Below are 72,089 nucleotides of genomic sequence, written 5' to 3' on the forward strand. Positions count from 1 at the left end.
TGCATCCAGTCATCCCTGGCCCTCCCTTGTCGGTGCCTCGGCAGGAGTTCGGCCTCCTTCGGCTATCTTGGGATTCTCTGAGGGCTCCTCCAGGGGGCCGTCCAATGCTGGTTGGCCCAGTAATCCACGCCTCTCGGCCCGCACCCGTCTTTTCCTCGCAGGCCGGGTACCCCACTCCTGCAGGAGCTCAGCGAAGCCCAGCCAATCGCATCCCAGAATCACTGGGTATGCTAACTTTGGGGCCACCCCTACTAGGCACTGCCCGCCTTGCTGAGTAGTCTTAAGCTGCAGCCAGACAGTGCGGTAGGGTTTCATGTCCCCATTAATACACTGCAGGCCTATGGGGGCCATGGTGAGGCTGGTGGGTTCTACCAGCCCAGCCCGGATGACAGTCTGGCTACATCCTGAGTCCACCAAGACCACGGTAGACGTCCCATTCACTTTCACTGGTACAACAATCTTATCCAGCTCCCACTTCTGGTCACATTGATCGGCGGCCCAAATCTGTTCATAATTACAAACCAGGTACGGGCAGTCCCTCCGGATATGCCTTATCTGTTTGCACTTGTAACACCGGTCTTGCTTTGCTTCTCCGAGTGAGGTGTTTTGGAAGGTAATCTGCCTTCTGCCTTCCCGATGAGTCATCTTGGCCCAAAATGAGGTTCACCCTGTTGGGTCCCTTGCACTGAGAGCTGGTAGGGTCCCCGATGACAGGGTATACAAACGGGGGCTCCCCCCTTCTACTACTTTGCACGCCCCCCATGCCGGGGTTGGGTTCCGTTCACCCGAGTTCCCCAATTTGGAGCTGATCTTCTCCCCTCCCTCCACTGCCATGTAATCCTCCATTAGGGAGGTCATGTCGGTGAGGGTCCTCGGTGGTACCACTGCACCCACTCCTTCCCCCTGGTAGGTAGGGTCTGGAGGAACTGCTCTAGGGCCGCGGTCTCGACTACTTGAATGCTCATCCGGCATTCTGGTTCTAGCCATCTTCAAGAGAGGTCACGGATTTGCTGAGCCATGGCTTGTGGCCCGGCCCCCAGCGGGTACTGCTCTCGATGGAATCGCTGGCGGTAAGTCTCAGAATTGACGCCCGTTTGGTCCAATACGGTTGCCTTGACCTGAGAGAACTCCAGTGCCTCCTGCGGATTGAGGTTGCGATATGAGGATTGAGCGGGGCCAGTTAAGTAAGGGGCTAAGATAGTGGCCCAATATGTGGCGGGCCATTGGACTGTGGTTGCAACCTGCTCGAAAGTCACGAGAAAGGCCTCGGGGTCGTCCCCAGACTCCATCATTGTTAGGCACACTGGTAGTCCTCCGAGGTCGTCCCTGGCCCTGGCCCCGCCCCCGGCCGAGCCTGAGGGAGGACTTGGTGCGTGTATTAGCAAAGTTGCCATCTGTTGAAAGAGTCGCTCCTGGTTTGCTGTTGTTGGGCAGTCAGCTCCCGAATCAGCAGCTGCTGCTGTTCTTGCTGCTGTGCCACCTGCAGTTGCTGTTGTGCTGTGAGCTGTTGGAGCAACTGTGCTTGCTGCTGCTGCTGCTCTTGCGCTGCCTGCTGCTCTCGGTTGTCCAGCAGCCATTTCAGCAGCGTCTCTGGCTCCATCTTGGGTGTCTGGGTCCTTCCTTCAGGCCCTGATCGTTGCCCACATTCTCCACCAGTTGTGGCAGGCCTGGCACCTTACCGCTCCTTTGGGGCAGGGAGCGGGGGAATGGGGTGTCGGGACCTCGCCACTCCCAAGTTCGCGGGCTCGCCTCTCTGTGGGTGGCTCGATGGCCTCCCTCCCTGCAATCACACCTTGGTCAGGGTAGTGGGCCCTAGCAGCCGGAGTCCATATAACTTGCTCCCAGCATCGGAGGGGTGCGGCCCCATGGCCAGAGTCCATAGAATCATAGAATATCAGGGTTGGAAGGGACCTCAGGAGGTCATCTAGTCCAACCCCCTGCTCAAAGCAGCACTGATCCCCAATTAAATCCCCAATTTAATCATCCCTTGCAGGCGGGGTAGTGCGGCATAGCAGCCGGAGTCCATGTAACTCGCCCCAAACATCAGGGCAGTGTGGCCCACTGGTCAGGGTCCATGTAAATCACTCCCAGCGTTGCAGCAGTGCGTCTCAATGGCCAGAGTCCATATAATCCCCCTTGCAAGCCAGGTTGTGTGGCCTGGCAGCTGGAGTCCATGTGGCTCATCTCAAGTGTCAGGGCAGTGTGGTCCAATGGTCAAAGTCCATATAATCCCCCTCACAAGCAAGGTACTGTGGCCTAGCAGCCGGAGTTCATATAATCACCCCTCACTGGTGGGGTAGTGTGGCCTAGCGGCCAGAGTCTGTATGATTCCCGTGCTAAGCCACCCCCATGACCCGGTGTTGGCTGGAGCCACCAGGGTCCCTTTTCTACTGGGAGTTCCAGTCAAAAACCGGACACCTGGTCACCCTACCAGAGTGCCCTCCTGCTCCCTGAACCCCTCATCCCTGGCCCCAGCCCAGAGCCGGCACTCCCAGCAGGAGCCCTCCCCCTTCCTGCACCCAAACTCCCTCCCAGAGCCCGCACCCCCTCCTGCACCTCAACCCCCTCCCCCATCCTGGACCCCCCTTCCACACCCTGAACCCCTAATTTCTGGCCCCACCTTGAAGCCCACACCCCCTGCCAGAGACTGCAGCTCCTCCTGTACCCCAACCCCCTATCCCATCCCGGAGTTCCCTCCCACACTCCCACCCAGCCGGAGCCCCCATCCCCTCCCGCACCTCAACCCGCTGCCCCAGCCCGGAGCCCCTTCCCACACTTTGAACCCCTTGCCCCATCCCCCTCCTGCAGTCAAATCCCTCATCCCCAGCCACACTCCAGAGCCTGCATCCCCTCCCGTACCCCAGCCGCCTGTCCCAGCCCCGTGAAAATGAGCAAGTGAGTGAGGGTGGGGGAGAGTGAGCAAAGGAAGGGGGGATGGAAGGAGTGGGAGGAGCAGCTCAGAGAAGAGGCGGAGCCCCAGGACAGGGGGTGGCGCAAGGGTGTTCAGTTTTCTGCCATCAGAAAGTTGGCAACCCGATCAGGGCACCTGTACCAGATGCAATGGTTATTTTAGTCTCCAGGCTGTGCTGGGCACTGCCGGCGGTTTCCCAAGGCATAAGGTTGGCCAGGCCTCTCCTGTCAGCTGGAGGCCAGGGAAGGCCCTTGATGCCCTTTACTAAAGATTACTTCCTACCAGACCCAGAACCAGGCCATAGAACATTCCAGCTAACGGTTTCCTCATTTAATTTTACTCCCACGTGATCAATCCCTTTGGCTGGGTTTATTGCCCGAATCCAAAATGGCCGCTGACAAGACCACTCCAGGACTGGGCAATCTGCCTGAATCCAAGATGGCAGTCAACGGAGGGTCGCTAGAGCGGTTCTAGCGGGGCCAGTACGAAAGCAGAGCTCCTATAGGCTGGATGTGGCCCCACCTCGATGCCTGTACTGTTCCTATTGGTCCTATGAAGGTACAGGTCCCCTGTGATTGGTTGTGTCCTTGTCACTCCCCCATCCTTCTCCGCCCCTGGGCCCGGGGAGCTATTTTCCATTCGGTGGGGGTTCTGGCTGGGGTGCGCCGTCCTTGCGAGGCAGCGGGAGCCGGCTGGGCCCGGGAGCAGATGATGCTGGGGCCCCGGGAGGAGCCGGGACGGGGCTGAGATGCGCCGGCCCCGCCGCAGCTGAACGGTAGGAGTCTCCCGGCTGGGGCTCGGGCTCCCCCGCCTGAGGAGCGGGGCACTGGGGGGGGGCTGCTCCGCTCCCGGCCGCCGAGAGGCGACCCGCCCCCCGCGGGCTCGCTCGCTTCGGCCTGTCGGAGGCCCGCTCCCCCAAGGGGAGGCGGGGAGCAACCGCGGCTGCCGTCTCCCTTCCGCCCGCGATCAGCGAAAGCCGAGGGGAGCGGGGTGGGGGAAGGATGGGGGCAAAGGGGCTGGAGGGGAGCGTGGGGTCAAGCTCCACTGCCAGGTACAGTGCCCAGCCCCGTCCGTGCGCGGAGGGGTTGCTGCAGGGCGAGCAGATCTGGGGGTGCCCTTAGAGCCCGGCGCTGATGGGAAGGGTACCTGGCTTGCGGCGTCTGCTGGAGGAAGAGGGGCCTGCTGGAAAATTTTATAGTTTAGAGAGTGGCCACTTTTGCGGAGGTGGGCAAACTCGGAATTGACACTTCCACCAAAAAGTCAGAGCAGATCTTCTCCTGTCTTTAACTTTCAAATTAACCCACAAACTAAGTCAGACAAGAATCATATACAGTATGTCAAATTTTAAATGTCTAGGTAGAAAGGGAAAATTGACTTGCTAATACCATATAGTTAGATTTAGCATAATTCAGAAGCTAATACAGGTTATTGATGGTATTTTAGAAATTTTATATACATGTCTGTATGTAATATATACACATATATTAGCTTTGCAAAATTGTGTCTCAGATGTTTACTATCTACTTGCGCGAATGGTTATAGTGGGGAAAAAAGATGGTTTACTTGCCCCAGGCATGTGGATGAGAGAAATTTTGAAAAGCTGATTTATGTGTGCATTATTATGAATACTTCCTTGGAATTAAAGAGGTAATGCATAGCTCTGTTTCTGCTGTCACAAGCTTTTGTAATTTAATACTTGCACTGACCCACAATAGCTTGCTCCTATGGTGTACATTTGTATCTGCGATGTCCATATTTATTTCAGGGTTTTGTGTTTCATCTGATCATTTATATATATTCATACCATATAACAGTCAAGGTGTGGGCAGTTTCATCCCATCATTCACTTAACTGCAGAAGGCTGCTCTTTTCATCTGCTCATTGCATTTTTTAATATGATATGTAGCCTTTGAAGGAAATTGTAAACCTATAGATTAAATAACTGTTTTAATGGTAGATGATTTGAATAGAAAGTAACTTATTTAATAGTAATCTTGTATTTATGTAACTTCATTTTAAATATTAATAAATAAGACCCTGAAAAATTGCACAGATGGCTTGGTCTTGTTTTAAGTTGATCCATGGAAGCCAGAAGAATGGTGAGCTAGGGATGTGCTCTGAATAGTGAAAAGAGAAGTGAAAATCCTGTGAGCTTTTTCATGACTTTTGAATGTAATACATAAGGCTAAGAACAAAGTGCCATTTTCTACTTTTAAGGTTTATCACAGTACTGCAAAGCCCATAAAATTTATGTTAATATTCTCTACTGTTCTTGAATTGATATTTAATCATAGTTAAAGACAGCCTTTGTTAATTTCTTCTTTAAAGTTGGCATTTTTCATTTAAACTCTACAAGACAAGTTAACTACATTTCAAGGCACTTCTGTGTATTTCTGACATTCTTCCTATAAAACCCACAGTTACATATAATACAGTATTTCACTAGATTATTGTAAATCGTACATTTCAAATGCTAACAGTTTGTGTGGGGTGTTGTTTTTGTTTTTTTAACTTCACTAATCAGATACATCTTAAGGTTGGAATTCTCTTCTTTTTATGTATTGAGAAACATTTTTCCAATTTGTCTTCAGCCTTTAGGAAAGGAGTGATTCAGATGTCACTATTTCATTGTTTATTTAAATGCTCAAAAATATACTTGGGACCCGAACCTGGAATGAAATCTGCCTGGGCACAGGAATATACTAGCATGAAACTCCTTGCAGGATGAGGTTTTTAAACCATCTCTTAAAATAACCTCAGAACTTGTGTGTGTAGTGTGGGTTTGTTTTTTTTTTTTAAATATATCAAGAGGTTTCATAATCAGTACTATGGTTAACACTTTCCTTTCGTATAAAATTAGTTACAGTGAAGTATAAGGACCTTGCATCAAGATATAGTACTTGATCAAGCAAAAAGAGCCTTCTGGCCTTTTTTTATTTTTTTTTTCTGTCCCTACAATATGTTTTCACACAACCTTGCTCTAGTAACTTACAGCCATCAAAATTTCTGAGTTGAACAACTTCTTGTTAGAAGGATACTCCTGGGGGCATTCTGCGCCTAAAAATTCTGCAAAATTCTGCAAATTTTATTGTCAAAATAACACTATATAATAATACTAGTTTCAATTCTTTTGCAAAAAGGAAAGGATGCATCCGATGAAGTGAGCTGTAGCTCACGAAAGCTTAAGCTCAAATAAATTTGTTAGTCTCGAAGGTGCCACAAGTACTCCTTTTCTTTTTGCAAATACAGACTAACACGGCTACTACTCTGAAATCTGTCAATTATCTTAGTAATTTATTTCAAAATACCAATCGGCAAGTATGTTTGTAACACCCCCCCCCCCCACACACACACATACACACCGGAGTAGAGAGTTAAAGAAACCCCTACGACAACCCAGTTCCTGTTTCTCTGCCTCCTCTCACACTGAGCCCAGCGGGGGTAGGGGGACAGACAAAGACACACCTCTCCCCTCCCCCCCAGAGCCCGTCTGTGGGGTCTTCCCAGGCCAGACTCTCACTCCCTATAGGCCAGCTGTGGGCCCCTCTCCCCAGCCCAGACACTCACATTCTCTACCCCCCAGAGCCCAGGGATCTAGAGGGAGAAACAGCCTCATGATGAGTCCCAAGCTTGCATGGAGTTTCCTTTGCACAGCTGCCTCCTTCCTTCCTTCAGGGCATGCTGGGATATGCAGCTGCTGGGAACCCTCCAGTTTCCTCCACCTCCCCTGACCCTAGTCTGCTATTTGTGCGCTGGCCTCTGCCTGGTCCAGTGGCCCCTAGTGGTGGCCAGCAGCACTGTAGCCCATTTTGGGGTGGGGGGAGGAGGGGCGGAAATTCTGCCTTGCGCAGTGCTGCAGAAATCCCCCAGGAGTGGAAAGAGAAGGGAATGTCCTTTCATAAGTCAGCAGTGGGGAGGGATGTTGGGGATGTGTTGCCATACAATAGCCATATAGTAGATCATATCTACAAAATGCAATCGGACTCCCAAGTTCTCTCCTGAATTTGACTTCTGGCATATTCTACAGTCCACCAAGATAACTGTCTTAAAGTTTCCCTGATTAAAATTGTTTAAAGGCCCCATAGAAAGAGTGAGTTCTTAAAGTGTGGCTCATCTGATCTCCTGTGACAGTGAATTGTGCAGATGAGGACTTTCCACTGAGAAATGTCCTATTCCTCTCATTTTGAGCCTGAGCTCTTCCAGCTGTAGCATCCATGTTCAAGCCAGGTTTACACTAAAAAGTTAAGTTGATCCAGTTACATTACTTAGCTGTGTGAAAAATGCACACTGCTGAGTGACATACTTAAGCAGACCTAACCCCTGGTGTAGACTGTGCTAATGTCAGTGGAAGAATTCTTCTGTCAACCTAATTAATGCTTCTTGGGGAGGTGGCTTTGGCTGCAGAGAGCTGTTACACTGTGGTGCTGCAGCTGTACCGCTGTAGTGTTTTAAGGGTAGATGTTACTCCTAGTGGAATTCTGCCCCTCAAAATTAAAAATTCTGCAAAATTCTGCATATTTTTAATGTGAAAATAATGCAGTATAATCAAGCTGATTTCAATTATTTTGGTAATTTACTTAAACTACAATACAATGGATGGTGAATTGGAGTGGGGAGCATTGGGGGAAATCACCAAACCCCTTCTGCCTAATAGTGAATGGGAGCTAGGTTTGACCCTTTATTTCTAGTTATTAGTCAACAAATATATGCAGCCATATGCTCAGTGTTACATCATAGGAAAGTGAGGAGCAACTGAGGGCTGGGGACTCAAACTCTCAAATTTATACTGGCTACTGACCGTCTCCAGAAAGGTCAATAGCAAATAGTTCACGGAGCACATTTTGATAGGAAATTTTTTCAATCCAAAAATTTAGACCTGTTCTAATCACTAAAGCACCATAAACATTACTAAGACCATACTGTCCTTTACGCCGCTCTGGCAATGTAAAGGAGCCTTAACATTTTTACACCTCTTTTATACTCCTGGGGGAATTCACTAAGAACAATGGGAACAATTCACTGAGCAGGCAGGTGGCTACAGTCTCCTCCACCTGAGGGAACAGAGCCTGCCCTGTGTCTACCTCTTCAGAAACACCCCAGAGCCCTGCCTCCTCCATGCCAAGCATGCTGCAATAGTGAGCAAGAGGGACAGAGTGTCTCTCTCTTCTCATCCCCCATGGTGATTTACATTTCTACCAGCTGCTCTGGGTGCCCAAACTGACCTGCTGCACTGCCAGGAAGGGGGTACGTGACCGCTCTTGCGACTTCACTTTGCTTTCCCTTTAGAAGTCATTTTTTCTGCGGGGAAGCACAGAAATCTGCATGGGCCATGAATTCTGTGTACATGCAATGACGCAGAATTCCCACAGAAGTAAGATATAGCCTGAGTAAAGAGTAACAGCCTCCAGGTTAACCAGGCCCTAAGGCCCATTCAGGAGTTTATAGATAAACATCAGGACATTGAAATGAACCCAAAATTTCAGTGGTAACCTAGGTGGGTCTTGATGCAATGGTGTTATGTGCTTTCTGATATCATCAAAGGCTGGAAGGTAGAGTGTTGCATGTCAATCTCTCTGTAGTTTCTGGATGCCTTCTGTGTCAGTCCAAAGCAGAGTGCAAAGAACAGATTCTGGGGTCTAACAGACTGAGCTGCTGAAATTCTGTGACTTTTGGAAAATTATACCCACAATGTTCTATTCCAGCTGAAAAACTGAATTTAAAAAAAGAGGATTTCCCTGAAAACTACCCAGTACCTCTGAGTTTCATTGGACAAATATATTGAAAACATGAGATATGACATCTGTGATCACAAAACCTTTGGAGGCTTTAGTTACTAGGTATTCTAAATTCTTGCTCATCGTAGGTGCCAAAGAAATGTTGATTTGGGGACGGAAACTTAATGGATGCAATGTTACCATGAATAGAAGTATTTATATCACTAAATGTTACAGTAATGCCCAGAGGCCCCACTCATACTAGGCACTGTTCAGACACCTAGAAGGCCTGGCTCCTGCCCCACAGAGCTTACAGTTTAGGAAACAAAGTGACATGAGCAACAACATTTAGGTTCTTTGAAATGAAGGGTAATGGGAGTTGCATACCATTGTTCATTTATCAGAATGTGGCTCAAAGTTTCAGCCATATATCTTTGGCCAAAGTTTCTAAACAAATCTATAAAATTATCCTCAGCTTGCTCCATTATGCTTTGGTATTGCAACACATATACAGTAACAATAGCCTCTCTGGATGAAATGACTTAACTTTCTAGAAGTTGCTGTAATATCACTTCATATAGTCAGTAATGCTGAGTAGAAGTTACTCCTGGGGGAATTCTGCACCACTGTGCAATGCAGAATTTTGCAGAAATTAATGTGCATGTAGAATTTCCACACACCCCCAATTGGCTGCTGGCTGCCACTAGGGGCCTCTGGACCCTGCAGAGCCCAGCTCACACATAGAAGACACTGCCCTGGGAATGGGATAGAACTAGAGGATTCCTGGCAGCTGCAGTTCCCCGCATGCCCTAAGGGAAGGAGACAGCAACGCGCAGGAAACTATACAAGCCTGAGATCCAGCATCAGACTGTTTCTCCCTCAGGATCCCTGGGCTCTGAGGGGTAGTGGAGTGGGTATCTGGGCAAGGGGGAGCCTGTGGCTGGGCTCTGGGGGGGAGGGGCAGGTGTCTGAGCTGGGGGGGGCAAAGCTGGGCTCTGTCGGGGAGGGATGGGTGTCTGGGCTGGGCTCACCCCACAGTTGGGCTCTGGGGGCAGGGGTACAGGTGTCTGGGCTAAGGGGGAGTGGGTGCTGTTATCTGGGAAAGTAAGGGGGTCTGGGGGGGTGAAGAGGTGTGGTCATCTGGGCTTGGGGGGACCCTGCAGCTGGGCTCTGGGCGGGAGGGGATTTGGGTGTGTTAGCTGGGGGCGGTGGCATGGCTAGGTTCTGGGTGTCTAGCCCCCAGGTTGGGCTCTGCGGGGGGCATGGAGGCAGAGGAACAGGAACTGGGTTGTCATAGGGGTTTCTTTAACTCTCTACTTCTGGGGGAATTCTTGTTCATCTGTATTGTTACAGACATACTTGCCGACAGGTATTTTGAAATAAGTTACCAAAGTAATTGAAACTGGTGTGATTATGTAGTGGTGTTTTGACAAATACAATTTGCAGACTTTTTAAAATATTGTGTGCTGAATTTTTAATTTTTTGGTGCAGAATGCCCCCCAGGAGTAAGAAGTACAGTTTGCAAAAATTACCAGAAATAAGCTTAGTTCTGTGAAGAACTTACTTTTAATAGCCTCTGGCTGATGAAGCTTTGATAATCAAAATTCCATATTTCAGTTAAACTAACACTTTAAGGGTCAGATTTTGCCACTCTTACACTGAGGAAGATTTTAACACCACAAATAGTACCATTGAAATGCAGTGTATTGAAATCAGTGAGACTTCTTGTGGTGGCAAGGCACTACTCAACATAAGGCTGGCACAAACAGGCCCTAATCAAGCATGTTTAAACATAAATACTAGGCATTTGTTTTTGTTTTTCCTTAAATGTAGGAACTAGGTTTGAGTTCTCCCGCCTCTCTTCTTAGTAGAGGGTGTGTCTATCTCTGTCTGAGACAGACAAACACTATTAACCTGCCTTGAAAACAAAATGAATTTAAAATTGGGGAAAAAACTTTGTGGATTCTGAAATCATAAACTTGGATGGATAGTTGATGCTTCATTTGCATAGCCCCCAACTTAAGTATTGCCAACACTAATGACAGTAGGGCTAAGAGATGTATATAAATATACACGCACACACTATTTTGGAATTCTTTCGTGAGCACTGTTGTATAAAATATTGATGTAAACAGGTTAGAAATGATCTTTTGCTTGTTTACACTTAAAATTGTGTGCTAGAATATTCATTAAGTGTACATAAACAAGTTCTCAGTATTTTCTAACTGGTCTAAATGTCTTAAATCTGTTTTTGTATTTGTTTGTTTTTCAGAATTGCAGTAGTAGTTTAGCCTCTTGGCATATCTTGTAGTGTACAACTGCTTGCCATAGCTTCGTACACCTGATGACATTGGATACGTGACTGTTCCAGTCCCTGGAGGGTTACCTAGGGTTTCACTGTTACAGCCATCAAATGGCTACAAGCACAGCTAAGAAGAGCTGATTGGGATGGGGGACGGGATTAGGAAGAAACCATTCCCTATTTACAAGTTCCTGCATAACTATTCATTATGGGTATTTTCACCTTCCTCTGAAACGCTGCTGCGTCTCACTTTTGGAAACAGGATGTAGATGACCATTAATCTGGCGAGGTATAGTTGTTGCTATGTTCCTTTAACTCAGGAGTAGTCAATAGGTGGACTGTGGGCCAAATCCAGACTGCCAGATGCTTTTGAACAGACTGCAAAGTCTTTTATTTACTTATCATTATTGCGGTGTGAAAAATGCTTCTCCAGAGTCTGGACCTTGACTGTATCTTGACCAAGAAATTTGGACCTTGACAAAAAATGACTACCCCTGCTTTAACCTGTGAATAGTCCACAGTGTTATAGTTCATTTTTCTGAACTCATACATTCTATTTAGATTTTATGTAAGATTCATATTTTATATATCCCTAGTCAAAAGACTAGGAAAATGAGTATGAGGGTAGTTTACTGTGAATGATGCAATCCTATTAAAAGAAAGCCATAAATCTTGCTACCTCTGTCCATCATGCCCTGGTACTTAGCTACTTAACTAGTTGAAGTCTCTGAAGCTTTTGTCTGTGTCTTAGGGTATGTCTACACTACGAAATTAGGTCGAATTTATAGAAGTTGGTTTTTTAGAAATCGGTTTTATATATTCGAGTGTGTGTGTCCCCACAGAAAATGCTCTAAGTGCATTAACTCGGCGGAGTGCTTCCACAGTACCGAGGCTAGAGTCGACTTCCGGAGTGTTGCACCGTGGGTAGCTATCCCACAGTTCCCGCAGTCTCCGCTGCCCATTGGAATTCTGGGTTGAGATCCCAATGCCTGATGGGGCTAAAACATTGTTGCGGGTGGTTCTGGGTGCATATGATCAGGCCCCCGTTCCCTCCCTCCATGAAAGCAAGGGCAGACAATCGTTTCGCGCCTTTTTTCCTGAGTTACCTGTGTAGACACCATACCACGGCAAGCATGGAGCCCGCTCAGGTAACCGTCACCGTATGTCTCCTGGGTGCTGGCAGACGCGGTACTGCATTGCTACACAGCAGCATCAACCCATTGCCTTGTGGCAGCAGACAGTACAGTACGACTGGTAGCCGTCATCGTCATGTCCGAGGTGCTCCTGGCTACATCGGTCAGGAGCGCCTGGGCAGACGTGCACAGGAACTAAATTTGGAGTGACTGGACCAGGTCATTCTCTTTAGTCCTGCAGTCAGTCCTATTGAACCATCTTATGGTGAGCGGGCAGGCGATACGGATTGCTAGCAGTCCTACTGTATCATCTTCTGCCAGGCAGGCAAGAGATGAGGATGGCTAGCAGTCCTACTGCACCGTCTTCTGCCGAGCAGCCATGAGATGTGGATGGCTTGCAGTCCTTCTGCACCGTCTGCTGCCAGCCAAAGATGTAAAGGATAGATGGAGTGGATCAAAACAAGAAATAGACCAGATTTGTTTTGTACTCATTTGCTTCCCCCTCTCCCCCATCTAGGGAACTCATTCCTCTAGGTCACTCTGTAGTCACTCACAGAGAAGGTGCAGCGAGGTAAATCTAGCCATGTATCAATCAGAGGCCAGACCAACCTGCTTGTTCCAATAAGAACAATTACTTAGGTGCACCATTTCTTATTGGAACCCTCCGTGAAGTCCTGCCTGAAATACTCCTTGATGTAAAGCCACCCCCTTTGTTGATTTTAATTTCCTGTAAGCCAACCCTGTAAGCCATGTCATCAGTCGCCCCTCCCTCCGTCAGAGCAACGGCAGACAATCGTTCCGCACCTTTTTTCTGTGCGGACGCCATACCAAGGCAAGCATGGAGGCTGCTCAGCTCACTTTGGCAATTAAACATTACACGCATTATCCAGCAGTATATGCAGCACCAGAACCTGGCAGAGCGATACCGGGCGAGGAGACGACGTCAGCGTGGTCACGTGAGTGATCAGGACATGGACACAGATTTCTCTGAAAGCATGGGCCCTGCCAATGCATGCATCATGGTGCTAATGGGGCAGGTTCATGCTGTGGAACGCCGATTCTGGGCTCGGGAAACAAGCACAGACTGGTGGGACCGCATAGTGTTGGAGGTCTGGGACAATTCCCAGTGGCTGCAAAACTTTCGCATGCATAAGGGCACTTTCATGGAACTGTGACTTGCTTTCCCCTGTCCTGAAGCGCATGAATTCCAAGATGAGAGCAGCCCTCACAGTTGAGAAGCGAGTGGCGATAGCCCTGTGGAAGCTTGCAACGCCAGACAGTTACCGGTCAGTTGGGAATCAATTTGGAGTGGGCAAATCTACTGTGGGGGCTGCTGTGATGCAAGTAGCCCACGCAATCAAAGATCTGCTGATATCAAGGGTAGTGACCCTGGGAAATGTGCAGGTCATAGTGGATGGCTTTGCTGCAATGGGATTCCCTAACTGTGGTGGGGCCATAGATGGAACCCATATCTCTATCTTGGCACCGGAGCACCAAGCCGGCGAGTACATAAACCGCAAGGGGTACTTTTCAATAGTGCTGCAAGCTCTGGTGGATCACAAGGATGAACCAACGTGGGATGGCCGGGAAAGGTACATGACGCTCGCATCTTCAGGAACTCTGGTCTGTTTCAAAAGCTGCAGGAAGGGACTTTATTCCCAGACCAGAAAATAACTGTTGGGGATGTTGAAATGCCTACAGTTATCCTTGGGGACCCAGCCTACCCCTTAATGCCATGGCTCATGAAGCCGTACACAGGCAGCCTGGACAGTAGTCAGGAGCTGTTCAACTACAGGCTGAGCAAGTGCAGAATGGTGGTAGAATGTGCATTTGGATGTTTAAAGGCGCGCTGGTGCAGTTTACTGACTCGCTTAGACCTCAGCGAAACCAATATTCCCACTGTTATTACTCTCACAGATATTGTGGAGCACACAGCAAGCAGTAAGGTGGAGACGTTTATGGCGGGGTGGGAGGTTGAGGCAAATCGCCTGGCTGCTGGTTACGCACAGCCAGACACCAGGGCGGTTAGAATAGCTCAGGAGGGCGCGGTACGCATCAGAGAAGCTTTGAAAACCAGTTTCATGACTGGCCAGGCTACGGTATAAAAGTTCTCTTTGTTTCTCCTTGATGAAACCCCCCGCCCCTTGATTCACTCTACTTTCCTGTAAGCTAACCACCCTCCCCTTCTCCCTTCGATCACCGCTTGCAGAGGCAATAAAGTCATTGTTGCTTCACATTCATGCATTCTTTATTCGTTCATCACACAAATAGGGGGATGACTACCAAGGTAGCCCAGGAGGGGTGGTGGAAGAGGGAAGGAAAATGCCACACAGCACTTTAAAAGTTTACAACTTTAAAATTTATTGAATGCCAGCCTTCTGGGTTTTTTGGGCAATCCTCTGTGGTGGAGTGGCTGGTTGGCCGGAGGCCCCCCCACTGCGTTCTTGGGCGTCTGGGTGTGGAGGCTAAGGAACTTTGGGAGGAGGGCAGTTGGTTACACAGGGGCTGTAGTGGCAGTCTGTGCTCCAGCTGCCTTTCCTGCAGCTCAACCATACACTGGAGCATACTGGTTTGATCCTCCAGCAGCCTCAGCATTGAATCCTGCCTCCTCTCATCATGCTGCTGCCACATTTGAGCTTCAGCCCTCTCTTCAGCCCACCATCTCTCCTCCTGGTCATTTTGTGTTTTCCTGCACTCTGATATTATTTGCCTCCACGCATTCGTCTGTGCTCTGTCAGTGTGGGAGGACAGCATGAGCTCAGAGAACATTTCATCGCGAGTGCGTTTTTTTTGTTTTTTTTTCCTAATCTTCACTAGCCTCTGGGAAGGAGAAGATCCTGTGATCATTGAAACACATGCAGCTGGTGGAGGAAAAAAAAAGGGACAGCGGTATTTAAAAAGACACATTTTGCTGTTAACATTACGTACATAGCACATGTGCTTTCATTACAAGGTCACATTTTGCCTCCCCCGTCCCTGTGGCTAACAGCGGGGAACATTTCTGTTCAGCCACAGGCAAACAGCCCTGCAGGAACGGGCTCCTCTGAGTGTCCCCTGAAGAAAAGCACCCTATTTCAACTCCAGGTGACCCTGAATGATATCCCTCTCTCCTGAGGATAACACAGAGAGATGAAGAAGGGATGTTGTTTGAACGCCAGCAAACATACACTGCAATGCTTTGTTGTACAATGATTCCTGAGTACGTGTTACTGGCCTGGAGTGGTAAAGTGTCCTACCATGGAGGACGCAATAAGGCTGCCCTCCCTAGAAACCTTTTGCAAAGGCTTTGGGAGTACATCCAGGAGAGCCGCGAATGCCAGGGCAAATTAATCCTTTCACATGCTTGCTTTTAAACCATGTATAGTATTTTAAAAGGTACACTCACTGGAGGTCCCTTCTCTGCCTACCGGGTCCAGGAGGCAGCCTTGGGTGGGTTTGGGGGGTACTGGCTCCAGGTCCAGGGTGAGAAACAGTTCCTGGCTGTCGGGAAAACCAGTTTCTCCATTTGCTTGCTGTGAGCTATCTACAACCTCATCATCATCATCCTCTTCTTCATCCCCAAAACCTGCTTCCGTGTTGCCTCCATCTCCATTGCAGGAGTCAAACAACATGGCTGGGGTAGTGGTGGCTGAACCCCCTAAAATGGCATGCAGCTCATCATAGAAGTGGCATGTTTGGGGCTCTGACCTGGAGCGGCCGTTCGCCTCTCTGGTTTTCTGGTAGGCTTGCCTCAGCTCCTTCAGTTTCACGCGGCACTGCTTCGGGTCCCTGTTCTGGCCTCTGTCCTTCATGCCCTGGGAGATTTTGACAAAGGTTTTGGCATTTCGAAAACTAGAACGGAGTTCTGATAGCACGGATTCCTCTCCCCAAACAGCGATCAGATCCTGTATCTCCTGTTCAGTCCATGCTGGAGCTCTTTTGCGATTCTGGGACTCCATCATGGTCACCTCTGCTGATGAGCTCTGCATGGTCACCTGCAGCTTGTCATGCTGGCCAAACAGGAAATGAGATTCAAAAGTTTGCGGTTCTCTTCCTGTCTACCTGGCCAGTGCATCTGAGTTGAGAGTGCTGTCCAGAGCAGTCACAATGGAGCACTCTGGGATAGCTTCCGGAGGCCAATACCGTTGAATTGTGTCCACAGTACCCCAAATTCGACCCGGCAAGGCCGATTTAAGCGCTAATCCACTTGTCAGGGGTGGAGTAAGGAAATCGATTTTAAGAGCCCTTTAAGTCGAAATAAAGGGCTTCATCGTGTGGACGGGTGCAGGTTTACATCAATTTAACGCTGCTAAATTCGACCTAACGTCCTAATGTAGACCAGGGCTTAGTTGATGTCATGTAGCTTTCACATAAAACAGAGGGCTTTTCTGCCCTTAAAATGCTACAGTGGTGCTGCTGCACCACTATAGCGCTTCAGAGTAGATGCTGTCTTTGCCATTGGTAATTTACCTCCCTGAAAGGCAGTAGCTAGTTGACTGAAGAATTCTTCTGTCAACCTTGTGCTGCCTACACGAGGATTTAGGTCAGCTTAACTATGTCACTTGGGTGTAGATTGTTTTACTCCCCTGAGCAATGTAACTGGCTCAACCTAATCTTCTAGTGTAGACCAGGCTATACGCAAATGTATTTAAGTTTTGGTCTTCCATTTAATTATTAAACTGGTGATGTTTACTGTTTGTTTTTGTTTGTTATATATATAAAATATGATTTTCCAGGTAGCAGAGAGAAGTATCAAATCTAGAAGTTCTATTTTTTTCCACTGGAAAGCTTGGAATCATTTAAGTTCGTATGTCTGATAAGTAATTTTGGAGAATGATCAAAACAATTCTTGACACACAGCTTGGTCATAAACTCATAAAAACCTTCATTAATTGTACTAGGATTAACGACTTCATATCCAAATTGTCATAGTGTTATGAATAATACATGCTTCTGCTTCACCCTCCCTCCTCCCCAGTGCTATGCTTGGTGTCTCTCTCCACAAAGGTCAGTCTCTAAAGGAAAGATGACTTTTTCTTATTTTTTTTATTACTTAGAATTACTATTGCCTAGAGGCCTCAACTAGGCCATGTGTCCTGTTTGTTGTATAGTGTGAAGTACATCCTTTCTAAATATTTTAAGTGATATTGGCATGCACTGATTGTTCTCAAAGACTAATCATCAGTGGTTCACTGTCAAAGTGAGTCTGTATCAAGTAAGATCCTGCACAGGTCTGTCCTATGTCTGGTACTATTCCATGTTTTCATTAATGATTAGGATGGTGGAGTGGACTGCATACTTAAAACAAAACAATCAAATAAACAAAAACAACGTGCAGGTGACACCAAGCTGGGAGGGGTTGCAAGCATTCTGGGGGACAGGATTAGAATTCCAGGTGCTCTGGATAAATTGGAGAATTTGTCTGAAATCAATAAAATGAAATTTAATAAAAATGTGTGCAAAGCTCTTTACTTAGGAGGGAAAAATCAAATCCACAAATACAAAAGAGGGAAATAACTGGCTAGGCAGAAAAGGCTGGAGGTTGTAGTGGCTCACAAATTGAAGGGGTCAACAGTTTGATACTGTTACACACAAAAGAGTCCATCTGCGATTGTATGCACATTTTATGTAAGACATGGGAGGTAATTATCCCTCTCTATTTGGCACTGAGGAGGCCTCAATTGGAGTACTTTATCCAGATTTGGGCACCACACTTTGAGAAGGATGTGAAGAATTGGAAAACTCCATAGAAGAGCAGCAAGAGGTTTGGAAAACATGGCCTTTGAGGAGAGGCTGAAAGAATTTGGCTTATTTAATCAAGAGAGGGCTCAGGTTGGACATATTTCTTCAAATATGTGAAAATTGTTATAAAGAGGACAGTGATCAATTGTTCTTCATGTCCATTGAAGGTAAGATAAGAGTTAATCGTCTCAGTTTGCAGCAAGGGAGATCTCGGTTGTATATTTTAAAAAAAGTTTTCTAACTATAGTAATAGTTAAGCACTAGAACAGATTACTTAGGGAGGCTGTGGAAGCCTCCTCCTGGGAGGCTTTTAAGAACAGGTTATATAAATATCTATCAGAAATGGTGCTGATATACTTAATCCTATCTTAGCATATAGACTAGAAGATGACCTCCTGAGGTTCCTCCCTGCCCTACATTTTTCTAGGATTCTATTAACTGGGATGCATAACTCCCATTCGGTTTGGAGGTATGTTCCTGTGGTGGTGGTAGATGTGAGGGGAAAAAGCTTGCTTAGTACAGGAAACTGAAGTGTGACACAGTGGGTGAACGTGTGTGTAATTTGGGTGGGGTTAAGTTATGGTGTTAGACGTTGATGGGAGTTTTTATAACTTTCTGCTGGCAGATCACTGTAGTATATTGACTATAAGCTTTTCAAATAAAAACAAATGGATAAATTTTTAAGGATATCTATTTTAATAGAAGCAGCATTTTGACTTGTATACCTTATCTGAAAAGGCATAATGGTAACTTCTCTAACAGTACCATGCTGCAGTATTAACTTTCAGACTAACATGTCATTCTCCTGTTAATCTGAAAAATTAAAAATATGACTAGTTAAAATGGCTACTTTATGTAGAACTGCATTTTAAAGCATCCAACCTTCTGGTGAGATTTAAAGTATAAATAATTGAATACTGTCCTAAAGCTATCTAATTCTGTGGCTTGGGTTATTGGGCAGGTCGCTTTAGGTTTTGAGATATATCTTGTTAAAATGTTACCTTTTTGAAGTTTGGTAAATGTACACTGTCCCTTCTGGAATTTACTCTTAATACTTGACAGCTGTATAAATTAATAGCGACAACTGCACATATCTTCCACCTACACTAGTTGATGATACCTGAGTGAAATGGAGAAAAATTATGTACACTGGTGTATAAAGCTGGACACTAGTAAATTTTTTACAATACTGAAATTTTAACATTTGGGTTTTAAAGCTTAGTGACTATGCTAACGGGTAACTAATTTAACATGCAGTTTAGTTTCAGGAAATGTGAAATGGCACACTAACTTCATGGTTATAAGATGATGTAGACTTTTGAAAACCTCGGTGAGAAAATGTATGTAGTGTCTTTAATAGCTGTCTAAAACTCTGTGTAGCTTTACATATTCCTGTTAGTTTCAGGGTGGATAAAAATGGATAACATTTTAAAAATCAGATTTTGTTGTTTTAAATCATAACTTCTTTTAAAAAAATAAACCTTTATAAAATCTGAATTTAATATAAAATACATTAAGGCCTAAACTTATTGTAATCTCTTAAAACCTTTAAATAAACAATATGCTAAATCCATAAGCCTCTAGCAAACTCTTTAAGTTAACATTAAACGTTGCTTTTCTGAATAAAGAAAGATTTCCCCCCCCCCGCCCACTCCAAGTCTAATTTTTGAGATCAAGTTTTATAAATGTGGCACAATAGTTCAGCCTAAGTATCTTTTGGGTATGTATAATCTAGAAATGCTGCAGCTTTCTTCCACTGCTGTAATAAATCCACCTCTCCTCGAGGTAGTGGTTAGATTGATGGACAAATTCTTCCATTGACCTAGTAGTGTCTACACCTGGGCTTAGGTTGGCTTAATTTACGTCTGGGGGAATTGTGCCACAGCAAATGCGGATTTCTTTGCTTCCCTGCAGAAGAATGACTTTCTGAGGGGGAAGTAAAGGGAAGCCACAAGAGCAGTCGTGTGACCCTCCCCAGCAGTATGTTTCGGGTGCACAGGGCAGCCGGCAGAGAGGTAAATCACTGTGGGGCAGGGGACTGGGGAAGACCCGCTTGGTGGCTCCTACCCTGGGCTGGGCTCGGGAAGATAGGATGACTTCTTCCTCTGCATGGCATCCGGGGCCGGGTCAGACCCACCCCCAGATTTCTCCCCCAGCTGTAGGAAGCTCTGCAAACTCCTCCCCCCCCCCCCGCCCCATGCTTCCTGCACCCATCGTTCTCAGGTGCAGGTGGAGGGATCACTGTAAAGGCAGCTGTTCCCCCATCTGCCCAACCCCCTTGCATCCAGACCCTCTCATACCCAGACCCTCCTGCTGAGCCTCACCACCCCTGCACCCATACCCCACCCCGAGTCCCACTTTCCCTGCACCACCCCAATGAGCCAGCTGCACCCAGATCCTCACCCCACTGAGCCCCAGCCAGCTGCACCTGGATCCTCACCCCACTGAGCCCCATGCTTCTAGCATCTGGACCCCCCACTGAGCTCCCGACACCCAGACCCCCCCCCCCGCTGAGCCCAGCCACCTTCACCTGGACCCTCCCGCAGAGTCCCATTACTGTTGCACCCAAAAAAACCCAACAAGTCCCTGTGCGTCCAGATTTCCCCTCCTCCTCCCCCCCCCGCACCCAGATCCCCCACTGAGCTGCCTGCACCCAGATTGCCCCACCTGGAACCCTCTCACACCACACCTGGATCCCCCCCACACACACTAAGCCCCTCCACACTTGGATCCTGCCTTGCTGGTGTACCTGGCATGGAGGGGAAGGGCCCTGGGGTGTTTTCTGGGGCAGGCCTGGTCCTTGCACTGTATCAGGGTTGGGTGCAGCCTTGTAGCTGAGTCTGTGTCGTGGGTGGGAGCTGCACAGTGATCTCCCACCGCTGTGCAGCCAATAGCCTGTGCTCCCCAATGCCATGCTGGAGCCTCCACGTTTATTTGACAAATAAAATTTGCAGAATTTTAAAATGTGTGCAGAATTTTTATTTTTTGGTGCAGAATGCCCTCGGGAGCACTTCATTAGGTTGCACGAAGTGTAAAATTTTTCAGTCCTGGGCTGGGTAGTTCAGCCAACCTAACTTTGTATAGTGTAGATCAGCCCTTAAAAGACGGTCTCATTTTCAAGAGACTTAGGCCAGGTCTTCACTACAAAGTCAGGTTCATATAAGCTGCCTGGCGTTGAGCTAGTTGTGCATGTGTCTAGGCTTAAAATTTGTCCCCCACCAATGTAAGTGCCCTGTTACGGTGATGCAGTAACACCGTCTTCCCGAATGGCATTGGACCATGCTTGATGTAGTGCAAGGGTAGACACTGTTTCCTATAAAAGCGGCAGAGAGTCCTGTGGCACCTTGTAGACTAACAGACGTATTGGAGCATAAGCTTTCGTGGGTGAATACCCACTTCATCGGATGCGTGAGACGTTACCTATGTTGACCCTAACAGTACTTCAGCAGATGTCCCACAATGCCTGACCCTGACTGCTCTGGTCATTAAATTGTGAACTTGGCTGCCCAGGGGTCACGAAGACCAGAAGTGTGCCTTTTAGAGCCCTGCAAATTTTTGAAATGCCATTTCCCGATTGTTCAGCTTGACAAGCACACCTAGCAGCTTTCCATTGTTATGTGCAACTAGCCGGCATGGTCAGCTGGGCATATGGTCCAGATGTGCTCTGGCTCAGAGTAAAGACAAGATGTTGGATCTCCTGGGCCTGAGGGTAGAAGAGGCTGTGCAAACACAGCTATGGACCAGCTGTAGAAGTACAGACATCTGTGAGCAGATTGCATGGGGGCTGCCGGAGAAGAGGTATGACAGTGATGAGCAGCAGCGTCACATGAAAGCGAAGGAACTGTGGCAGGCATAGTAGCAGACTAGGGAGGCCGACAGTCAATCCTGTGTCAAGCCACAGACCTGCTGCTTTTATGAATAGCAGCATGCCATACTTAGGGACTGCACCACCACCCTCAGACCACTAAGAATACCTCTGAGGAGCCCAAGAGACAGACCACTAGTGTGAACAGTAAGGTCGAGGAGGATGGGGGACATGTGCCCATGGGTTCAGCTATGCTGCGAGCCAGAATCTGTTTGAGACTCCACTGCAGTCCAGTCAGTCAAGCACAAGCAAGCCCAGTGCAGGGGAAGGAACCCTGGGTAAGTGTAAATATATTTCCCATTACAATGATGTACTGATTTTACCCCCAACATAGCAGGATGCAGTTATTGTCTTTTCATTTAATTTACTCTCTAGATTAGAAGAGGTAGAGAAACTACCTCTTTGTGTATATCTGCTTTTCATTCACCTGTAGAGTTAGGCAGGGATGGACATGTGGAGCAGTTTATGTACCTAGGGATGTCCCTTGAATCCCCTTCTGAGAGCTTGATGAAACATTCATGGAGGTACTCTGCAATTCTTTCTTAAAGGACATTGGGGCTGGCAGCCTTATTTTTTTTTCCTTCACAGTAGGACAATTTCCCATGTCCGTCTGTGATAACTTTGGCAGGCACCATTGCAGAAAACAGGCGAGTGGCATATGGACCCAGGCAGATTCAGAACACCAGCAGCAGCTATGCTCTCTGGGCCTTTTTTACCGTCAGAAGTGAGATATTGGCTCTAATCATCACTACCTGTGGAAAATGGTGCCAGTATTCAGTGCCATTGCCCTACATAGCTTTACAACAACCAAGCAATTCCCTTCTCATTTCCCTTGCCTCTGGTGGGCCATACTCTTCTGCAGGCATCTTTCATTCTGGTGTGCCTGTACAGGAGGTCTGGGGTGAACTCGGCACATAGGAATGTGACCGTACACATCTGAAAGTTCTATAGCCACTTCTCATCCCAAACTTGCTTTACAATGTGATCCCACCAGTCAGTGCTCGTATCTCAGGCCCAGACATGGTGCTCCACCAACTACCTTGAATTGGCTTGTGCTATGTCCCACAGCAATAGGTCCTACACAAAATCATTGTGTTCTCTGCTAATGCAGTTCTGCAGATACCAGAGGCTTGAATGCCGCGTGCTTGCAATGCTTATGACAGTAGTGCAGAAATGTGCTGGTTCCACGCTTCTGCTAGAGATAATGGACAGTGGGGTGGAGGGGCTGCATGGGTTTGTGGGATTTTTTTAAAAAGATGCCGAAATTATCGGATACAGATGACACGGGATGGAGAAAGTTGCATACTGAGAATTTGACACCTTGATCTGTCACTCCTGCATGATTTGTTTCTGCCCCACCATGTATTGCCACAAGTTCCCAAAAGACAGTGCACTGGACAGTGGTGAGTTGCTTGCAGGGATAACCCTAGCTGCACGGATAATTCTATCACACTGTGCGTCAATACAAGCACTCCTGGTGAGTGTGCACCCTGCCAATGCAAGGAGCAAAGTGTGCACGAGCAATATTCTAAATGTGCCTGCCAAAGTTTGTAGTTTACACATGGCCTTAGGCAAATAGGAACTCAAGTTCCAGCTTTTGCTTAGGCATATTTGAAAACTTTCCCTCGCTGATCATAAATAATCAGTTTAATTCACTGACTACTGTTAATCCCTCTGTTTAATAAGTCTTTTAATTTTAAATGTGAAACATGTTTTGATAAGTGTCCAAAACGTTTGTTTGTTTTTAATAAAAATATATTTTATATGCTGTTTTGTTTTGTTTAAATTCCAGTTATCATAATGCAGCTTGACACAAGTCATGGCTAAAAAGTTAATTATTTAGTAAATAAGCAATATATTCTTGACCATTTTCTAACATACTGAAAATGTACAACTAAGAATCTGAAAATATTAACCTGTATAATTGCTTCAATAAATGTATATAGTTATAGCATACCCCCTTAAGTAGCAAAAAGATGTACCAATCTAGTGGAAGGGCTCTGTTTAGTTGTAACTCAACCTGTTTTATGCTTTATATTAGCCATTGAGAATGCAGCTTTCTTTAGAAAATAACTAAAATGCAAATGGACAAGTGGATTAAAATGGATTTAGATCTAGGCTGTTCACTGATTTAAATCATCTTGACTTTTAAAACAATCCACCCTGTTTAGTGTATACAGTTGAAACTCTACTAAAGAGTTCTCAAAATATTATCTTTTTTTCAAAAAGACTGAATCATTTGGTTTATATGCAGTCAAGGGACTCCTCTGGATCCCCAGCTGCTCCAGAATTCCTAAGTAATGGTAGTCTCTGCTTTCCTGCCAGTACTTTTACCTAGCTGTTGTCAATAAACTGGTCCAGCCCATAGCTTAAATAACTGCAAAGTATTTTATTTTTGGGTCGACTTTTAAAAGTCCACTCTGAGGCTTCTGCTAGCTAAGAATAGGGGAGCTGTAAACTTAGCTTTAGAGGCCACATGAAACATCTATATATATAAACACACACACAATATGTATGATACTCTAGCTAGAGATGGTGTCGGAAGCTGAGAATGAGTGACAGGGAATGGATCATTTGATGATTACCTGTTCATTCCCTCTGGGACACCTGGCATTGACGACTGTCAGAAGACAGGATACTGGGCTAAATGGAGCTTTAGTCTGACCCAGTATGGTCGTTCTTATGTATGTTGTTCAAGTTATTCTTAATCAATACAGCCATGTATGGTCTGGTCCTGGCTTTTCTTCAGTCTGTTACCTCAGTCTGTACTACTTTGCCAGTTGATATTCCCTTGATTTGAATTTTTGGGATTGCATGATAGCTGGTGAAGGATCACCAATTCTGGAATTTGCTTTTCTTGTTGGGCTGCTAGAGTAAGAACTTCGATCTTTCACCATGCCTTGAAGCTCATCACTGTTTTTGTTTGTTTGTTTGTTTTTTAAGAGAGCTGCTTACCCTTTTTGAAGTTGAATGGAGAAGAGCGGTCAGATAGAACAGCAATACTACCTACTATTGCAGGCATGTCGTCTTATAACTGATAGTTTTAATTATTTGTTTTATCTTTGGAAATGCACCCAGAGACTGCAATATGTGCATATTTATAAATTCTCAAATACTTTGAGGTTAAGTACACAGGGCAGATTATATTTAAAAAAAAATTGTATGTATTTTTCAGTTCACAGCTGAGCAAGTGAAGACGCGAATGGCAAGCATGAGACTGTGTGGCCTTAATGGGTGGACAAGTATGGACAGACCCCCAGTAGGGATCTATTTTCAGTGAAACTGAGTCTGAGGGGGTTCTGTCCCTGGTAGACAGGGACTTGTATTCAGCAAGATTGACAGAGATAGTGGTTAATCAGTGTCAAGCCAAAAGATCTGACCAGGCAGCCCCCTTGGATATTCCTCAGGAGTCAGGTGCATGTTATTCTGTTGCTGGCCAGACTAAGACTACAGGTTTCATAATCTCTCATAAAATTGGTGAGGGGGTCCTGTAGAGGTACAGACAGTATCTCCTATGGAATAATTTATAGGACCTTGTACACCAGTTTCTACTCCTTCACTTTTGGGAGAGGGGCTTATGGAGGATGACTTATCTGATGGACTTTGAGTCATGAGGACTACTGTAAGGCACTTGCCCTCCCCCCATTTGGGCTCCTTGGATGAATGTGTGGCTCCAGTAACAAACAACAATAGGTACAGTCTCTTCATGATGATGTGACTAATAGGTAGCCTGACCTCACATTTGTATGTGCGCCTAGAATGTATTCTGTATTGTCCCTTGTGATGGAGTGCACCCCTGAATTCACACCCTGTACACTATTGTAATAAATTTTGTACAAAGCAAACCTTGTGTGGTATAATTTGAAAACTCATAACTTGCTGATCGGTACTATCATGGTAAAATGCATGTAGCAACATTGTGTAAAGTTATTAACAGAAGCTGAAATCATGACTGAAGTGTGTTTCCCAATAAACCTGGGGAGTGGCTTAAACCAATTTCTCAAAGACAAAGGACAAGTTGATGCCCCAGCCAGGTGTCAACAAAGCTGATGGGCCATTGCCTCTCAAGTAGCCGTTCTTTAGCAATAAAGGGAGCAAGGACAAAAATCTGCATCTTAGCAAATAAACAGCATGAGGTCTCCTTCCTCCACCATACCCTGTATCTCTTGGTTTTCGGTTGGAAATGTTTTTCAAAGAGGAACTGCAACTATAAACCAGGGGGACAAACACCCCAAGAGACCCCCTATCTCCCTGCCCATCTCATTCTCCACACCTGAGAAGACAAAGGAAACAGCCATTGGACTCTAGTGGGTGGGTCCTGACTGAAAGTTTAGTTAGTAATGCTGTTGGAAGCATGTGGTGAGAAACTTAGCTTTGAATCCAATATAGTTTGTTAAGACAGGCACCAGAAAGCATTTTTATCTGTATTTTCTTGTAACCATTTCTGACTTTTATGCCGAATTGCTTATAGTCACTTGAAATCTCAATCTTTGTAGTTAATAAACTTGTTTGATCTAATCCAGTGTGTTTAAGTTAATGTCTGGTTAACTCTATTTGGGGTAACAAGCTGGAGCAGGGGTGTCCAAACCGTGGCTCGTGAGTCACATGCAGCTCTTTTACAGTTAAAGTGCGGCTCCAAAAGCCCCCCCCCCGACAGTCTGGTAGGCTAAAAATTGGGGAGCTCCTGCCCTGCAGCGGGGTGGTGGGGCTAGGGGCTTCAGTCGTCTTTGGCAGGTGCCTGCTGAGAGTGGGGGGTGCACAATTTAATGGTCCACCTCCCCCGCCCCCCCCCCCCAACAGTTTGAGTCACACACATCCAGACACACTCCCCCCGCCTTTCCCTCAACGACCCCTCCCTTCAGCTCCCAGGTATTAGCTCTGCATGGAGAGGCAGTGGCAAACAGCTGGGAGCTGCAGGGAGGGGCTTCTGCTTTAGTTCCTTGGGGAGAGGCAGCGGCAAAAGCAGTGGCTCTCCCTGCAGCTCCCAGCTTTTGCTGCTACCTCCATCCAAGAGGCAGCTCCAGCTCTCTGGCTTCAACAGCTTTCATGCAGAGAGGAGGCCCGGTGGCACCACGTGTCACCAGCAAACCTTGGAAAAAATCTGGCGGAGAATGAGACCCCATGTGTCTCCTTCACTCATTCCCTCTGTGGGGAGGTAGGTCTCAGAGCTTCAGCCCTGTGGGAAGTGCCTGACAGGGCTGCAGCCCCGTAGGGTGTGTACGCCAGGGCTCAGGGCTTCAGCAGGAGTGAGACAGGCACCTCCCTGCAGGGCTGAACCCTGAGCCCAGGCAGGTGCCTCCCGGGGGGCTGAAGTCTGGCAGTCATGCCCCAGCTCTTGAAGTTCGGAAGATTTGTTGTATGCAGCTCAGAGGGTCAGTAAGTTTGGCCACATCTGAGCTAAAGTATATCATTCCCTTAAAGGAATAACTGACTTGATATATTTGAACTCTCCCCTCATACATTTTTAAGGGGAAACCTGGGGCTGGGAGTGTTTTGGGCTCACCCTGCAGTATAACCAGGGCTGGTAAGAGCCAGAGAGTAACCCAAGTCTGGCTGGCAGGCTGCAGTTACTCAGACTTACATGCTGGAAGGCTGTCTGTAAGCATCCCAGGAGGGAGCTAGTACCAGCAAGGTATTGTAAGGCTTGCATCTGGATTGCATCCTAGTATGTCACACCCCTCCTCTAAGTTTATCATCAGAGCACGTACTTTGTTGCCGTCAGTGTTTGACTCTAGGGAAGTTAATGGAAATGGTGTTCAAAGACCCTTTAAAAATCATGGAAACTTTTTATCACTTTGAGGTTATGTAGAGGTGGTTGGTCAGTCAATACACCTCTACCCCAATATAACGCGACCCCATATAACACGAATTCGGATATAACGTGGTAAAGCAGTGCTCTGTGGGGGGAGACGCGCTGCGCACTTGGTGGATCAAAGCAAGTTCGATATAACGTGGTAAGAGTTTTTGGCTCCCGAGAACAGCATTATATCGGGGTAGAGGTGTAGCTTTTCCCAAAATCTTAAGACGTATTATCCCCTTTGTATCTACTAACTCAAATAGAGTATTTGGTATTCTTTTTGATTCAGAAGAGCTGGACTATTTTCTGTTATGGCTCCACACCTAATGCAGACTCTGGTAGAGTGGTGGGCTGGGAGACAGTTTGTTCACGCAGCTCCCATTGTCTGGGAACGGCGAACTGCTGCCATTGGGAGCTGTGGACGGTCAATGTAAACAAACTGTCTCGCAGCCCGCCAGCGGATAACCCTGACGGGCCGCATGCACCCATGGGCCACAGGTTGTCCACCACTGGTATGTTCCAGAAGGGTAATCAATACTCAAACCTCTTCTGCTTGTGAGGTAAGAGAGCAGCCTCCTGTTTCCCCACAAGTTTTTCCAACTTTATTTTAATTGAAAGTATTACGGTTTCAAGATTAAGTAATCCAAATCGTATGGCCATATAATTTATTCACCAATTTGAATATATAATCCAATATACATTTGAAATTATGACCACCTAACTCTAATTTTTTTTAAATTGAAATATATATACTAATTTTAAGTTTGATTCTCTCTCAAATCAGCTAGCGATGATCAACCCCTTCAGCTGAACTTCATGTTGGCTGCCTGCTGTCTCTAGTGTGGAATATAGGCTCAGACAGACAGTGTTCCGTCCCTGAACTTGAAGCTGTAATTTCAAGGCAAATTAGTGGAATCCTTAGTCAAGCTTAAAATTAAAGAGAAACTTGCAACTAACGACTAGTTAGTCGTGAAGAACCACTACTGGACCTTAAGGATGCATTACAGGTCCATATAGTATTTACTGATAGAGATATATATTTTTTTAATTACAGGATGACTTGGCTACTGATAGGGGAATATTTTCATTCCCCCCCCCCCAAAAAAAAATCTGGTATGATGTCAATTCTTTTGGTTATAACTAACAGTTTTGGATTATGGCAAAGGCTGTTAAATATAGGGGTTCACCATATTTCACTAGGAAACTAGTTATTTTTGGAAAGATGATCAAACAAATTGTTAAATAAGAAAGTTTGATCATCAGAACTCCCTTGGGAAGGAATTTGAACTTAGTGCTGCTTGTGGGGTGGGGAGAACCTCTTATTTTGGAAGTTGGTGGTAATGGGCAATGGTAAGATTAATGTAGATATTGAAGCTCTTATCCCAAATACTCCTGGGCGAGAGATTTTTCTGCTCTTTTTATAATATTATAACCACGAGGGCACTGGTATGGAGTATTCCAATAGACTTTAGCTGTTGTGCTGTTGCCATTTTGGAGGTTAAAACTTTAATAAATCAAAAACTTCAAAGCTTCTGGTGAACACTACCCTACCAGAACTTTTATCCTGAATTATTTAACTAAGGAGGTTCTTTATGGCTCTCCGTCTTCTGACAGTACAGTCAGTGTGTTTAGTGGGGAGGTATATTGGCACTGAGAGGAGTAACTGTTTATGTACATGAAGTTTTGACCATGTTGAATACTTGCCACACTATGTACTGTCTTGTAACTTTTTTTTAAGAAGTAGTGGATGTCTCCAATCTTAGAAGTCTTTTGCCTCATTGACTTAAAAATTAGAATTGTTATATAGCCACAATGTTTTGGTTATATAGGCTGTTACCCTATTTGCAGGGGCAAAAATAAGAAAAGAGCTATATGAAATTAATTTTCTTTGACTTAAGTTGATGCATTTTTTAATGTCTGTAACTTCATTTTTTTCACACTTTTAAAGTATAAATTGAGTTTAAGAGAACGATTGACTTTTATCTCATTGTGGTTTTAAGACTTTGTACTTACTTTGAATGTTATGGTTAGTTTCTAATATGTTGTACTAATAAATCATACTCCATATACATAATCCAGGCATCTAGCAGCTAGCTTGCTGTCATTCAGATTCTGTTTCTCTCTTGCCTATAACAGGGGAAAAAAGTTCTGGCCTCACCTAGTTATATAATTGGCAAACTTTGAACTACATCCTGAAATTTCCTGATGGAGAATCTCTGATGCTTTCTGTATTTTCACAATATACTTTTGGCTCCTCTATCTTTTTATTTTACATCTGCCCTGGATAACCAATGAGCATCTGTAATATATAGATAAATGGTTGACAAAACTGTCAGTACACAAAGAAATAAACCTGTTGTAAAATACAGTACAATCTGTTCAGCAATATTACAAAATCAGTTCAAACTGTATTGAACCTTCTTGTGAATATTGCTCTCGCTGTTAAGTCTTATTTTATTTGGCACAGCCAAGATGTGCACAAACACGTTTTTGCTTTTTTGTTATATGCAGTACAATTCTAGAAAGGTGTCATTTAATGTCTTTGGGTGGGTTACTCGTGTTAGTGGTAAACTTTTCACTTTGTTTTTCAAGTTTAGTTGTTAGCTTAAAGCTAGATTTTTTGTTGTTGTTGTTCTGATGAATGCTCTTTTGTTCTGTTGCTCTCTGAATCCCCTCAATTTGCACAATTATAGCTTGCTGCTGCAATTTTAGTTTGGCTGATTTGATCAGGGTCGATAATTCAATTCCAGTTCTTGTTTCCAGCAAGGTTGAGATTTCCAGCAGTCTTTTCTCATCACAGATCTTGTTCTATGGATCTGTGATATTAAATTGCATCCTTCAGAGAAAATTATTTTCTGCCAAAGTCAAATGTAGACATATGTGATGGTAATGTTTTCCCTAAATATTACCTAGAACAGTAAGTAAACTCGTGGGAACTACTGTTTGTTTGGTTTTGGTTTTTAAATTATATCATTTAGTTTTTGCCAGCTAAGCACTGGCACAATTTGGCAGCAGCAATTTGAAACTTACTTACTTAGAAACTTACTAATATATAGAGGGTACAAGTAATGTTGAATTACAGCTAGAAAATGTACACTGCCTCAATATCTCAGGTCACCAATGAGTTATCTTTAAAGGCACAACACTACATGTTTCAAACTTAATTTAGTATCCCCTCTGAATTTAGAATCCATAGTGAGAAGTGATAGCAAAAGTTTAATTAAATCACCACCTACTTCATCCGATGAAGTGAGCTGTAGCTCACGAAAGCTTATGCTCAAATAAATTGGTTAGTCTCTAAGGTGCTACAAGTACTCCTTTTCTTACTTCATCTCTGGTAATGCATATTTGTTCGAGACAGCAGCTGCAGCCAGCAAGCTCTCTCTGTCCTGAGCCCTGTTCTGTCCCCACCCTGCCCTATATGGAGAAGCGGTAAGTGGGGGGCAGGAGTAGGGGGGAGGGGGATACCCTGACATTAGCTTCCTTCTTCTCTTCCTCCCCCCCCCCCCCCCCCCCCCCCCCGCACAGCAAGCAGGAGGCTCCCAGGAGCAGCACAAAGGCAGGGGGCGGGAGCAGCTCCAAGGTCGGGGGGGAGGGACAGCTGCTGAGCGGGGAGCTGATATGGGGGGGGGGGCTGCTGGTCCACCCTGGTTCCAAGCCCCCATCAGCTAGCTCCAACGGGCTGCTCTTCCTGCAAGCAGTGGACAAAGCAGGCGGCTGCCAAACGACATTATAAGGGAGCATTGCACAACTTTAAACGAGCATGTTCCCTAATTGATCAGCAACGAAACAAGTTAACCAAGACTACTTTAAGTGAGGAGTCACTGTATTACTACTTGCTAACCAGGAGGATATGCTATAGTTGGGCTTGGCAGAATTTAATTCCTATTTTTTTATATATATATAACTTTGACCAATAATATCAATGTTTATTTTTAAGCATGTTCCCTATTTTTATCAACTTAAATTTTCACAAAATTTACACACAATTTTGGTGGGGTGCAGACAATAATTATTAGACAAAGGACCCTGAGATTCAAAATGTAAAAGTTTTATCATAGTTAAAACATTGTCAACATCATATGTCAAAATACACAAAGTAAATTTCTTAAATCGAAGTTTAGGAACTCAGTTTGATTCATCATAAATGGAATTTTTTGGTTTTTTGTGTGTGTGGTGAAACTGACATTTATTGACATTTACCATTTAAAAACCTAATCCTTACTATGGCTTGGCTTGGCAGATTTCAATTTTTGTGTGTGTGATTTTGGCTATTCATTTTTATTTTTTAACTATTTTAACTTTTACAGTTGGGGGAAATTAAGAGGGTGTTGGGGTCAGGGTAGCATTTACAGGTGGGCTGCAGGGAGTCCCTAGTGCTGTCAGTGGCTTCTGGGGACTCCATAGCCATGAGGCCCAAGATATCTAGGCAAAAGGTGTGGGGAAGGCTAGGGTCCTGGCCTGGTGGGCAGAGACAGCAGGCCAAGACTTCAAGGTGGAGGACAAGCAAGTGGTTGCAGGGGAGGCCACTGCACTGCCAAACAGTTCTTGCCTGGACACCACTCCCATGCTCCTCGTTGGTGAGGGAGTGAGCAGAGCCTTGACAGTGGAGTTGCAAAAGGTTCCCTGTATGGCCACGGGGCAGCTAACACCTGATCTCTCCAGGCACAAAGTGCAAAGGGAGGCTGCACTCCTGCTGACTGTTAGAGCTTGTCTTCGCTATTAGGAGATTGACACTGCTACAATTGATGCAGCAGTTGTCGATTTAGCGGGTCTAGTGAAGACCCGCTAAATGGATGGCAGAGCACTGTCCGGTTGGCTCGGTGCTCCAGCTCCCCGAGAAGAGTAAGGTAAGTCCACCAGAGAGCGTCTTCCGTTGCAGTGAAGACACTGGGGTAAGTCGACCTAAGCTATGTCCACTCCAGTTACGTTATTCATGTAGCTGGAGTAGTGTAACTTGGGTCAATTTACTCCAGTAGTTGAAGACAAGCCCATAGTGGTGAATATTTTTTGTCTATTTTAGTGTCTGCTGAAATAGACATTTACTGACATCTATGGATTTAAATTAAATCTTGCCAAGCCTAACTATGCTATATACAGATTTATTTAAACAACTATATAGCTTAAATTACAGTTAATTCAATTTTCTGGTTTTTACATTTAATATATTAAAAAATGGTGAATGATGCTTTTCTTATTTAGTAGATTAGTAGATTAACTTCTTTACTCCTGATTTGCAACAAGAACTGTTTGGATGGAAATTGGAATTCAGTTTAAATTGTACAAATGGAATTTGAAATCTCTCTTTAATTAGTAAATAAAGCCACTTTAGGTCTGGATACATGAGAGGACTTTTGCATTTAAAACTAAGTTAATTTAATTAATTGTTTCTGATTGCCATGTTCTTTAAGATTTTAGAAGTAGACATGTCATCCTCTTGCACCTAGTTTTTTTCATAGCTTGGAAGAGGAAAACAAATTTTCCTGTTTTTTCAACTTCCAGTTGGTTTCGTAACTTTGAGCAGTCATTGAATTGTAACAGCTGAATAAACTGTAATAAAGAAAATATTCTGTCTGCACCTGCAGAAGAGGCTACTGCCATGAGAAGATGATTTAGAACATCCACAGACCAATTCCAGGTGCTCAGGCAGTGCCTTCCACCAATTCAGTGGTTAAACTTCCTTTAAAACTTAGCAGTAAACTTGTATTGTTTATTGTATGTATATTTAAATTAAACAGTTAACATATTAGAATAATTTAGGACTTAATGTAGGCTGTCCATTTCAAATTTAAGTAGGTTTATTTTTAAAAACTATCTTTTTAAAAAACAAAAAAAATCTGATTTAAATAAAGTGTTGTTTTTTTTTTTGTTATTGAATTTTATCCATCCTACAAAACAGTTTCCCTATAAAACCTCTGTTTTCTCGCACACTCAATTCTGAAGCAGTCACCTTTTTGACTGAAATGTCTTGTACTTAAAACATTTCCTTTCAGGTACAGACTAATAGAAAACTGAGCAATATACCTAGTCACTCCTCATGTTATGAGAATACTTATACTTCGTACAATTTAAAATTATATGAATATAGGCTTAAACAAAACTGCTTAACTTTGAAAGTTGGCATGAACATAGTCTTTGAGCACTAGTCCTTTAGTTTAGCACTAGTTTGGTTTTAAGAATGCTTGTTTTGACTTACTAGCCTTGAGCATTTGAAAAGTGGAAGCAAACACAATTAAAAATAAATAAATCCTGAAATGTACTAATATGCAGTTAGTTGCATGTTAGGTGCACGTTTGTTGCTTCAAATGATGTACAAGTTCTGCGAGCAAAACTAACAAGCTGATTATCTCTGGACTCTTATGTCTACACAGGGATTAAAAAAAACCCTCAGCTTGCCTGGGTTTAACAAAAATTAGTGTGTAGACCTTCAGGCTTAGGAGTCCCAGATCTCTGGCTCCAGCCCAAGCCCAAATGTCTACACAGCGATTTTTAAAGCCATGCAAGCCCAAGCTAGCTGACTTGGGCCAGCCACGGCTGTGGCATGGGTCTTTTAGCCCTGTGTAGACATACCCAGAGTCGTCTTCTCTTAAGATCTAACACCTTCCCTCCCCAAACAAAAGCTTAAAGAAATGCACCTTGCATTAATACATAGAAACTTCCTCACTTGAATGCTTGGTTTGCCACCAAATACAGAAGGGTGGTATTTTCAAAAACACCTAAATGATTTAGGAGTACAAAGTCAATGGAACTTTTAACCCTCTTGAGTCTTCTGAATAGTCATGTTAATCCATGGTAATGTTAATTAACCATGTTTTCCATGTGTTTTCTTTTTGTCGTTGTCTTCTTAAATGTGAAATATAACTTACTCTGGGCTATTCATTCTAGCACACTGCACATTCTGTATCTTTTATATTGTGAATTACCATTTCCAGAGCAATTTCAGCTTCTGGAATTTCCCTCTTTAAGGCTGTAAAATCAAGCATTCAGCTGTGGCATTGATGTTAGCTCACTCTTGTAATAGTGGGGTGGGGTGGTTGGTGCCACAGTGTAAAACGAACCTGCCACAACAGGATTTCAATTGGGCACTGAGGCAGGTCAGTCTGTGTACAAAACAGTAGAGTGCAGCTTCCTTTCGCCCAGTGTTCAAACGTAGCGAAGAGCGTCTCTTGTATCTTCAGCTTTCTGCAGGCTAGGACAGAGCTGCCTGCAGGTCCGAGTGAAGGCATGAAACAAGTTAGACCTGGTTGCGCCTCCCAGCATTTTCTTCCCTGCAGGATTTATAGTCTTCTACCTACCCAGCCACTCTGGGGAATGAGGGGTTTGTTTGCCAATTAGTAGGGCAGCCAGAGCTGCTTCTGACCAGCATGACTGCTTGTAGCTGTAGGGCTTCTATCTCAGACAGGGTTTTAACCCCCAGTTTGCTGGGTAATATGCATGTTAAATTTCCAGTCTCATTCTAAAACCATTCAAACATCCTGCTGTTTGATGGCATCATTAGACATGTGAAGTGTATGATACAGAAATCGAACTAACGTATGATGTTAGAAATGGCATTCAGTAGGAGAGAACTGATGATGGTTTGGGATCTGTCCAGTTGAGATCTCTTCCCTCCCCCCGCCCCCCCCCCCCTGTTCAGGACCATTGCAGTTGTATAAGAATTGGTGCTCAGGCTAATGCTCCCTACCTTAAAAGTGCAGGGGTTATTGGAGGGGAAATTCTGAGAAACATTCCCAATTTTGGAGTTTGCATATGGGCGCACACACATACCCAGGAGGTCTGGTCCATCTGAGCCTGGATTTATTACCTTTCCAGGCACACTGAAGCATTTAATTCTGAGCACTGAGGAAGGCATACCTGAGATTATTAAGGGTAAATACGTCCAGTGAGCTGTCTGTCTTTATATTTTTGTAATATTGTAAAGTGCACAGACCTTGAAGTGTTCAGTAAAGTGAAAGAAATTGAGTAACTTCTGCTGTGTTGCATAATACATCTGTCTCCCCCCTACCCCCCATCACTAAAGTTTTTTACAAACTTTCATACCTGTGGTGTAGGAAGGCTTGCCATCTTCCAATGTGAAGAAATTTACAGTCTTCACTGCTAACAGTGAACAGAATAGATACTATCTGTAAGACACCATTGCATCTCTAGACTGCTCACAATACATTAGCAGAAGTTTCTGAGTTGAAGAACTTTAACACCATTGCTGTTCAGAGACGTACATTGGAACTGTGTAATGGTTTTTGCAGATGTATGTTAATGTTATGCTGTGTGTTACAGATGGTGACTGTGTTAAATTTTTATTATCTTGTTTGTGTGCTGTGATCATATTGAAAAGTGAAAAAATAACAGCATTATTAAAAATGAAACTCTGCTCAACTTCTCTGCATCCATCAGAACAGCTGAAATCTTACTGTTTTTTTGACTGGAAAATTTAATTTAATTTTTCATATTTTTAAAGATTTTTGCTTACCAAACTTCTCATTTAAGAGTTTTCCCAAAGCTGTGCCCTGTACAATACTTGCTCACAATCTTTTAAATTGTGCCAGCAGAAGTATTTCCCCATAATTCTGAAACCAGTATTACAGAAGAGGGACTAGATCAAATATCTGATTTGAAATTAGCTTTCTGTTGCCTTGTCAAAACATGTTTGTTATACCTCCATCAGGTTACTGACATATGTTAGCTATTGGACCATTCTGACATTGAATAGACGATTCCAGATAATTCTACCAATCTAGTCCATGAAATGCAATAGGAAGCTGACCTACTTCTTCCATTTTCCCTTTCCACCCCCAACTCTGGGCTGTTAAGGCACAGGCATTAAGGTATCCATCCTCTTTTGTTGTTGGCGGGAGTGGTGGCGGTAAGCAAGTTCTTGGAATTAATAAGTATGAACAAACCATTGTTGCAGGTAACTTTTTTTTTGCCTCAGGTTATGAAGCATATTTGTATTTTTATCTTCTTGGTAAAAGAATAAACTTTCTTGGTGACCTTAATGGAAGTAGAAATAAATTCTACCATGCTATGAGAAAACTCCAGTAGATAGTTAGTTATCCTCAGTATAGTTGTGACTTTTGTAAAGGTCATCAAAAGGGTGTCTATACTTGACTTGCACTGTGTTTCCCTCCTTCCCCCTCATTTTTTTTTAATTTTAGCAGTTTAAATGCTAAGAAACTTTAACATTGCAGTACACAAAACATTATTTGAGTCCTGTACCGCTCTCTTCCATATTAAGTACCTTACTATGCTCTACTGCATGATCCAATAAAAATTCATAACTAGCTGCAAAAACTGGTGCATTAACACAATCACAGGATGTGAAACGTTTTTGCTATGGTGTTTGTTTGACTGGCCTACTCCACCTGGCAGAAGGGTTACATTAGTACAGACTTAAGTAACTGTTTTGAGTAGACTGAGATGCAGTGGTACAGAAGGACCTAGATTAAAACACAAGAATTTCTTAGGAAAGTCTGTAGTGGACAGAGATCATCCCCTGAACCATGATTAAGGCTACGATTTAGTCATGGATATTTTTAATAAAAGTGTCCTGTCCAGGATTTATAGTATAAATACCCCTGACTAAATCTTGGGGGGGGGGGGGGGGCGCAGCGCAAGGGGCCACCATTGAGCAGTGGGTGCTCCTGCTGGGGGCCGCCCGAACAGCGGCCAGTGCGAATGGCCCTGGGGACGCTCCGGCAGCAGCCGGTGTGGCTGGCAGCAGAGTCGCTACAGCAGCAGCAGGTGGAGCTGTCCTTCACCACACCCCACTCACTGTAGATGTCCTTGGTCAGTGAGGACCAAGGGTTCAGAGGTGCATCTGTGTGAGTTCACCTCCCTCCCAGGGAAGAAGACACCTTGCTTGCTCCACTCTCTCTGCACTTTCTCTAGCCAGCCGCTCCGCCGGCTGGCTGCTTGCTTGCTGCTCCTGCTGGCTGCCTTCTGCTATGACCTCTGAAAGTCAGTCTCTTAAGGTTTCACCCAGCTCTTAGTGATTGTCAGCTCTTGGGGGAACCTGAAGCAGGGTGGGCAGAAATGCTGTCCCACCACAAGTGATTTCAGCTCTAGTAAGCACTTAACATAACAAAAGGCTCAAAAGTTAGAGCTAAATAGGCTCCATAGAACAGAGGGGAGGAACAGGTTAAACCAGACCGGGGACCCTTAGGCAGAGTCCAAACTTTCTGGCTGAGACACCTGTCCCCACCCCTCTTACTTTCACAGGGGTCTGGCATTTGAGCCCCTGGCTTAGCGAGGTCCTTTCAGCTGAAGGTGACCTCCTCAATCAGGACAGGTTAAGCACTGTTCTGCTCCGCTTTAGTCATACAACAAAGACAACTACATTGATAACCTTTCACTACCCCTGCATTTAGTACTAAAGTGATTTGTAACCCAACACCAGCCAAAGTTGATCATTTTGAGCAACACAGTTCTATCTGCTGGATATCGAGGCAGAGTAGGTGTGTTCATAGAAATACAGTTTGCTCCTGAAGTCTCTCCACCTCCCAGCTAGCTGTTAGGGGAGAGCTCACTCAGACCCTGCTTACACTTAAAAAAAAATCAGTGGTGTCTCAAACTGGTCCTACAAGACCCTCATGAAACCTCTGTAAGAGACATCTTCCCTCTGTTTGTTTTATAGCAGCTATGGTTGGCTAGGAGACTATGTAAGTTTGGAAATTTGTCAGTTTAAATAACCCTATCTTCAGAGACTGTTTTTGATACAAAGTATCACTTTCAAGTAAAGCAGAGAGTTCCTCTTAAAACAGAGGTCACCAACCAGTAGATCACAATCAACTGGTCAATCTTGGAGCTTCTGGTAGTCGATCTCAGTCTAGGGTTGCCAACCTTCCTGTAGCTGAACTGGGAGATTGGCTGCTAACAGTCCTGCAGCGCAGCAGGGCTAAGGCAAGCTCCCTGCCTGCTCTGGCCCCATGCCAGTTCCGGAAGCAGCTGGCACATTCTTGTGGGCCCCTGGCAGAGGAGGCAGGAGGTCTCTGCGTGCTGCCCTCACCTGCAGGCACCACCCTCGCAGCTCCCATTGACCAGAAATGGGGATCTGCGGCCAATGGGAGCTACGGGGGCAGTGCCTGCAGACGGGCAGCGTGTGCCCCCTTCCCCCATCCAGGAGCTGCTGCTGGACATGCCAGCTGCTTCTGGGAGCAGGGCCAGGGCAGGCAGGGAGCCTGCCTTAGCCCCACTGTGCTGCTGCCTGGGCGCCACCTGAGCTAAGCGGCACCTCGCTGGAGCCTGCACCCCAAACCCCTCCCATACCCCAGCCCGAACTCCCCACTGCATGCAAACTCCCTCTTAGGGCCCGCATCCCCTCTTGCACCCCAACCTCCTGTCTCAGCCCCCTCCCAGAGCCTGCACCCTGAACCACCTCCTGCACCAGGCTCAGCCAAGAGCCCCTCCCACACTCCGAACCTCTCAGCCCCAGCCCAGAGCCCACACCCCAACCCCCTGTCCCAGCCTGGTCAAAGTGAGTGAGGGTGGGGAAGGGAATGGAGTGAGTGGCATGGGGCCTTGGGGAAGGGGCGGGGCAAGGGTATTTAGGTTTGTGTGGTTACTGTTATTTGTACATTTTCTTTGAGGTAGATCCTGGGTTGCACTTAAATTCAAAAAGTGATCTTGTGCTTAAAAAGGTTGGCGACCACTGCTCTTAAAACAACCAATTATTTGTTTTGGAAGGATATGAACTTGCATATATGTTTTGTCATTGTATCACCAATATTGCAACAGTGATTCATTATTTTTGGAATTTGAGAGTGGGGAAGGAACTTGCTGTTTCATAAATTTCAATTTCAGCCTCTTCCTCCTTTCTTCAGTCACACTTTAGATAACCTGTCTGTTTCTTCCTTCATTTACCTTTCCACTCTCCTTGTTACCCAAGATTGGAGGGGTGTTTGAGGCAAATCATGTGAAGGCTTTTTCAAGCAGCTTAGCCATACAGGCCAAAGTTTTCTAAGTAAAGCACCTTAATAAAAGTGGGCTGATTCCTCTCCCTCTCCCCCCACCCCCCAAAAAAGGAAAAAAGACCTGAGTCCCTGGACTGTTCCTATCAGGTTTCTGCCATGTGACTGTAATAAAGATTTTAGCTGCAGTTTTAAGTTTTATACAATCTGGATACTGCAGAGGACAGTCAAATAACTCCCATATAGTGCTTTATTTTTTAAAAAAATCATGCTAGATAAAGTAGGGAGCATGCTGATTCCTTTCCTCATTCCTTACTGGGAATTAGCAAACTAAATTAAAAATGTAGTGTAATTCTGCAAGGACAAATTTTTTAATTTGTATGGGGGGGGAAGGAAATCTGTGGTCACCTGTGTTGTCTGCTGTGGAAAAACTAAAGATGAAAGTAGGTAAATAGGGAATTTTTATTTTGTCTTGAATACTGAGCATTGTCATTCTTTGTAGTGTTCCCAGTTCAGGCATACCCTTGGGAAGTAATTGTGCACCACCAATCTAAGAAGAGGTTAGCCCATTTTTCATATCTCAGATCTTACTGTATGTGGTTCTTGGAACTAGGTTTTTGAGAGCCTCCATATCGAACACTTTGCTTTGTTTTGGTATCATTGTGCTTTTCAGCTATTACTTGTCAACGCACTCATTGCGGGGGATAGGTGAAGCAGTTGAGCCATACTATTTCATCCCTGCCTTGCCAACCCTAAAATGATTTGCTACAGTGCCGTTAAGCATTTTATTCCACTTGGCATACTTTTGTATTGAACCCTTGTACAATTTTTTTTAGAAGATTAATTTTTCTGATGCAACAAAGCCATAACAATCTGTCACTTGTAACCTGATCCATGTTTAGTGTAAATATAGATATGTTTTTAGAATTGACTTATGAGAAGTTGCTTTACCAGAGTTTGAAATAGTTATCATGTGACTGAGAAATACAAGAACTAAAACTCTGCCTTTTTTCAATATGCACAGTTCTCTATATTAGGATTACATTGAGGTAAGTTATTTTGGCTTTTGTGGACATGATACAGTATACAATCTTTGTACTTTCAGTTCAAATTTTATTTCCCATCTCAACTAATTGGAGTCAGGTAAACTTGCACCTTTTTGACAGACAACGGGATAAACAAACTTAGCACAGAATTTTCATAGTAGTTACAGCTGGTATAGCAACTAATTACAGAAAAGGATTGAGAGAACAATCCATAAGAATTAGGACATGATCTGGCAGGACTCCTAACAGTCTTGTTTGCTTGCAGCATAGTTAGGGGCAGGAGAAAGGCAAAGCATGGGTCTGCTGTGTTCTGTTTTATACCCTTCGTCCATGTGCTTGGAGAATACAAGTTGAGGCATGTCTGGCGGGCAGTGCTGAGTCCCCAGGCAAGGTTGAGCAATTTCCCTTGTGTGGTCTCATGCAGGTGAGTCACTGAGTTGTAGCTCCCTTGCTGGACAATGGCTGGTGATGGGTTGTTTTGACACCCTGCCTGGGCATCGGTTACTTTGCTGTTGCCTCTGGGGAGCTAATATCTGGCTGATTCTCCAACTTACAGCATGTTTTAGTGACAACCATACAACACAATTCTCATAATTTCATGTCCATTAATGCTGTACCTGTATGGACAGAAAAATAACTTTCAGCAGATCATAATCTTTCCCCTGATACCTGACACGACCTGCTTTATCTGCAAGATCACAATTATATATAAATGAGGAATATGGAGATTACAGGGCGGTCCCCCAAGGTATAGAATGTCACACTTACATCTGTATGCACTTGTGCAAAGTGGGAGTAAAACATGACATTACAGTGAAACATTATGATGCTAGCATTTTATACTCACTGTGTGCTCATTTTACACAGGTGTAAATGACTACACATAACAGGTAGTGAAAACTCAAGGAAGTGTAGTAGAAATAATCCTCTTGCTTATCTATTTTATAAAAGGTATTTGAGGGTTGTTTAAAAACTGTACTGCACTGCAGTGAAGATCACAGATAGCAAGTACATTCCAAAAGATTAGCAAGTTCTGGCAAATTGTAGAGTGGTGTTTTACACCCCAGCCAAAAAAAAAAAAAAAAAACACTACTGGCAATGTTAACTTTTTATGGAGATGGCTTTTGAGCTGCTGAAGAAGTAATCCATGTTTTGTCAATGTAGTGGCAGCCCAGGAAACCCTGGAAACAGAAAATCTGTTGAACTTTAAAATTAAGCATCTGAAATTATTTGAATCTGGCTTTAAATACTATTTGAAGAAAGACTTGAGCCTTGTTCCAGTATGGGACACAAAACTTTAACTCTGATAAGTGCTCAAGTTCCAAAAACTCTCTTCAATTAGCTAAGATGGGTTACCAAAGTAGCCATTCTGCATGGTGGTCTCAGAAAGGCTTGTAGAGCAGGCCTATGTCAAAGCAGCTAATAGTGTTGATAACTTATAGGAAGTGAGTTGCTCCTTCACCTTTTGGAGCAGGTTTGAAGAATGAAGGGGAGACAGGTAAGGTTTAAATAAAAATATTGTTAAATCCAAAGCTTCAAGATAAGATGCCATGCATTTTTTAGATTTTAATGAATTAAAACAGTGTGTAATCAGCCTCTCTGCCAAATGTATTCAGTAGAGCAAATGTTTTAAGTAACATAGGACTTTCATTTGTGTAAGGCAGATATGCATTCTCTTTAAAATTCATAAAAACCTGTCTGTCTCGCACTTTTTTGATAGTTTTATATTTAAACAGGTTTTCTGTCCAACAGTTTAATCCAGGTTTTACCACTATTTTATATTTGTGGTTCTTTGGAGGGGTTGTTTTGGGGGAAGGATGTGTTGGAAAAACTTTAAGATTTTCACTGGTGGCCTGACTTTCAGATGTGCTGAGCAACCTCAGCTCCCACTCAAGTAAATGGGAAGTGAAGATGCTTAGCGCTTTTGAAAATCTGGTCTTTTTAATCACTCTGGTCCATAGCCCCATCTGTGAATATTCATATCTTTTTGATTCTTTAATTGCTATGCCACATTCCTAATTCTGGTAAATCTGCCTTTTATTCAAATAATTCCCTTGTAATTCAGTAATATTTTAAGTTCACTCTTACTACTACAGGCTGGGGGTTTGGGGTGAGGAATCAGTAGATTAAATCATTCAGTTGTTAGTCCTGCCTGTTGCCATTAAAATTCTATCTAGCAGCTGAGAGTATTGAGTACTGTTCTCCTCCTGAAATCCTCTTACCGATTCTTGGAGACCAGAAATGAAACATATACCATCATTTTGGAAAACCCACCCCTAAACTTTCATAGTATACTGTGACCTCATCTTAAATAGATTTTTCTTGTGGCTAACCTTCCTTGCCATATTTTAAGTGCATGGGTCACCATCCCCTCTGCTTTACAATGAATAACATCCATGTGGCAACTATAGCAGTTGCTTACCTGGAAGAGTAATAGTAGGAAAGTATATATTTTTAGCTGCCTTTTGATGTGATGTAGCAGCTGGAAATAAGGAGAGCCAGCATCAAGTGATCAGCTAGCTCTTCAAGCCACCAAGTGCTTCTGTAGACCAGAGCTTGGGAATCACTGCTTTTAGATGTGAGACCAAATGTATAGCAACATTTCCCACAAGGTCTATACAAGTATGTCCACAGCTTTAGAAGCCTCAAGGATCCAGATGCTTCTCGCCTTGATCTGTTTAAAAAGATTCATTTTGGGATCTTCTGCAAAGTCCTGTCTCACTACAAGTATTAACAGACTTAAAAAAGGAAAAGCCTTCAAGGTTTTTGTTTGGTATGATAAACTGTCTGAACATAAGCCGTTGCATACATAAGTTTAAATATACTTTATTGTAAAGTCTCTTGATAGTCTGGTGACAAATCTTAAATTTCTAGGTAAAAATATATATTTTAACCTACTCAAAATATCATTTAACTGTCTTTCTTTTTATAGTAATCATGTTATCCGCAGCTTGGAAGGAGTCCAGAACATACATGGTGAGATACAGTCTCAAGACAGGACATAGTGGTTTATATGTCTTTTCTGAGTAAGAAGGGTATCCATTATATTTAACACCACTTAGAAGCAAATAATCTCTGGACCTAATTCTCAGAGCACCAATTCAAAAGAGTACACTTTCTGCATACCTGCAATCACTTCAGAGATAGCTATAGGGAGGAACTTGCAGCTCACATAGTAGTTACAAGAAATTTCAAACACATCAGACTTATCCATTTTAGTTTACATGACTTGACTAATAGCCTTACAGGAAGTAAAAGATGCCACTCTCTCTAGCTCTGTATCGTTTTGAATCCTGGACAACTTCCCATGTGGTATCTTCATAAATCAGCTTGCTTAGAAAATGCAATTCTGAATTCATTGCACCCTCATAAACATTTCTTCTGTATGCTTGGCCTGAAGTTAAGGTAAAAAGTCTTCCTGTTTTAAAGACTTTCTGAAAAGGGACCTGTTCCCTTCTCTTTGTGCCTTATTCTGTCAGGCTTAAATAAGGGGAGAAGTTTATAGGATCTTCTTTAGGTTAGGTTCCAAAGAGGATGAAGCTAGGCTGTTCTCAGTGGTGGCAGATGACAGAACAAGAAGCAATGGTCTCAAGTTGCAGTGGGGGTGGTCTAGGTTGGATGTTAGGAAAAACTATTTCACTAGGAGGGTGGTGAAGCATTGGAATGGGTCACCTATGGAGGTGATAGAATCTCCATCCTTAAAGGTTTTTAAGGCCTGGTTTGACAAAGCCCTGGCTGGGATGATTTAGTTGGGGTTGGACTAGATGACCTCCTGAGGTCTCTTCCAACCCTAATCTTCTATGATTCTTAAACTATCTCTTCGCTTTCATAGCAGCCGCTAACATTGTCATCTATGTCCATAATGATAAACAGTGATGTCTCTCCTTTCTCAGTGATCTTTGTTTTCTCTCCTTTTATGCTCTTTTACTAGGTTGGATCTTTAGCACTATGTAGTTGCCAAGCATTGGGGACTCAGTGTTTTAGATAGTTAGTTTGTTCCAGAAATTTCAGGGAGCCTAATAAGTATTAACATTTTAGCTCTAATTTTATTTTTCCAGAATCTCCACTCAATGCTTATATTTTTCTTTTTATGAAGTTGTATGAAGACTACTGATTTGCTCTTTTTATTCCTTCTCAAGATGTTTTAGCAGAAGCTTCTGTTCCTGTTGCTTGGGACTCCCACAGCAGCCAGTAGGGTGCTCCAAGTTTGTTACTCTGGAACTGTGACACAAGGTTAAACTATACATTTGACCCCTGACTGAATGTCTCTGTGAGCAGCTCTTTCAAGATACAGGCCCATGCCTGTACTTCCCTGAGGAGAATCCCTTGACTCATCCCATTCTTAGGCTGGGTCTCCAGGCTACAAACACCCCTGTTTACCAATCTTGTTACCTAGCGGGTCCAATTGGATTTGGCTCCTGCTAAAGACTTCCCTCAGGGAGCTGTGAACAGTATCAAAATGCAGTTGCAGAGAGTAGCTTATTTGCTAAGTTCCTATAATTTTTTTTTAAATCAGAGAGAGGTTAAAACAACAAGCCTAACTACCCATTGTCTTAGCTAAATTTAGCATTTTCCTCCAAATTTAGGTAGGCCCAGCTTAGCCTTCGTATAACAACCTCCCCTCCTTGCTCCCCAAACTTCCAATTCTTTTGTGGACCAAGCTAGTCTTTCTCTGTAGACCCTGTGTCTGTTTCTCAAGGCTGCTATTTCTAGGACTCGGTCTACACTGCACAGTTAGGTCACCGTAAGGCAGCTTACATCGACCTAATTACATCAGAGTGTACACTACAGTCTTGTCCCACCAATGTAAGGGCTTGTCTATATTACCTGCTGGATCAGCGGGCAGTGATCGATCCAACGGGTGTCGATTTGTCATGTCTAGTCTAGACGCAATAAATTGAACCCCCCCCCCCTTCCGCCCCCCGAGTGCTCTCCCGTCGACTCTGGTACTCCACCGGAGTGAGAGGCGCAGGTGGAGTTGACAGGGGAGCGTCAGCCGTTGACTCAGCACAATGTGTTCACAATGTGTTCACCACAATGTGTTCACTACATTATTCAGGTAGCTGAAGTTGCATAACTTAGATCGATTCTCTTTCCCCCACCCCCCAGTGTAGACCAGGCCTAAGTGCCATACTACATTGACATAATAACTTCTCCTCCACAAGAGGCTCCTGTAGTTAGGGCTATGCAGTGTCTGTGTGGACACAGTGTTACTTACTTTGGCTGTTAGATCTCTTGTCAATTTCACAGTTCCAGTGGAGCCATGAAATTGACAAGAAAGCAAGGGGGGCAGCCAGAGCCCAGCTGCCCCCTGCTCCCTTGGAGAGTTGGACCTCCTGAGTCCGCTTCTCATGTCCTTTGTTCCCATTTTCTTCCACCTTGATTCCTCCTTTCCTTGGAGTCACCAGAGAGACTTGATACTTGTATTATCTTTTGAATAAAGCCATTGTCTTTCTGCCCAGTGTAGCAGAAATTAACTCTTTGGTAGCAAACAATACAATAGCAATCAAACTAAATGAACATATGATTCATAAAAATATTCCAGACAGCTCCCATGTTCTTCATGCCTTGATTCTAGGTTATCAATTTTGGCTTTTAAAGCAGCAACTGCAGTGTGGATGCTGCTAATATTTGTATTCGTTTTTGACAATGTTTTGGGGAATGGCTGGCTATGACCTCTTGCTCCCTCTGCAGAGCTAGTTCTGTATAATGCTACAGGTAAAAACAGAAGTTCCATGGTTTTCCCACTTCTTTTTGTTTTTTTTAAATAATCACTGAGAAATGCTGGTTTTTGTTAAGCAAAGCCTCAACTATGAAATGCCTAGGAGTCAACTTCTAACTATAAGCTTTTGTGAGTATCTTGCTGCTTCTCATGGGAATTGACTCTTGTCTGCTTTGTAGTCTTACTATCAAAACTTTGAATTTTGAAGTTGGAGTTCTCATGTCTATCAAATACAGCTTGAAACTTTCTGTACCATGGCCTTACTTTTCAGTTTAGTTTGTGAATCTGTTTTTGCAGAGAGGGCCACTGCTCTTTCAGGGATGGAAAGTGTGTTTGTGCCTGATTTCATAACTGCTCTACTGGAGTCTACTCACTGGCTTTATCCTTAATTTTTCATTATTTGTTTTACTACAGTTTCTCTAGGGAGTCAGTTAGAATCATAGAATATCAGGATTGGAAGGGACCTCAGGAGGTCATCTAGTCCAACCCCCTGCTCAAAGCAGGACCAATCCCCCAATTTTTGCCCCAGATCCCTAAATAGCCCCCTCAAGGATTGAACTCACAACCCTGGGTTTAGCAGGCCAATGCTCAAACCTCTGAGCTATCCCTCCCCCCCTAATATATGACACTCAAAATAAAGACTTGGAAACTTCTAAATATATTGTAATTAAAAAATGTAAATAACAAACTAGGTTTGAATACACAATTAACCTCTGCAATAGTGGCTTTATATAGTTCTTCCATGGTTTTCTATACGGATGTTTAAGTGCCCATCAAATATAAATACCAAAATGGAAAACTTACCATTATGCTTGTTTCCTCCATTAATGCTTTTGTGGGCTTTTGGCTATATTGGCGAGGTGGGGGGCCTTTTTGTAAGGTGAGATGTTCTTTATTGTACATTTTTTTTGGAAACTAGTCACGTGTGCTTGACTGCATTCTTTTCTTTTCTTTTCTTTTCTATGCTCTGTTTCTGAATGTGCAAACACTGCAATGCAGATAGCGCTACAGAACTGTGCAGGCCCTGTAACTGTTATAGTTAGCTGGGAGCTAGATCTTCTCCATACCTCTGACTGACTCGTTTGAAGGGTTTTGTTTTGTTAATTGAATAGGTGTCTTTTTATTTTTAATTTTTTTAACTTTTTGATTTAAAATCTCTTCATCCCCTCTTTGAATTTAGGTAACATAATCCATGGATCAAGTGGGAAAGATGTGGAACAACTTCAAATACAGATGCCAGAATCTCTTCAATCATGAAGGTGGAAACCGAAATGAAAACATAGATGTAGACGCCACTCGATGCTCATCTGTTAAAGAGAGAAGGATCCATGTACCCGATTTGGCTCCACAGCAACCAAGCAGCCCTTTAAGAGAGAACATTGCCTTACAACTAGGTTTAAGTCCTTCAAAGAATTCAGTGAGGAGAAATCAGAATTGTGTCACTGACATCCCTCAAATTGTCGAAATAAGCATTGAGAAAGATAATGACTCGTGTGTTGCCACAGGAACGAGACTTGCACGAAGGGATTCCTACTCTCGGCATGCTCCTTGGGGTGGGAAAAAGAAACATTCCTGTTCTACGAAAACCCAGAGCTCCTTGGATAATGATAAAAGATTTGGTCGAACACGAAGCAGCTTGCAAAGGCGGGAGCGAAGATACGGTGTGAGCTCCGTTCATGATACGGACAGCGTATCAAACAGGACTGTAGGTAGCCGTACTCTGCGACAGCGGCTTCAGGATACCGTTGGGCTATGTTTTCCCATGAGAACTTATAGCAAACAGTCCAAACCTCTCTTTTCTAATAAAAGAAAGATTCATCTCTCTGAATTAATGCTTGAGAAATGTCCTTTCCCTGCTGGATCTGATCTTGCCCAAAAGTGGCATCTGATTAAGCAACATACAGCTCCTGTGAGCCCTCATTCAACTTTTTTTGATACATTTGATCCTTCCTTGATTTCTGCAGAAGATGAAGAAGATAGACTTAGAGAAAGACGTAGGCTTAGTATTGAAGAAGGGGTTGACCCCCCTCCTAATGCCCAAATACATACATTTGAAGCTACAGCACAGGTTAATCCATTATATAAACTGGGACCAAAGTTAGCCCCGGGTATGACTGAGCTTACAGGGGACAATAGTGCAGCACTACAGGGAAACTGTGATTCTGAAGAGGACACAACAACCCTCTGCTTGCAGTCACGCAGGCAAAAGCAACGTCAGGTGTCTGGAGAGAGCCATGGCCATAGCAGCAGACAAGGGGCTTGGAAAGTACATACTCAGATTGATTACATACACTGCCTTGTGCCAGACTTACTTCAAATAACAGGTAACCCATGTTATTGGGGTGTGATGGACCGCTATGAGGCGGAGGCACTTCTGGAAGGCAAACCTGAAGGCACTTTTTTGCTCAGGGATTCTGCACAAGAGGACTACCTCTTCTCTGTGAGCTTCCGTCGTTACAACAGATCCCTCCATGCACGTATTGAGCAATGGAATCACAATTTTAGTTTTGACGCTCATGATCCCTGTGTATTTCACTCCTCCACTGTTACAGGACTTCTAGAACATTATAAAGACCCTAGCTCTTGCATGTTTTTTGAACCATTACTTACTGTATCTCTGAACAGGACTTTTCCTTTTAGTCTGCAGTATATCTGCCGGGCAGTAATCTGCAGGTGCACTACGTATGATGGAATTGATGGCCTTCCTTTACCATCAATGTTGCAAGACTTTCTAAAGGAATATCACTATAAACAAAAAGTTAGGGTGCGATGGTTGGAACGGGAACCTATTAAGACAAAGTAAACAGAATCTAAAGTCCCCAGCAGGCTTGCTAGAATATGCATTTTTTTGTGTGCATTAGTTTAACTCAGCAAGCACATCAGCTTTTTTGCAATACCGTATTTAAGCTTGATGTTTAGTATCATGTCAGATGCTGTCTGCTGTTACACAAATCAAGTTGCGATGCCTCTTGAAACAATGAGACAAAGCGACATGTTTTTCATTAAGACCGACATAAAAATAATTTGCTAACTTCTAAATGTTTTCCTTTTTTGTAGCTGTAGTAATTGGGTGAAGCAACTATGGGGCATTCCATCTAATGCTAAAGAACAAACGTTAATTTTTTATTGGTTGAACATTTTAATGATTTGAGTAGTGTTTAAATTTTTTCAACAGAATCTTTCCTCCTTTGAAAAGTTTAATTGTTCCCTTCAAACAAGTTTCCAAATGTTAATAAATAAAACATTTCAAAATGCAGTTTAGCAGCATGAGAAGCCTGTGTTCCATTAAGAATTTTTTTATACTAAAAATTAATCACAGTTAGTGCACCAGGTTTCCTAAAGATGAGGGCTTGAATATGTCTGATCAGAAGTGGACTTCTCTTTAAAACATTCATGGATTTAAGTGACATTATTAGTAAGATTAATACAATCTTGGACAGGCAGTTAAATACCTGCTACTTGAAATTTTAAAAAAATGAAAATCTGCTTAAATTTGATTATTGCCATTAGTTAACCAGTCTGTAAACTTTGCTAAAAACTAAATATAAGAATTAGTGACCTGACAACTATCTGTCACAGTTGCAAATGACGTTGAGGAGAAATGTTTAATTTAAAACACTATTTAACATTGTTTATGCTGAAAGTGTTCATAGCTGAATTATAACCGATGAAGTGAGCTGTAGCTCACGAAAGCTCATGCTCAAATAAATTGGTTAGTCTCTAAGGTGCCACAAGTACTCCTTTTCCTTTTGCGAATACCGACTTACACGGCTGTTACTCTGAAACTTAAATACAGTTTCTAAACAAAAAAAAGACTAACCTGCACTAAATAGCAGGTTTCAAAGGTACTATTATTTTTATTTGTAAATAACATTTTTCCATTTAGCACCTTTTTGTGATATTTAGAATGGTATGTGCTGATACCATGTGAACAATCTACTTGGAATTGAAATTCTAAGTTTGACTCCATTTATTTTTAATATTGGACAGAAGTTTCCAGTATTAAATTGATTAAATAAGTTTGATTCACTTAACAGTTTCCAACTGTTCTGTCCTTGACATTTTTGCACTAAACTTGTGTTGGAATCTCCAACCACCTTTTTAAAAGTGTTTTGTACCACTTAATAAGTGCTCCCTAGTTTCTTTACCAGCTGCTACGGTATGTTGTTACTTCTCCATGGCAGTGACTGTGTGAGTTAGGGAACCTTTTGGCTGCAAATACAAGAAAGTTTATTCTTGTATGCAACACTAACCCTTCTATCAGTGTATTTTTCTGCTTGCTGTGCCTTGTTATGGCTTTTTTGTGCTAATAAAGTACAGTATGTTCAGTGTTATACTTGTATATCTGATCTGTTTTATATTTGCCTAGCTTCTCTTGTAGCAGTTAACTGAATTTTTTTTAATATCCTTTACCTAGTACATATTGTAGTTGATGCACAAATACTGTGCAGTTAAATATTGGTTCATCTTTGACTCTGTTAGGTGACTTTTCAGAATCCTAACAATGTTTCTATAGTCACTGCTAAATAATAGACTGGCTACAAGTATTTATAACAAAAGATAAGTGATAAAAAACAATTCTTTTCAACAGTACTATTGATTCCCCTGTTGTAGTTGCAGATGCTGTCTCAGCCAATTATAGTTGATTACTAAATTAAGTTAATTTTGATATTCCTCGCTAAATCAGGAATAACTGACTGTTGTACTATCAATTTACAGCAGGATCACTGAGACCACTTCTTGATAAACGCACATACATACAAAATGCCCCAAATGTATTTTTACCAAAGAATGCTGTCAATGTCTTCATTTCTTCAGCAAAGTTAAGGTGGAGGACGTGATTTCTGTTGCATCAAATATTTATCCCCAACTAAGATTTAAACCAAAGTATTTGAGAACTTCATCTGAACTTGTTTAAGTATTGTATGCAATTACGTTGGAGCATAAAAATTGTGTACGAGTAAAAGTTCATCATAGTTTTTGTGAATTGACAATGCACCTGCAAAGAGATAAGTAAATGATTAAAACAATTTTGTAATGACTGAAAGAATGCTACATAAGATCATATTGAAAGGAGTTAATTAGAAATACCCAGAAAGTACTTTAAAATGTGTTTATGCTTGTGGAAAACTGATCCCATTATGCATTTTTTGTAGTACCTGATATGCTTTCATGTGTTAAACTTCAACTGTTAAAATGAAACTTTTTGAACATGTAAATACTTCTCACTAAGGTTATGTAAGCATGTGTACAAATGTGCTAAGTCACTTACGTTCTGATCGTGTGTATTGATGAATATGCAACTTTTGGTTTAAAATCTGCTCTGAGACTAGCTACTTACATTAAACAAAAAATCACCAGCATGAAATTGCACCTAAGTGTACCTTCACTGTGTGTCTCTGTATTCCCTCATTTGGATTTAGATTCCAGATGAGCTTTCTTTATAGCTCTTGTAATAATAGAGTTCTAATGTTAAGTCCCATCCAAGTTTTGTTCCAAAATAGGAACCTGCTCTTTGCTTTATATCTACTGCCATCTCTACATGCTGTGAATTTTAAAAACTAACATTGGAAAACTTGTTCTTACATTTGTGTAAACAGTCATTAGTGCTACCTGTGTAGAGACAATTTATTGCACCTCTCCTCTCCCCTCCCCCCAATAAATCATATTAGAGTGAGGTTTTTTTAAAGTACAGAACGGTTTATTTTATTGGCAGAGTTGTTTCCAAACTTGAAGTTTCTAAAACAATCTTCAAAATTAAATTTGATTTTAAGTGTTACAGTAGATTTAACTATTGACTATGTGCTGAAAGGTACTAATGTTTCAGATTTTTCAATAACATTGAGTTCCTTTATTTTCATTATAAAGGGGCAAAACATTTGATGTGTTGAATGCTACAAAATTAGACTGACTTTGTAGCTGACAAATTAAAATGTAAGGATAAAAGTGCCTGCTTGATCTTTAACTTTCTGGATTTTGTTTTTATAACTTTTCAAAATTTCCCTCTTTAAAGATGTGGACAACCGACTTCTGTAACATCTCTTTCTTTAGGTTGGTAACATACCCTGGCATAATTTCAGTCCTATTGGGCAGATATGTATTTGGGCTTCAATCCTATAAAAAAATCCTCACCTCTGACATTTATGGAAGGATTCATCCATGGGGTTTGCTTCTTAAGATCTTGGCCATAGTTGAAAAAAAACATGATGATGAAGCATTAGTGAAAATCTTTGAACATTTAAGAAGAATTCATAGTGTTTGTACAATATATTTGTCACACTTTTTCAATTATGTACATTGGAATACTTTTAATGAGATTAACATCTAAAATTTGAGAGATGGAAATTTTATAGTGAACACCACAATGGTTACATATATAGAATATATAACGTTTCTTATGAAAGATTGTTCCCTGTATGTTTAGCAACAGTGTCTGTTAAACAGAAATATATTAGCTGGCCTTAATGTTACACAATGTCAACGGGTATGTCTACACCACAACTAGACACCCACAGCTGGCCTGTACCAGCCAGCTCAGGCTGCAGGGCTATTTCACTTCTGCGTAGACTTCCGGGCTCAGGTTGGAGCCAGGTCTCTAGCACGCTCCCACCTTGCAGGGTCCTAGAGCACAGGCTCCAGCCCGAGCTGGGAAGTCTACACAGCAGTGAAATAGCCCTGCAGCCCATGCCTGAGTCAGCTGGGATTGGCCAGATGTGGGTGTTTTAGTTGCTGTGTAGACCTACCCAGAACGGATAATTGCTTGCCAAATATCACTGCAATCAGAACTTCCATGGCAAAAGTAGTATTTAAACAATTTCTTTCCATGAAGATCTCCTGAAAATACTCTTATTGTAGAAAATATGGGACAAACTGCTTCTAGCAAGTAGAAACTCCTTTTAGAACTTGGTTTTTTTTAAAAAAAAAAAAAAACCAAGATCAAGTCATGTTTTGCATTAATGTGCTTTAAACTCCTGTCATGTATATTTGAAGTGTTCCTATTACATGTTTCACGATAACAGGTAATGTTGCATATTTTTATTGTTTGCTGCATTAAGTTTTGAATTAAACATTTCAATGTTTCCTCCCATTTTTAGCAAATAACTGATGTGTTTACTTGCCATCATGTCACCTTTTTAATTTAAATCAATGGTCTCCAACCTGTTTATGCCCAAGGTCACTTTTTGAATTTAAGGGCATCCCAGGATCTATCCTTCCCCGAGGCCCCGCCCCACTCACTCCATTCTCCCTCCCACACTCACTTTCACCAGGTTGGGGTAGGGGATTGGGGTTCAGGAGGGGGTGCTGGCTCTGGGCTGGAGCAGAGTGTTAAGATGCTGGCTCTGCTGCTAAGGCAGGCTGCCTGCCCCACGCTGCTCCCGGAAGAGGCCAATGCAGTCCCTGGGGTGGAGGGCAGCACGTGGCTCCACACACTGCCCCTCTCTGCAAGCACTGCCCCATAGCTCCCATTGGCCACAGCTCCCCATACCCAGCCAATGGAGGGAGACCCCTGCCCCTCCACCCCCGGGGCCATGCTGGCCACTTCCGGGAGTGGCGTGGGGCCAGGGCAGAAAGAGCCTGTCTTAGCAGCAGCCCCATTGTGCTGCTGGGATTGTGATAAACTGGTTGGTGACCACTGTTTTAAATAGTAATTGCCAGTATTTAATAACTTAAAATTTTCTTGAAGTACTGTAAAGTCCATTATTTGGTTCCACATAGATAGGGGCTGTATTGCTAGTTGCTGTAGTAGAGGCAAATGAAAGATCCAGACGGAGAGCTCTAATAGTGATTTAGACTTTATAATGGATGAATAGCGTCAAAGAGCTTGCCAAGTAGTAATCTTTGATTTCAGAAGCAGTTCATCTTTTAAAAGGCCTACTTGTTTAATCTTACCATCTGGTAGGAATTGTTGTTCAAGATAGCACTAAACATCATCCTCATCTGCATTTACATGTATTATTAAATCAATATTTTAACTGTCTGTTGCTGCACCCTTTGGGAACAAGCAAAGATTCTGAATGTAGCTTCTTGAATCAAGTTCTGGGGTGCTTTATGCTCCTTCATGTGAACTTGATTCTTACTGAGGATTTGCAGAAAGTTTGGGAGCCTTTATCTGATATTAAACCTGCACATAGGGCTCAATCCTGCAAGGTGCTGAGTAAGTCCTAGATGTACTGAGCACTTTACAAGGTTGAACCCCTAGTGAGCATGCTTAGCCCAGGAAAGAAATAATAGGTTCCATTATTAGTAGATAACAGCAAACTATTTATAATTTCATGAATAAAGGACATGACTGCATGTGCTTTAAGTCCACCACAATACTTTGTGTCCCTTTTTATAACCCAAAATTTTAGACTACTCAAATATAAGTTTTGAAAGTATGTGCTTTCATTTTGGCTTGGGTTTCTCGTTTCTCTCATTCTTTTTAAGTAAACCACAATGTTTGGCACAGCTGACTGTGAAACTCAAAATGGACCATATATAAACCAATCAGATGGTATCTACAAACAAGCTAGTACATAGAGTAAGTTTCAAAAAAAGCCAACTCTAAGCCAGGCCCTTGTAGAGCTAGCAAAAGATTCCAGTATGTAACAGTCTCATCTCTTAACCTTGATTTCCCACATTGACAAAATGGAGAGAGGAGACCATTTTATTTTATTGTAAGCTACAGTTATGTTCTACAGGTGGTCGGTCGTTCTTTTGCTATGGCCAAATTTGTATCTTAACTAGTCTGTTTTCTGTCAATGATTATCAGAGAAATCTGAATGTGTTATAAAATGAATAATTTCACTACAGTTGACATCAGCTCAGCAAACATCACTTGACGTTTCAAACCTTCTGAAGCAGAGATTAACAATTATAACACTTTTAAATTGTTAAATTTATTGCCATCAGTTGGTGTCCATCAAAGATTAACTTCAAATGCCTTGCTCAGTTTGGTGCAGTTTCTCACTTCTAATATAATAAAATATTTCTGTGAGAACTTTAAAAAAGAAACTAAGCCAATGTTATATTGTGTAAATATCTAAAATTTATTAAATGTTTGAACTATTAAAGGGTTATTTTCTTGTTTAAAAAAAAATCATGTTAAAAACAAATTTCCTCACCTATTTTAAGATCTGAGGATATAACAGAACCTTTTTTAAAAAAACAAAAACAAAAAACACGCTCAGCATTTATGCTATTACTTCTATAATTAACATAGATTGGGCACTGAAAATAGACCAGTCACTTTCACGCTTAATTCATCTGCTTGCACGTTGCTGTACTGCTTTGATTGCAGATAGGAAGAGTATTTGGATTTAAATAATTACACTGAAATCTTTTCCATTGTTCTTAGTTATGGAAATCATTTATTTTACAAAACTTAAATTTTAGTTCTGAATTAACCTGACAATGTATCTTTAAGGTTATTGGTATCTAACAAATTATTTGTATGTATACTTTTCTCTAATTTTCAGGCTAAATAAATGTTCTCTTTGTAAGTTTATATAACAAATCACGGTAATCATAAAACTAGCTTCTTAGGGTCAACACAACTTCTGCTATAAGCTGAAACTTTTGGTGCTTCATAATTTGTCTTAAATACAATAAATATATAATTGTACACCTATGTTCATCTTACAAATGTATATTTCTTATGCATACGTTTAGTGCTACAAACAAATTTACCTGACTAGCGTGTCTAAAAATAGAGGAACCTATAACTTTGCATTGCCAGAGTTATCACATAGGGGGCAGGGAAGGGAGGAAAAATATTTCATTGCATCTGTTCTTTTGTGAGAAGTTCCCAGGTACAAATATTACATTTTCCCATGTAATAAGTTATATAGTTTTTCTAATGCCCCCAGTTCTCTCACTGTTCAAGAATCATTCCTTTGAAAGACAAGAATGGTATATAAATAGTTACCTCTCTGAACTCTTGCTTTTATGGTTTCTGTTACAGAAGTGGTGCATATTTATTAGTACTCATCATATGGTGTCAAACTATTTAAGCATTGCTTTGTAAAAATTTTACAGAGATAGTAAATTCTTAACAGGTTTCAGGAAGCAAATATTGGTGCTGTCCAGATGCATGCAGATAAATGTTAAGATTAATTTAAAATCCACCATCAATATCCTTGCCAAAAGTCTTTGATTTAATAGTGTTGTAGGAATAATGTATAAAAACCACTACTGCTGTGGTGATGCAGTATTTGGCACATGTCCAAAAAAGTGGCACCCATATGGTCTTTTTGGACATAATCCCAACATTCCATCTGAAGGCTCCTACCACTGGAAACCTCATGTGGTGCTCCAGGATTTGTCTAAAAAGCATGTAGTACATAGTTGGCTGGAGTGAGCCAGAGTCCTCGAATGCACTGCTGTAAGCCAATAATGGAACTTGCTTAATGCCAGAATCCCGTAACTTCATGCCTTGTTAGTCTAAGATGTCACTGGCATTCATTGTTTTAGCCAACTGCAGCTTAAATGTTTCTCTACCCTGACTACCTTTTGTTTTTGTAACTGGCTGCCAAACTATATTTTGCATCTTAGAGTAAGGAAAATAATGACTGTTGTATAGCCATAATCAATGTGATATACATGTCAGACACAGCTATCCCATTTTAAGAAATAGTAGTGGATTATGTCCTATTTTTTTTACATTTTTATATATCCTAATATTTGAACAAATCGTGTATTTTAAAGAGTTTGCCCCAAATCAGTTTGAAAATATAATTGACATTCAGCTGACAAACTTTTATTTGAAGTAGATAACTACTTGGCTTTTTAAGCAGAGATTATCTAATTTACTGCAGATTTTTTTACAACTATATTTAAAAATATGTTGAGAGCCAATTTCCAGTAATCTGATGTATCCTATTTAGATGCTCATCATATTCTGAAATTATTGGGCATCTTTTGCCCTTGAGATTTAAACTGAAATAGAAGGCTGGTATTGTGTCCAAATCAGGATTATGGACTGAATACACAACTTTATGTGCTATACCATCTTTCGTATAGGCTTTGCCCCCTGATGCTTTAGAATACAGCATTTAAATAGCTTTGCCTACCTTATTTTAATGTATTTATCTTCCTCTGAATCATTTTAAAAAAAATTCTGCTGATAGTACCTATTTTTAGCATGATTCGTGTCTTTTAAAAAGCCTAGAGATGAGTTACTGGATCCGGGAGGCATGTGTCTTGCTGACGATCTGAATCAGTTGTTTTCCACCTGTCCTCAGTTTCCTGTTGCCTAGAAAAAGTTGATACAAGCCCAAATTGACATGACTGCCTTTTTCATTGCAATGAAGTGTTCCAAAAAGGCAATGTGTGATTGTTTTTTCATTTTTCACCAATTTCCATATCAAGTTTTTACTTGGCAAATGGAAATTCGCTTTAATACTATTCAGTCCAGGTTCTGATACTCAGTTTCTGTCAAATGCACCATCACCAGTAGAAGACTCTGTGGACCAAATTATACCTTTAGCTACCTCTGTACATATTTCTCTTCACAGTTAATGATTCAGGCAAACTCATTAAAAGCTAAGGTAAGTACACAGGGGGCTGTGGGGGCATAATTTGACCTACAGAAGCTGTGCTAGTGGGAATGAAGTATGGGTTCTGTGTATCTTAACTGTCACTAGCCAATGTGAGTTGGGGAGCTGTGTCTTAGTAAAAATCTCTACTGGCCAACTGCTGATGCTTGCAATGCTGATACCCTAGCTGTATAGTAGTGATTATAGGGAGCTTCTGGTCTTCAGTGTGCTTTAACAATGTAAGCCTAAGGGTGTTGTGAGGAGTAAGAGGATGGATGCATGATCTACTGCATAAAGCACTGAACGGGTGTTCAGGTTCTGTTGCTAGCTCTGCTCTGTGCCTTTAGGGTGATCTTAGGCAAGTCACTTCCCTTTTTGTGCCTCAGTTTCTCTGCCTGTTAAATGGGGGTAGTCATACTGACCACCTTGGTGAAGCACTTTGAGATCTACCATCAAACACTGCTCAGTAAAAGCTTAGAGGGAAGGGAGCTAACACAGATTTGCCAAAAGTCCATGGAGCAACTCGCTTACAACCAGGACAGGCATTCTGGAATACCTACTTCAGATATCAGTCATTCTACAGCAACTTTTGGGAAGTGCTTTAACATACAAACACAGGTGTGTTAAGTAAGATGGTCACCCACGGGCTTTTTCTTAAGGCATAGTTAAGTTAAACTGATGTATTTTGGTAAAATACATTCACTACTTTTGCCTGTGTATGCATCTAATAAAACTTCCCTCCTCAAAAAACAGTCAGTCCAGGATGATCTGACCCAGCTGCAAGCAGAGCAGAAAGGAAAACATTCTAGTACTAACAGGCTAGAGCAGGGGTTCTTAAACTGGTGGTTAGGACCCCTCAGGGGGTCATGAGGTTATTACAATGCAGGGGAGTCAGGAGCTGTCAACCTCCACCCCAAACCCTGCTTGCCTCCAGTATTTATAATGTAAAATATATTAAAAAGTATATTGGGGGGGGGGTCACACTCATAGGCTTGCTGTGTGAAAGGGGTCACTAGGGAAAAAAAAAAAAAAAGTTTGAGACCCACTGGCCTAGAGCATTGCTGACAATGTACTCATTACTCTGCTAGTGAAGCATATAATTTGCTTTCTCAGGACAAATAAACTAAAGCAACTGGTATCTCTCAAGAAGGCAGTTAGCCAGGATGGATTATTTTCCTCCTACGAGGCAGCTGACTGTATCAGCAGAAATCTAGAATGACCTAGTCACCTTTTATGTTCTTTTGCATGTGCCTTATTGGTGTGGGCTTGAGAATAGCCCCATTCTCCCTATCCCCTATGTTAACATAAGACCTGCCCTCTGGGATCAGGCCAAAGGTCCCTCTAGCCCAGTATTCTGTCTTCCGACAGTGGCCAATGCCACATTCTCCTCCCCACCCTCCAGGGAATGAATAGAACAGGTAATCATCAAGTGATCCATTCCCTGCTGCTCATTCCCAGCTTCTGGCAGACAGAGACTAGGGACACTATCCCTGCCCGTCCTGGCTAATAACCATTGATGGACCTATCCTCTATGAATTTATCTAGTTTTTTTGAACCCTGTTATACTCTTGGCCTTCACAACATCCTCTGGGAAGGAGTTCTACAGGTTGACTGTGCATTGTGTGAAGAAACACTGTCTGGGACTTAACTCTCTTGGAGCCGGAAATGGTAGTAATATAGGAGCCATTAGGTTGGTCCTCTGCTACCTCCAGGGACTCCTCAATGTGCTGTCCTTTAGCTTAGTGCCTGTCCTATTGTTCCCAGGGAAAGGAGTCCATGAAGACTTCCTCCTTCATGGGGCTAGATTCCTCTGCTGCTGGGATATGGAGACAGTGCTTACTGGCTGCTCCCATACCTCCTTACTTGAATGGTCTGGCATTAGAGAGTTGGTGGTATAGAGCTAGCTCATTGGTGAAAACATTAACTCCCTTCCAGCTTCCTTGAAGTACACACTCTCCTCATTAACATGGGAAACAAGGTGTCCCTGGAATTAAATATAGATAGGGGGTTAGGGAACATGTTGGCTCAATCTTCATAGCCCCATGAGCACAATGTGCATGCATAATTTGTGCAAATACTACATTTGGGCATGGCCCAATAGACATCTTATCTGACTGGTTATTTGCATATGTAGTATCAATAACTGCATATGCTATTGTATTAATGGCACATGCCAATCATGTACAGTTATGGCTATCTGGGTCTTAAAATCAAGTAGGAAACTTGAACAGACTCTCAACCCGGAGGCCAGCATCAGAATGGAGTGGAAGAATCTTCTCTATCCACCCAGCACCTCCTTTTTGCTCCCCATTTGCCCCCAGTTGAAGGGATTATGGGTGTGAAGAAACAAACCCTGCACAGCAGTGCCTTCTGGCCTCCTTTGTGGGAATGCTGGGAATTAAACTCTCTTTTCTGCTGCCCGAGCCTCCAGAGGGCTCCCAGGGATTGAAAACCCCCTCTCAGCTCTGCCTGTTCTCCTCTGTCGGTACTGCTCCTCCCTGTGCTCTGAAGGGGCTTACTGGCTGCTTCAGCTTCCTGTCAAGCCTAGTAAGGTTTGCAGAGTAGCTGATGTGGATTAAAGAACCTACTAAGGCTCCCAGGGCCTGGGGTATTGAGCACAGTGAAGGGGAAGTTTTCATGGGCTGGAGAGCAGGAGGCAGACAGGCACATTAAGTAGTGAACAATGTCATGCCTGTTGGAAGGCATCCTGCGTGCCTGGCAAGAGTACTCCCTAACTACATTTTCCTGTATTGGCTGTGGTGCCATTCCTGAAGCCATGCCCCTCCATTGGTTTTCCTGACACATGAGAGGTGGGTGAGTCAACTAAGAAACTCTATTTTTTAAAATACATATTTGAATTTGAAATCACAGTTCGGGTCCAAGGTTCTCTCAGTTTCAAGGACATTTTTCACAATAGAAGCATCATCAGAAGCAGTTGTGCAGACCAGATTTAAAAAACAAACAAACTAGTAAACCTTCCAATACAAGGTTACAATTCCAGCATGGAGTTTTGTTGTTATTGTACATTAGAAAGAGAGGGAACTGGCTGATTTAAGGTATTGGTAAATGTGTTGCTGGTCTAAATCTAATCCAAGCTGCTAAAGACTGAAAGTTATCAAATTACATCCATGATGGCCTCCGGGTTGAGTGTCCTGTTCCAGTTTCCTGCTTGATTTTAAGACCCAGCTAGTCATAAATACACATGATTTGTCTATGGGTCTTTTAGTACTTACTGGAGTTTTAACAAAGCAAGTGTTGGCCATAATACATCACTTACATTTTATACAAATTTGTACAGCTGTTGTAACTAAAAAGTCAATATTTGCCAACCTTTGCTATGCAGTGGTATCAGAAATAACACATTTCCCCATTCTATAACTAGAATATTAAATAATTATACCCCAGATCCAGATTGGAAACCGTTACTAAACACTGACTATCAATGACAAATTTTATGCATAGTTCTATCTTTGTACAGTAGACACTAGGAGTCATAAAATAGTGAAATCTGTGACAAAGACAGCCCTTCTTCTGTCAGAAAAGACTGTTGCAAAGTATCTTCAAATGCCCTCTGCTCCATCTTTAATAGGAAGACTACTGCAGTCCCAGCACCTTATTTGACTATGAAAATGTGATAACTGTCTGCAAACAGCAGGCTAAGCACTCAGTTCTGTGCTTTAGCCTAAATTTTCCAAAATGACTAGCTTATGTCAGATGCCTTAAATTTTGGGTGCAACTTTGTAAAGGGGCCTGCTTTTTCAAAAGGCAGGGGAGTGATCAGCAATTTCTGAATATCAGGTCCCTTTAAGGTACCACAAATTTGACACCTAATAATTGAGGAACCCAAAAATCACTAGTTACTCTTCAAAATGTGTGTCTTTTGCAATTACTTATTTGCATATGAAAATATAGGTTTCTTCATGCACACCTCTGCATCACACACTCCACCCGTGGCTGAAAACGTGGGTCAGTAAGTCTTTCTGGACAATGAAATTTCATAAATCATAACCATATTGGACCCAATTCTCAGGTTTGTGTAGATGCAGAAGATGTGCATGTATTTTGACAAGCAATAACTGTGGTTGCACATGCAAGATTATGCAGGTCTATATGCAGTTCTAGAAATCTTCTGCAATTTCCAAAAGATCAGCAAGCAGGCAATATTGGAGGGCTTGCCTTTCTCTCTTTTTATTTAAAAAAAAAAAAAAAAAACTTTTAATCTGAAAGTGATCCAGAACAGGATGTGGTTTCTCAGACAGAACAGAGACATTCTTCTAGGAAACGTGGGCAGAGAGACTGTCTTTTTAGTTATTGACCATGGGTTATTTATGTGCTTGTGTAAGACTCCATTCAAAAGCATATGAGAGCTTGCAGGTTCTCCACAATCCTTTTAGCTGAGACCAGTCAACTTGAGCTATCCTTCAGTTACCTGGTTAACTAATGAGCTTCATGTTAGCAGCAAGAATTAAGTGCAGGGTAGAATTTATAGAAAGTCAGAATCTGGGCCTGAGCTTGTGCCCCTGACTTTCCAATTGTACATCCTAGTACTTTAATGATGCATGCTAGTGCAGCCTACTCTGTCTCGGGTGTTATTTTTCTGTCTGATTAGAAATTGTATAGCAAATGGTATGACAAGATCCACCCAGGACAAAAATGGGCTGCTAATGATTAAGATTTTAAAATATCTATCAATGATTGTACTATTAAAATCATCTTGTTATAAAGATAACTGCTCCCAAAGAAGGGAGGTTTTAATCAAACTCTCAGCTATGTGATTTTCTTCCTCACATTTCAGCCCAAGTACACGGTTCTGTGAGAGACCTCAGCGTTGTCACGTTCAGTAGTGGAGCATATGTAAATCAAAAAGAATAACGTTGACTAGAGATCTCCTATAAAAATCAGCGGTCAATGCTTGTTCAACTAGTCAGTTTTATAGACCTATAAAAGGAGGTTCAGGAGACCTGGATTCTACTCCCACTTCTGACATGGGCCTGCTGGGTGACCTTGGACAAAACACTTCACTTCTCTGTTCTTCAGTTTCCTCATCTGTAAAACAATACTGGCTTCCTTGCTAAAGCACTTTGAGATCTACCGATGAAAAGTGCTGTACAAGAGCTAGTCGTTACTAGGCAGCCTTTAGGCTCAGCTGTTTAAGGGCTTTGCCAGCCCCAGGGGAGACTGGAGGAAGAAATTGTGACAGAGGCATTTGTTCCTGGGAGGAAATAACTTACTGAAGCCGTTCACTTTCTTTTCACTCTATTCTCATTGGTGCCACTGATTCCCTGCCCACCTGGTCACAGGTATATAACCCCTGCTCCTCCTTCCCCTGCTTATCTGAGCTGCAGTGCAAGGGGCACAAACATGGGTGAACAGGGTGGCCTTATTCCCCTGAATGTGTGAGGAGGGCTGAAGCATGACCTAGCCCAGAGAGATCACCAAATGAAGGTGTTATCTGATCACTGTGTTTCCTCACAGACTTGCCCAACAGCCCTCACCTTCTCTGGTAGGAACTGCCCTTCTCACAAGGGAGTATAGCCAATGTAATATTTTACATGCTAACAGATTTAAGATCTGTTGCTGTCCTCACACTCTAGGGTGCAAATGGTTTGGTGGACATACTTTTGAGAAAAATAAACAGGTAAGAAAATTTATTTTCCTTTCCCGCCTTATGTCATGGCTACCCATCCTACTGTATGCAAGTAGGGTGACCAGATGTCCCGATTTTATAGGGACAGTCCTGAAATTTGGGCGCTTTTTTATATGGGCTCCTATTAGCACCCACCCCGTTCCGATTTTTCACACTTGCTATCTGGTCACCCTATATGTAAGTGCCAGCAGTGACCCTCTAATAAAGGGATGGAGTGAGATTAGATAACTATCCTTCCAAAGTGATAAAATATTTCAGCTATGTGCACTGATGATCTATTTCTAATAGGAGATCCAGCTGGGATAGACTCTGTGCCCAAACACTGTATCTCCAGGAAACTGCAGAAAATAGACATTTTGCCGGAGGTATCACCCCTCAGTCTATTCATAGATTCCAAGGCCAGAATGGCCTATTGTGATCTAGTCTGACCTCCTGTACATCATAGGTCATAGAACTTCCCCAAAATAATACCTACAGCATATTTTAGGTAAACAGCCTATCTTGATTTTAAAATTGCCAGTGAAGGAGAATATATCACCTTGGTCAATTGTTCCAAAGGTCAGTTATCCTAACTGTTATACATTTATGCCTTATTTCCAGTCTGAATTTGTCTCGCATCAGCTTCCAGCTATTGGATTGGAATTGAAGAAGAAGAAATTGACTGCTTTACATATTTCCTGCACATATGATCAAACTCATTTGGCCTGTATTGATGCCATTGCCTTGGTATGATGGGCTGTAATTCCTTCCAGAGGATATACACCATTATTTGTATAAGCATCTGATATACATGCTTATCCAACTGGAGACTGACTGATTTTCATGACCTGTCTTTGTACTTGAGGATGAAGAATTACTGATACTCTGCACCACTATCTAAAGTATGAGTACTTCTACTGTATAACACATCTACCAATGTGATATATGCCAGCATGTTGGGAATTGGCCACATCCACCCTGATTGAATTGGCCTCCTTAGCACTGACCCCCCACTCCCATCTTTTCATGTGCTGTATATTTATACCTACCTACTGTAATTTTCACTCCATGCATCTGATGAAGTGAGTCATAGCCCACAAAAGCTTATGCCCAAATTAATTTGTTAGTCTCTAAGGTGCCACAAGGACTCCTTGTTTTTGTATAAGCAGTATGTCCTTGGTGATGTAACTGATATAAGAATGGCTGTTTGAATTACTGAATAAGAAAGTAAAACCAACTACATTAGTTCAAATGGACATGTTTGTCGGTGATTTCAAAATGATGGCCCTGATTCTGCAGTGAAGTCAGAGGGTCTGACTGCATGGAGCTATTTGCAGGGTCAGAACCTATATTCATATTTCTTTCAGGACATCTTTTTACATGAGTCAACGTTTGGAATCTATCAACTTGAGGATGATTAGAAAACTCTCCATTCTGTATAGGTTTTTATAGGTTCTTTGCAGTTCTAGTTCTCACACACTGTTCAGATGATAGCCTTAACCCCTCTCCGAGCCAATAGTGAGAACCATGGCAGAGTCAGTCCTGCAGGAAGTATAGAATTGTGAAGTACAGTATCTTGGGATGCTTAATTGCCCTTTGTGCCTTTAAAATCTCCCCCTTAGTCTTTTGGGATTAAGGCCTAGTGTTCACATTAAAGTTGTACTGGTATGTCAGTTACACGTGTGATCTCTCCCCTCCAAAAATAGTTATACTTATACCAGCTCTCCTAAGGATGGAGTTGCTTATTCCACTTTCTGTACAGGAATAGCTATACCACTATAAAGCATCCTTATACCAATATAACCATGTCCACACTGGGGGTTGTACTGTTTTAGTTAACAGGTCTAGTTAAATCAGGACAGCTTTCTAGAATAGACAAGACCCAAGTCTTTACCCCGCCCCCAAGCCCATGCACTCGTTTCAGAACCTTGGACATGTCCCATATGACGACTGGCCTCTATCCCTGCTGTGGGTGCATTTCGGTATGTATATAAAGGCTGAAATGCTTATAGTTTGGACTGCTGTGTGTATCGGTTTTATTTTAAGTGGCTATGCTATTTAAGTTTTAAAGCTTGTGCCATATAGCTGCTTTACAGATCACTCCCTATCAGTTTTCTAGAACAATAGGAACACCATGGCACTTACATAAGCACTTTTACTATCTACAAAAGTGTAAATGTTCCTGTTTAATTGTACAGTGGTAGCCCGCTGGGGTCTTGCTGAGGCCTCTAGGCTTTTCTGCAATACCAGTAATAAATGATGGTAATTTGAGAATCCACTTACCTTCCTCTGGGGAGCAGTTCGTTTCCTTGGAATCTGGTGCTCCTGGACATGCATCTAACCCAGATGTTTTGTAACGTTTTGTAAATAACATGAGATGCATCTTTGTTCAGGCATTCTACTACCGTGCTGCTCTGCTTAGCCTGCTTGCTATCCAGCTTCTCTATGTTCTTTAAGATTAGCGAGTGTCGTGCTGCAGGCAATTGTAGTGTACATGCTTCTTTAATGTGGAATAATATCTGAGCTTAACTTAAATAAGGTGAAAGGCATGCAGCCACTGGGGTGATGGACAGCTTATAAATATATGTTGTAGTAATTTCACTGGAGGATATTAAAGCACTTTACAAGACTAAGCTTGTTGTGGCAGGGACTGTCTATGTGTGTATACAATGCCTATCACAATGGACCTCCGATCCCTGAAGGGAACTAAGCACTACTGCAATACAAATAACTAATTAGTGCAAGAATTACAAACCAGATTAATTGCTTATTTATTAAACCAATTCTACAGGTATATAAACTGAACTGCAGAATAACTAAAAGTTACTTGTCAAAGGTCATAGAGTCAGTGGCAGAGCAAATGAGAGAACCCAACAGTCCTAGCTCCCAGTTCTGTGGTCTAGCTACTAGATAACACTTCTTTTCCTATACCAGGATTTATCTGTGCAGCATACATATCATGCGAAATTCATTTTTCAGTGGAACTTTGTGTTACTATTCACATTGTAACGATACCACTCATCTCTTTACTGTAAATAGGGGCATCATGTCAACATGTCATCATGTGCAAATCCCTGTCCAGTGAAATAGTTTGTCAGTGTAAAATAAGATTACACAACAGCTTGACAGTGATTCCCATTACATATCAATCAAGGGCTTTATTATCATTGTAGTATATATGAATACTCTGCTAGCCCAATATACTACAAAGTTTTTGCCACTCTCCCCCCTCTCCCCAAACACTTAACGTAAATAGCCACTAACTAAATATGTCAAATAGTGGAGAGGGAAATTATTTTAAGGGCGACGATAACAGAGTTCTCTTGCTTTTGTGGGTTGGAGACATTCCAAACGTAACTCACCACATTATGCTATTATATTACAGCATTTATGATAGAGGAGATTGCATCAGAAACATGTAATGTACAAAATCAGTTTCTAAAAAGAGGAGCTTGGTTCCATAAAGATAGTGCTAGCAAGTTACAGATGATACAGCCACTTACATGGCAAAACAAAACAAGACAAATAGGGCTAACTTGCCTGTTCAGGTCACACTCCACTGCCCCACTGTATCCACCCCTCAAATCAGAAGCAACCATTTAAATAGCAGGGAATCTTCTTTTGGAACATAGCTCTCTTTATAATTTTTTTCACCTTAAAAAGGACAGCTTTCTTTTCCTACCATGGCTCTTTTTGAACATGTTAAATATTAATGGTCAGTTACCCATGAGTTTTATTTTAAAACAAATTGAAAATCCTTTCATATAAAGTGTACAGTAAAAGTAATACTAATGCACTTTCAATGGCAGCTTAACCCCACTAGTAGCTGGGTTCCAAAGCCATGTTATAGGGTTGCCAGGTGTCCAGCTGTCGACTGGAATGCCTGGTCGAAAAGGGACCCTGGTGGCTCTGGTCAGGCCATTAAAAGTCCGGTCGGCAGCGTAGAGGGGCTAATGCAGGCTCCCTGCCTGCCCTGGCTCCGCACAGCTCCTGGAAGCTATGGTAAGTCCAATCTCCAGCTCCTAGGCATAGGGGCAGCCAGGGGGCTCTGCCCACTGCCCCCACCACAAGCCTCTACAGCTCCCATTGTCCAGGAACCATGGTCAATGGCACCTGCCAACGGGGCAGCATGCAGAGCCACCTGGCTGCACCTTCACATAGGAACTGGAGGGCGGACATGCCACTGTTTCTGGGAGCTGCTTGAGATAAGCGGCACCCAGAGCCTGCACCCTGACCCCCTCCCGTACCCCCAACCCCCTGCCCCAGCCCTGATCCCCCTCATGCCCTCCGAACCCCTCATCCCCAGCCTCCAGAGCCCCCTCTTGCACCCCAAACCACTCATCACCAGCCGCACCCCAGAGCCTGCCCCCCCCAGCCCAAGCCCTCACAGACCCGCATGTCCCAATCCCCTGCCCGAGCCCTGATCCCCTTCCTGCCCTCTGAACTCCTCAGTCCCAACTTGGTGCACCATCTTGCACCCCAAACCCCTCATTCCCAGCCCCACACCAGAGTCTGCACTCCCAGCCAGAGCCCTCACACACCCAAGAAGGTCAAATTCTGTGTAGAGGACCTTTAATAAATAAGCACCACCCTAGCTGTTAACTGTCCAAGTAGCCTAGCAGAATGGGAGCCCTCTAATATAAAGGTCAAAATTTCCAAGCATCCACTGATTGAGCGTTTAAGTTTGCTCAAACGTTTAAGGGTGCTCAATTTGAGATGCCTAAAGCCTGACTTTCAGTGATGAGCACCCACAACTTCAGATGAAGTCAATTTGATCTAGCTGCAGTCAACTGAAGAGGTGCTCCACACTAACTAAGCTATAAACGTTTTAGAAACAAAGAGATGAATGCCTACTATCACCTGGATCACTGATTGCTTGTGACATCCCTTTCTCCCCTCTCTTTTTTTTTGGTCAGCATAAGACTTAGCTTTTCAAGGCAGGGACCTTTTTTTTAATTGGTAAAGCAGCCAGCATGACTTGCATGCTAAACAAATTATTAGAAGACTAGGAGTGCAAATCCTATTTTAGACTAGAGACACACAGTACAGTACTTTATCTAGCTGTTCGCCCACTCTCTGGTCAACAGTAGCTCCTGAGATTTGCAGTGTTAAAACAACTCCTGGAAGGATCCCACATTATTTGTTTGAGCACTACAAATTACAATCACATATCAGTTGCAGAATTTAAAATTAAAGGGCCCAGTCTTCGGCTGGAATGAATTACTGCAGCTTCACTGTCTTGGTGCTATGCCAACTTAAACTCGTTGAGGATCTGGCCCAAGGTGTGTGTTTTCCAGTTCACACTAAGCTCAACATTCCTCAAATGCTGTGAGGTTTACTGTTTGCTAATTCAAAAGTAGATGAGAGGGTGAATGAAGAATCAGTTGAAGGAAAAGGAAAAATCCTTTTCTCTGCATCTCCAGCACTCCTAATAGAATGAGTCATTGCACTGGATGGTGGCGAAAGTGCTGTCCAATAACACAAGTACTAGTAGTTAACGTTGTCAGCGTGATGACCTAGATTCCTCCAGTTAAATCCCTTGGCAATTCTCATTTCCTAACTAGGCTAGAATCTCTACCTTGAGCCTTGCTCCTATGTTGTTCTCTGCTCTCAACACACAACTACAATTGCTCTTGTGGGTTAATTATTAAAATTTAGGGTTTTATTTAATAAATTAAAGCTAAATGTGCCTTGTCACTTGCCTGGTTATTATTTGCCATGTAGAGCACCTAGGAGCCCTGGTCATGGACCGGGATCCCACTGTGCTAAGCAAACAGAACAAAAAGACTGTCCCTGCTCCCAAAAGAAAGCTATTGTACTCTTATGTTCTCTGTAATGGGGTGCCCCACCCCTACAAACAGTGAATTGGTGATCATATATTAACATCAACACTAAACAGCTAGTTCAGTTCCACCTCAGACTAATAAAACGTTCAGTTCCTACAGCTAATGGATGTTCTGTAGCCTACGTAAAATTAATCTGTGGCCTTAATCTGGATCCTAGTGGGCAAGCCATAAAAACCACAACCAAAGTTAACACTATATAGTGTCTTTGTTAGGGGACTTAGAGAGGCCCAAGACTGCATGACATTTTTTGTAGTATTACGGTAGCAGCTGGGAGGCCCCTAGTCCCATTGTGCTGGGCACTGTAAAAATATACATAACAAAGAAAAGGAGGACTTGTGGCACCTTAGAGACTAACAAATTTATCTGAGCATAAGCTTTCGTGAGCTACAGCTCACTTCATCGGATGCATTCAGATGTAGCTCACGAAAGCTTATGCTCAAATAAATTTGTTAGTCTCTAAGGTGCCACAAGTACTCCTTTTCTTTTGGTGAATACAGACTAACACGGCTGCTACTCTGAAACATAAAGATAGTATCAGTCTCCAGGATCTTGTAATCCAAGTGTAAGCCCTGTGGCCTGACACGGTAAAGGGTAGGGATCTCACTACTATTTGGTAAACAGGGAAAGAGGGGATAGAAGCGGGGGGCGGAACAGGGGGAAGTGCAGCTAGAGAAGTTTATTTGCATAAGTTTCGTCTCAGAAACCCTCCAGTGATACTGTGGGGAGACTGTACCCAGACTCCACAGGGGTGGGGTCATGGGAGTGAAGTGGGAAGAAAGTGAAAAGGGGCTCTGCCTTGTGGCACAGAGTTCATCCCTAGTGGCAAGGGCTCTGCTCCAAGGTCCTATATGCCATTGATCCCCCTCCACTGAAGATTTTGCCAAGACACAAGGCAGAGGTGACTGTGTGATGAGAGAGACAGAGGCAACTTTATAGTAAGAGATCAACCCACCAGCTCTTCAGTGGAGCTGCAGAGCTGAGTGAATGCCAGCAAGGGCCATCCTCCCAGCACTAATTGGCTGAGGAGTACCAATGTAGCATCAAGTCACAGCATTACAGGAGGCATCACCTCTTGTACCCCCGGATAGGCACCTCTTTAGCCATAATGTCCTGTCTGAGTCTTCTGTAGCCTGGCCCTCCAGCTAGGTCACTTAAAAATTCAATCACCTTTTAGAGTAACAAAAGGGTCCAACCCTAAGTCCAAATAAATATCTAAACTGATCATTCTTCAGCTCCTCTTAGGCTACACTGAAGTTCTCTGCTTCTTGGCCCCTACTCCCAGGCCCTGCAGAGCTTTTTCATATGCTACTTCATTTCAGCAGGGTTTCCCCCACCGCCTCGCTCAGGTACACCATGGTGTAATCTCTTCCAGCCTGACTTCCGAAGTTTCTTTCCACTCACTGTGGTCAGCTCTGTTTAAGTAGTCCTCTCTCTGATCCTCTGCAGCAGGAGTCAGTGATTCCAATTAAGCTCCCATCCCACCCAGCTGGGATCACTAATTATGACTACTAAGTTGCTAGATCACGGGCAAAACTGAGGGCTAGCTGCTAGGCCATAGGACAGACTCAGCTCAGCTTGCATTGAAGAGCTAACCAGCCTGTGATGGTAGTGAACTGAGTTAAAGGTACTGCCAAAGATACCATGGAGAAGAAGGTTTTACTTATTACTGATAGAGACATTGTTGATTTATTGTTGCTGTGTACCCTTGCCGCCTGATAAAGTATTTCCTTGTTCTAAATGCAGACTCAGTGCTTTGCCGGAGGAATTATTGCTGGCTAATGGTAACCTGGGAAGGTATTCAGTTTTCCCAGGTTTTGGGGTTTGAACCAGTGACATTGGTTAATTTCAAGGGGAAGCCCCAGATACCTCAAACTGGCCCTTGTTGTTGCTGACAAACTGGCAGAAATTAAAGTCACAGAAACCTCAAGGGGTGGTTGCTTCAAGTCCAAGTAGAGTCATTTGAGCAAGAAAGCTTTTAATTGCAGCTTTCTGTGCTCTAGCTGTTATGTGGCTAAAGAGTGGACTTCTGTCAGTAAGGCATCTTTTACCTCGTCTGGATCTCTTATTTCTGCCCTGTAACTTTCCCTCCTATGCCTTTGTTCCCCCCACACACACACATTTCATTGTCCCCTGTAATTAGCTGGGTTTTGTATTTTCTTTTGGCCCTTCTCCTTTGTGGGGGCAGATATATTGTTTTTGCAGGCAGAACCCCCCTTGAGAGCTCTGCAGCATATCGGAACCGAATAGGCCAGAATTTTTCACAAGCAATTAAAAAGTAGAGAAACTAGAAATCGCACCACAGATTACAATATGCTCACGTGTGTTTGCTTTCCAAGGACAGTTATAGTCACATAGTTCTGGGGTCCCGTTCAATGCTCTTTCGTTTACATTTTTGATAACTAGTGCTGATGTGGCAACAGTAGAACTTCCATCAAGATTACTTTGTGGCAGAACTAAAATGTCGTACATCAGCTATCCACTACTCGTGACCATGCCATTAGTCAAAGCAATGGCTATCGTTTGTTTTCATTTTGTAAAACTGAAATCAATCAAGCATAGTTAAAACTAGATGATACTGAAAGGACTAAAAAAAAAATAAAAAATTCTGTGAGCACTTTCGTCTGGGGTATCGTTTATTAAATTCTTACCCAACATTTTAGCCTGTGCACATTGCTTCAGTGTGTTTGTGTGATGATGACGAAACTGCAAACTTTTGTTGTTGTTTTATTTATTTGTATGGCAGCGGGACCTAGTCCATGACTGGAGCTTCTATGAACAGCACTTAGCACCACGTGGTCCAATACAGAACAAACCAAATAGAGTTTAAATGCCTGGTTTTAAAACTAGGTGGTGAGCGAAAGTCTTTTCACCAAGGGGGATTTTGACTCCTCAGCAAACCATTGCAAGGGAAGGCCGGGGGAAGAGAATATATTAAGTTAGACAACTATTAGAGGGATGTATAGGACCAGGTCCTCAGCTGGTGT

At 42.9% G+C, this 72,089-nt stretch overlaps 1 protein-coding gene across 2 annotated transcripts; it reads left to right on the top strand.

Moving 5' to 3' along the window:
* Positions 1-3,544: 3,544 nt before the first annotated feature.
* SOCS5 (suppressor of cytokine signaling 5) lies at positions 3,545-49,255 on the top strand. Of its 2 annotated transcripts, XM_084622171.1 has the most exons (3): positions 3,558-3,686; positions 43,328-43,371; positions 47,298-49,255. In XM_084622171.1, the coding sequence occupies exon 3, from the start codon at positions 47,310-47,312 to the stop codon at positions 48,918-48,920; it is 1,611 nt and encodes a 536-aa protein (XP_084478297.1). In that variant the 5' UTR covers positions 3,558-3,686; positions 43,328-43,371; positions 47,298-47,309; the 3' UTR covers positions 48,921-49,255. The 2 variants fall into 2 exon arrangements, with proteins under 2 accessions (XP_084478296.1, XP_084478297.1); XM_084622170.1 differs by lacking the exon at positions 43,328-43,371 and having other exon boundaries at positions 3,545-3,686; positions 47,298-49,253.
* The last annotated feature ends 22,834 nt before the right edge of the window (positions 49,256-72,089 follow it).

This window comes from Lepidochelys olivacea (assembly GCF_965140295.1).
Source record: "Lepidochelys olivacea isolate rLepOli2 genome assembly, chromosome: 3".
In the NCBI taxonomy this organism is placed as follows: domain Eukaryota; kingdom Metazoa; phylum Chordata; order Testudines; family Cheloniidae; genus Lepidochelys; species Lepidochelys olivacea.

What these genes read in the sequence shown, in the direction of transcription:
- SOCS5 (XM_084622170.1), top strand. Translation starts at nt 47,310, where the DNA reads ATGGATCAAGTGGGAAAGATGTGGAACAACTTCAAATACAGATGCCAG.